The 72,089-nt window shown below is 45.3% G+C and overlaps 1 long non-coding RNA gene across 1 annotated transcript; it reads left to right on the top strand.

The window, feature by feature from the left end:
- Window positions 1–19,940: 19,940 nt before the first annotated feature.
- Window positions 19,941–64,167, top strand: LOC141264500 (uncharacterized). Its single transcript, XR_012319971.1, has 3 exons — window positions 19,941–20,038; window positions 20,661–20,771; window positions 62,864–64,167. It is a non-coding gene; the product is annotated as an uncharacterized lncRNA (long non-coding RNA).
- The last annotated feature ends 7,922 nt before the right edge of the window (window positions 64,168–72,089 follow it).

The following is a 72,089-nucleotide window of genomic DNA, read 5'->3' as shown; positions in this document are numbered from 1 at the left end:
GGAACCACTCAGAGACGATGCGGTGTAGTTCAGGGTCTTTACTGGTGACAAAGATAGACCCTCCCGGAGTACTTGCTAGCAATCGGGGCCTGGTCAGTCCTTTAGCAGATGGGATCTCCCCTGGCCAGGCGGAGTTGTAGGCCTTCCCAACTAACTGTACTCTTCTGGCTACCTTGCTAGAGGCGGGTAAAAGTAGCCCACGTCCCTGAGTGTACCGTGTGGTGCTCACCCGTATGGCCGGTGACTCGGGGCCTTCTAATGGCTTCCGCTCCACGATGGCGGTGCTGGTCCCACGCGTGTGACCGTGCCTCCGGGTTTCTGGGCCAGAGGACCTGCAATCCCCTGCCGGTCGGTTTCTGCTGCTGGGTAGAGATTAGTCCCCACAGCCTCGGACTCCGGGTCCGGTGATACTTCTCAGTCAGGGCGAGCTCTGCAGCTGCCAGCCCCTGACTCCTTGTAGCACTGTTCCCACAGAGCTCCTGATGTTCTTTTCCTATATCTGCTTCTCTGTCTCTACTTCTTCTCTACTCACTAACCCTGCCTCAGCCCTAGGTTTATATAGGGGAAGTTCTTCCCCTCCCAGGACTGGGCAGGAGGTGTGGCATGCATAGGATCCCTGACCAAGAGACCTCCCACCTGCTCTCAGACGTAATATCTCTATCACTGTGGCAACCAGACCCCTGGGGTGTCACACATGTTTTTCTCAATATCTGACAAGAAATCAGAATAAACCTTTCCCGTTTTAGGTGAATTAGGATTACTATAATTTTTAATATTTGCCAAATGCCAGAATAATGAGAGAGAGAATGTTTTAAGGCATTTTTATTACTCACTGCAAAGTCAAAAGTTTACATACACTAAGATTACTATGCCTTTAAACAATTCTGGACTGCCCATATGATGATTTCATATGTTTGGAAGCTTGTGATAGTTTTTTTGGCAACATCTGAATTAGAGACACAACTGTGGATGTATTTTAATGCACACCTGAAACACACTGCTTCTTTGTGTAGCATCATGGTAAAGTCTAAAGAAATCAGCCAAGATATCAGCAAAAGAATTGTGGACTTGCACAAATCTGGCTCATCCTTGGGTACAATTTCAAGATACCCGAAGGTGCCTCGTTCATCTGTACAAACAATTATACGCAAGTACAAACAAGATGGGAATGTCCAGCCATCTTACCGCTCAGGAAGGAGATGGGTTCTGTGTCCCAGAGATGAACGTGCTTTGGTCCGACATGTGCATATCAACCCAAGGACAAAAGCAAAAGACCTTGGGAAGATGATGGCGGAAACTTGTAAGATTGTGTCAATATCCACAGTGAAACGAGTCCTGTATCAACATGGGATGAAAAGCCACTCTGCCAGGAAGAAGCCATTACTCCAAAAGAAACATAAAAAAGCCAGATGAATGTTTGCAAATGCACACAGGAACAAAGACCTTAATTTTTGGAGAAATGTCCTGTGTTCTGATGAAACTAAAATTGAACTTTTTGGTCATAATGACCATCATTACGTTTGGAGGAAAAAGGGAGAAGCTTGGAAGCCTAAAAACACCATCCCAACTGTGAAACACGGGGGTGGCAGCATCATGTTGTGGGGTTGTTTTGCTGCAGGAGGGACTGGTGCACTTCACAAAATAGATGGCATCATGAGAAAAGAAGATTATGTGGCAATACTGAAGCAACAGCTCAAGACATCAGCCAGGAAGTTAAAGCTTGGACAGAAGTGGGTCTTCCAAATGGATAATGACCCGAAGCATACTGCCAAAATGGTAACAAAGTGGCTTAAGGATAACAAAGTCAGTGTTTTGGAGTGTCCGTCACAAAACCCTGATCTCAATCCTATTGAAAATTTATGGGCAAAGCTGAAAAGGCTGCGAGCAAAGCGACCTACAAACCTGGATCAGTTACAGCAGTTTTGTCAGGAGGAATGCGCCCAAATTCCAACCAACTATTGTGAGAAGCTTGTGGGAGGATATCCCAAACATTTCACCCAAGTCATTCAGTATAAGGGACAATGGTACCAAATACTAATGAAATGTATGTAAACTTTTGACTTTGCACTAAGTAATAAAAATGCCTTAAAACATTCTCTCTCTCTCATTATTCTGACATTTGGCAAATATTAAAAATGATGGTAAACCTGATTGACCTAAAACGGGAAAGGTTTATTCTGATTTCATATCAGATATTGAGAAAAACATGCATATGTGTCTTTTTATATAGTGTATGTAAACCTACTAGCATCTCCTAACAGAATGAAGCAAATGTAAACAGGTGCAGGCTGATCTATGATCTATCTATTGAATATCTATATATTTAATTTTTATCACATTTCTATACAATCCATCTTCACTACATTTTCTATATAAGCAGAAATGAGACGCTATTACATTTTCTCTATGGAAATTACCTATAAATATAAAAAGAGTAGAAAATAAGTCCGAGGTCAGGTTGCAGAAGCGTTGGGTAAGCTGCCCCCTTTGTTATATAAGAGTGTTTAATCACGATGTGACCTGGCGTTACGGTTCGGTGTGGATTTCAGCTCAGTGAGTGGAGCGCCTAACATGCTTTCCTGGAAAGTTATTTCCACCTATATCCCTTCCATGAAACTAAAGTCCATTAAACCCTTATCAGAGATTTCCAAGTAAACAAGTCACGTTAGTGCGCGCTGCGCTCTCCAGCTCTCACGTGGATCTGCTGCTTGTCACTCACTGCATGTTTCCGTTAAATAGAAGTTCACTATATCCCTATAAATGTGATCACGGATCGGACATTATCTTATTCGGGTCGGCTTGTTTCCATAGAGAACCAGGTACATGACTTGTCTACCTGTCGGGTACAAACACGCTTTGCTATTTTTCAGGTTTGCAACATCGTTATTTTACACATTTATCACATTACATAACTCCATCAGTTCCTTACAGTGCACCTGTCCTTTTGCATAAAACCTGTAGAAAGGTATAGTCTTGCTCCTTTCATGCCTCCATATCTAGTTAAAACTTATTTTGGTGCTTATACCCGTCTGATATGTAAAGGAACTATCCCAATTACAGTGATCAATAACTTGCCATCATTTCTTTTTAAGTGGGTGGTCCCTCTTCATTGGCATTGTACCAGCACTATAAGAGCTGGAACTTCTTCCCCTCGTTTTCCAGCATATCTTGTACATATTAATGTTCAATAATGTTCAAAAACTTAGCTTCCTTGAACTGTATACAGTTTGAAATACATTGCTGAGGACAAATAGGCAAAAAACCCGACCCCACTTCTTGTACAGAGGGAAAGACCTGCCCCCACTTCTTGTACAGAGGCAAAGACCTGCCCCCACTTCTTGTACAGAGGGAAAGACCTTCCCTCACTTCTTGTACAGAGGCAAAGACCTGTCCCCACCTCTTGTACAGAAGGAAAGACCTGTCCCCACCTCTTGTACAGAAGGAAAGACCTGTCCCCACTTTTTGTACAGAGGGAAAGACCTGCCCCCATTTCTTGTACAGAGAGAAAGACCTGCCCCCATTTCTTGTACAGAGGGAAAGACCTGCCCCCTCTTCTTGTACAGAGGGAAAGACCTGCCCCCACTTCTTGTACAGAGGGAAAGACCTGCCCCCACTTCTTGTACAGAAGGAAAGACCTGCCCCCACTTCTTGTACAGAGGCAAAGACCTTCCCCCATTTCTTGTATAGAGGCAAAGACCTTCTCCCACTTCTTGTACAGAGGGAAAGACCTGCCCCAGCTTCTTGTACAGAGGGAAAGACCTGCCCCATTTCTTGTACAGAGGGAAAGACATGCCCCCACTTCTTGTACAGAGGCAAAGATCTTCTCCCACTTCTTGTACAGAGGCAAAGACCTTCCCCCACTTCTTGTATAGAGGCAAAGACCTTCCCCCACCTCTTGTATAGAGGCAAAGACCTGCCCCCACTTCTTGTACAGAGGTAAATACCTGCCCCCACTTCTTGTACAGAGGGAAATACCTGCCCCCACTTCTTGTACAGAGGGAAAGACCTGCCCCCATTTCTTGTATAGAGGGAAAGACCTGCCCCCACTTCTTGTACAGAGGGAAAGACCTGCCCCCACTTCTTGTACAGAGGGAAAGATCTGCTCCCACTTCTTGTACAGAGGGAAAGACCTGCCCCCATTTCTTGTATAGAGGGAAAGACCTGCCCCCACTTCTTGTACAGAGGGAAAGACCTGCTCCCACTTCTTGTACAGAGGGAAAGATCTGCCCCAACTTCTTGTACAGAGGGAAAGACCTGCTCCCACTTCTTCTACAGAGGGAAAGACCTGCCCCCACTTCTTGTACAGAGGGAAAGACCTGCCCCCACTTCTTGTACAGAGGCAAAGACTTGCCCCAACTTCCTTTAGAGCGGCAAGGACTCAACTCCAAAATCCCTATCTATTTAATGCAATAATCTAATCTACTTTCTAATATACTTTAATTAAAAAGTCCCTACCATTCCCTCACTACACTATCTAACTTCTCTTGTTTTCTTTTACGACTTCCTTTTTGATGACGCTTTCTTTGATAATCCCATGCACTGGAATTCTCAAAGGAAGTGTCAATAAAAAGGAAGTGGTAAAAAAAAAGGAGTTAGTGTAGTGAGGGAATGCTAGGAACTTTTTAATTAAAGTATATTAGAATATAGATTCGATTATGGCATTTAATAGATAGGCATTTTAGATGAAAATTAATTTGTGTTTCGGACCACTCTTTCATGGCTCTGCGATTTTCCGGTTTTGTTTTTTCCTCCCCTTCTTCCAAGAGTCATAATTTTTTTTATTTTTTCTGTCCACAAAGCCGTATGAGGGCATATTGTTTGAGGGACAAGTTGTACTTTTGAATGACATCATTCATTTTATCATGTTAATCACTGGAAAGGGTGAAAAAATTTCTAAGTGCATTGAAATTGAAAAAAAAAAGTGCAATTTCACAATTGTTTTTTGGGTTTTAAATTTACCATGTTCACTACATGGTAAAACTGACTTGGCATTATGATTCTTCAGGTCAGTATGAGTACGTAGATACCAAACATGTCTAGTTTTTTTTGACTAGTACTCACCCTGTCCCCTCTCTATCTAGGGCCAAGCTATAGGGACATTCAGGGCTTAGGTTCCTGCTCGGCAATAGATTTGGAACCTATATGGGTACAATATGGTATGCAGGGTGATATTAGATCTGCCTAGGGGTCTCCACTCCCCCTTTCCCTAGTGTTTGGGCTACCTCCCCCTCTTCCCTTCGTGTTGCACTTAGTCTTTCCCTCACCTTGCGTCACAGCAAAAGCTCCAGAGAAGTGTTTATGTTAAACTGTGCTGAACCCTGTTGTATCCTGAGCAGGCGAATCCCCATCGTTTTTTTCACTATGCATGTGCGCTGTTTTCAAAGGCTCGCAGTTTGAAGAGTCGAAATTATGCACATAAATGGGTGAATTAAGACCACGTTTTTTTTCACTATCTCACTCCTGGAGTGCGGCCATTTTTGCCGTCTATCTATCTATCTATCTATCCTTATATCTATCTATTATCTATATACAAGTATCTACTGTATATATTATCTATCTATCTATCTATCCTTATATCTATCTATTATCTATATACAAGTATCTACTGTGTATATTATCTATCTATCTATCCTTCTATCCATCTGTCCATCTATCCATCTGTCCTTCTGTCCATCTATCCATCTATCTATGTGTGTAAAGACCCTGCTTTCTTTGTGAATCTCTCTTTGAAAACATATTTTTTGTGTGTTTCTGGCTCCCGACAATGCTGATTTTTAGACCAAATAAAAAAATTGGATCTTTTAAGGAACAAGCCAACTTCCATTGACTGATCTGCGCCGTGTTTGCTTGCACCGGTGATCCGGGATAAACATACTCATATACTTATATACGCATGTTCTGCTAATTCACAGCACAACAATTCTCCAGGAGAAGCAAAGAACATTGCAATACTGGTCTCTAAGACAAACGCTGAGCTCTGACCTTGTAATTCTATCCCCAGAAGCAAAGTGGAGTATCCTGTTTGTAAAAACAGAAATGCTGATCAAAATAGTAAAACGGGAACATCTATTTACTCGCAGCTCCGTCCACATCAGCCGATAGCGATCCATTACAGCATGAGATCAGCCTCTGATGTCAGACGCTTACACATAGGCGATTCTACTGTGTTATTCCCCTGGGCTAATACTTGGGTATATAGCAAAATAATAAATCCCATTTCCTGATTATTTTTATGGGACCTGTGTTCCTGTATTGGTTAGTGGACAACAGGAAGAAGTGATGATATCTGGCAGGAGATGACGCAACCCCAGGCCCCAGCTGCATGACCCCCTGAGGGGCAGAGATAATGGCAGTGTGGCCTGCCCAGTCATTTACTTGATAGACAGATACAAAGAGTAAATACAGACGCATATAATCAGCGTCCTCTAAGGAGATCCAGAGCTGAACACCCCGACAATACATATTCACAGACATTGTGGGGAATTTAGTCATTTTTAAGATCAAGATTAGAGATCGGGTCTACGATTATTTATTATTATGCTTTGTTTGCATAGAGCCATCATATTCCACAGTGCTTTAGGCCATATTCACACTAGGCGTTTTTTCAGTGTTTTTTTAATGCATTTTTTAATGCAAATTTTCAGCTGCGTTTTGCAGTACCAGCAAAGTCTATGAGATTTCAGAAATCTTATACACACACATTGGTTTTTGTGTCATCAGTATTTTGTGCTTTGCATGGCTTTTGCATAATACAGCATGTCACTTCTTTCAGAATTTTTCACCCATTGAAAGTAATGGGTGGTGAAAAAATGTCTAGTGTGAACATAGCCATCAGGTTTTGCAGCGTTTTTAGTGAAAAAATGCAAGTACAGCAGTATATGAAACTCATTTATTTTAGTGATTTTACTATCTTGTCTTGGTCACCTGAGATGGCAGTTTGGATTAGGACAGTTTAATTAAATTAGTGATGTGTAGAGTGTAAACATTGGCTGAGCTAGGTGTGAAATTGAACACTACCTGAGCTATTCAATGGCAGACCATAGTGTGAAAATAAATAGTGTCCTATAAACTCAATGCACTGCCAATGTCTTAGGTAAACTATTCCTGTACAATTCATCTCCCCCACTATTACATTAGAAATTCTGGTTAATATGGTGCCACAAATGTCTTGCATCGATGACCTGTGTTCATGCTTCTGTGGTGGAAGCAAAGCTGAACTTTGGGATCTTGAAAAATGCAGCAAAACCTGGCGTTTTTGATGCAGCTTCTTTCCTGCCAAGAGATCAGGTTTTGCTGCAGAAAAAAACTGCTGGAAAAATGCCTAATGTGAACATACACTTACAGACATTATCGGAACTGTCCCCATTGGGGCTCACAATCTAGATTCCCTAATAATATGTCTTTTGAGTGTGGGAGGACAATGGAGAACCACAAACACGGGGAGAACATACAAACTCCTTGCAGATGTTGTCTTTGAACTCAGGACCCCAGCGCTGCAGGGCTGCAGTGCTAACCACTGAGCCACCGTGCTGCCCCTACCTAATCATTATCCATGTATGTTCATTTGTCCAGCAATGATAAATAAAATCATAGTTTATCGACTGCACATCCCAACATAAAAACAGGATATGGTGACTGAAGTAATATAAACTGTATGGGGATGAGCGACTGGATCAGTTGGCCCCATACAGTTTACACATTCACGATGATTGCCACATATAAAATGATCTTCCCTTATCAGAAATAGACACTTATTTTGGCAGTTTGTGTGCTCCTCTTAACCCTAAAACCCTAAGACAATAAAATTGGTGATCACTAGAGAGATCGGCTTTGTGGTGTTTGTACATTGTGCTCCTAATTTTTTACAGAAACTAATGTTCAATTTACATTTTAGTCCAGAGCTGTATTCACGATTCTGCCAGTTGCTATCGGTGTTAGACTGGCCCACCGTAGTACCAAAGGATAATCTGGTGGTGCCAAGTTGTGATACAAGTGGCCCATCAAGTTTGGAGCCAATTATTAGCCTTTAGGATCTACCATATTTTTATCATCTGTTGCATCACAAACTCTCTTAGATCTTATTGCTGATTGTCTTCATTGCAAAAAGCTGGATCTGTGCATCTTCCGTGTAGGTGTGAGATGGGCCATCAGAATCCAATCAATCAAGTGGTCAATCAAGTGTTTGGAAAAGTCGAAACATCCAGTTGGGTGACACCGAATAGTTCTTATTCTAGGAAATTTCCATTATCAAAATGCTCATGGCTAGATTTGTGCAGTCTGGTCATTCTGTTCAAATCAGAGATTCCCCACATGTAGCAAAACTTAAGACTTTCATACGCATAAAAGTCAAAGAAAACTGTCCATGTAGGCAGGATTGGCCAAACATCTAGTGTGCATTGGGGTCTAACTGTCCTTGAGTAGATGATGTTGGGGGGCATAAAAATTGGATGTTAGAAATTCAGTCTCACAATCCTTTTCTTCGGCTGGAAGATAAGCCACTGTCAGATGATAATCCGCATGTTCTGTGCACATGCTGCGGAAATTTCCGCTGCGGATTATCATTGCGGAAAAAAACGCAGCACTACCAATTATTTTGTGGAAGCGCTGTGTTTTCGCCACCATTGACTTGCATTAGATCGCATGGATTATGCATCACTGTTTATGTAGATGCGCATTCCATGCGTTCTAATGTGCGGCTGGTACCCGGGTCTAGAGGAGGGAGACTCTCCTCCGGACCTGGGTACCATAGAAAACTGTAAAAAAAAAAAAGGAATAAAATAAAAAATAAATATGATACTTACCTTCTGGCGGCCACCGATGCGTTCCTCCTCTCATGCCGGCAGTTCGCGATGGACTGAAGGACCTGCGCTGACGTCATAGTCATGTGACGGGTCATGCGACGCTGACGTCGGCAGGTCCTTCAGTGTAACGCGATCTGCCAGCAGCCGGGACGGTGAAGCAAGACTCCGGGGGCCACCGGAAGGTAAGTATAGATTTTTTTTTTCTTTTTTGACATTCTCTTGGGTCACACTATATAAATCCATGCCGGTTGCTGTTTGCATGGATTTATATAGTGTGACTAAGTTGACAAGCACTTTCCAAGTGATGCTAAAATCGCTTGGAAAGCGCTTGACAACCCGCATGCGGAAATGCATGTGAAGAACGCTTCACATCTGCATGTCCCTGGCAGGAAAAACACATGTACAATCCGCATGTACAATCCGCATGTACTATCCGCATGTACAATCCGCATGTACAATCCGCATGTACAATCCGCATGCGTTTTTTTCTGCCAGGGAGATGCAGAAACGCTCAGGAAAAATCCGGAGCATTTCTGCATCGTGGGCACTTAGCCTAAAGAAAATTGTTTTGTGGAGGCTGCTGCGACCTAATCCTGTTGGGAGAATACATCAATGATTGTATCAGGGCGCGGTGAAGTCTTACAGGACCAAAGTCGGCAGCGCTGTTGCTTATGGTGGATCCGTAGATGCAGTAGGTTTTTATTCGTTATTTCATCTATGCATTTCAGGGTTGAACTGTTCTCTTCATCAGGATCATGAAAAGCGTCGATAAAATAGCAAATGGAAATCTTTAAAAGATACCTACTGTACTGCATCTACGGATCTCCTATAGCCGATTTTGGTCCTGTAAGACTTCACCGCATCCTCATACAGTCTACGGCTCCGTTCACACCTGCGTTTTGGGTTCTGTTTCTCTATTGCGTTTTATGTGGATTTCCAAAACTGTTGCAGAAGTGCCACATTGACCGGTTCAAGTTTTCTGTCTGTTTTTTTTAAGATACAAGGCAGGCAGCAATCCCGGGTTGGTTCTTAGTTGGGATTTAGGACGAGGGTTATATTTAGGCGGCTTTGGCTCCTTTTAATCCCTTTAAAATTAGATGTAATTAAATAAGTCATGTCTGCATTGAATACATTAGTTTCTGCAGAGTCACTAAGAAGTCAATTATCTCATTAAAATAAAAAACAAATGCAAATGTGTCAGAATGAATGAGAAAAGGGAAACTGACACAAGAGGCAAGAACAAGTGACGACACCCGGTGACGACTGAGAAGAAAACTACGGTTAATAAACAGCTCTCGGGTTTCCTCGCACAGATTACTCACTATCACAACCACCACCTGGGAGGAAGGCTTGTTTTTGTACAAATGTGGCTGCAGCGTTTCCATGCTGAGAACAACAACATCTCTCACCAGTCATTGTGATGGGATCTAGTATGGGGTTATATGTTCTACAATGTAAAGCAACAGGCAAACAGAAAATGCTAAAGTGGACAGTTTTTGCTCTTATTTTGTTCCCACTGCTCCCCGGAGTATTTTGTTTTGGGGTTTGTGTGTTTGTTTTTTAAAATATTCCATACGGTTCCAGAGATATAAGGACTTTTTATTTAGTGCTACTTTTTATGGTCTTTTCCAAAGGGGAGTGTCTCACAAGTTAATAGCAGCAGAGCAGCCTAGAGACATGCCCTTGAGGAGCAGCATGTGAGCCAGGTCCTCTGATAAAGACCATAGAAATGTCCACTAAATAAAAAGGCCCCACATCTCTGGACCCATATGGTGGAATTTAAAAAACAAACAAAAGATTGAATATTCACGGGAGAGGTGAAAATGTAATCCAAGCAAAAAATGGACACTTTTGACTTGATGACAGGTCCTCCTCTTTAAAGAAGTGTACATCCATGGTAGAGATGAGAAAATACATTAAAGTGGAATCGAATTTTACTGGAATTTTGCAAAAATCCTTATTGGCAAAAATGGCAATATTTTGTAATTAACTTCTGCACAGATTCACAAATCAAAATGTTAAAAAATAAAATCCCCAAAAAATGTATAATCACCTTTCCAGCCCCCCATGTCAACCATGTGGTCCTCAGATCGCAACCACTAACACTGAAGCGCATCACGTGCCTGCCCAGAACGCCCAGCATCGTTGGCAATCTGAAAAAGCGGCGAGAGGTCCAGACCAGTGAAGGTGAGGAGCAGGCAGGCCAGAGAGGTGAGCAGTACGGTGAGTATAGGGTTTTTTTTTTTTAATTCTTAACTTTATTATGCTCTGGGGTCTGGAGAGATTCCAGAGTATAATAAAGGGACATTAAATTTGCAGAGAATAACTTCTCCACAAATCGAATTTCCATGGAAAATCCACACAAACAGGCGAATTTGAACTTTGCCTGATCAGCTCATCTCTAGTTCAGGAGATACAAAACTGTAGCAGAGGAACAGAAGTTCTTTACCTTTTGTAGTCTTAACATAGCAGGAAAGGGATCCTGTGTCAAAAAGTCACAGAAGCGTGTGACCCATAGGTCTCCATTCACCTGGCCAGCACTCATAATTATGGTGAAGCAGTCCTCACCACACTATTCTTGTTCTGCCCCTAGCTAACCACATCAAATATTCTACACCGAAACCTGGTACTTCATTCATTCCAGGTATATGTGATCACGTCACTACTGAATTTGCATAGGACTGCCCCAGCAGAGTGAAGATTGACAGTTAGGGGGGCTGAGATCTCCGGCAGCCATATCACATGCTACTGTCATGTGTCGATCTGTTTCCTCCTGTGTCGAGACTGAGAAACGTATAGGTAAATCACTAACATTTACTTGCTGTTATTTTTAAAAAATTAGTTCCCCTTTTAAACTATTCCTAGCTCATGCATTTTTCACTAAGGGCATAAAAATGAAAAGGACCAGTCATCTCTCCTGACATGTCCAATGTCATAGTGGTAACTTGCATGCCTCATCAGCGCCGCCCTACTGTCATGCAAGGTGTGGGAAAGACTAAGTGCAACACGAAGGGAAGAGGGGGAGGAAGTCCAAACACCAGGGAAAGGGAGAGTGGAGACCCCTAGGCACATCTAATATCACCCTGCCTACCCTACCGTCCCTATATAGGTTCCACACCTATTGCCGAGCAGGACCCTAAGTCCTGGATGTCCCTAGAGCTTGGCCCTAGATAGGGAGGGGGAGGGCTGAGCACTGGTCAGGCCCCACTACAAACTAAAGATAACAAGGTAAACAAACAAAGAGGATAAACTTAGCTTGAGCAGACAACAGAGGAGTAACGCCAACTGTCCTCCAAGGGCACCAGAGAAGAGGCTAGCTGATTGCTAGTGCTCCAAGCCTGCACAAAGGTACATAGAAGTATCACCGGCGATTCCCTGGAGCAAACTGAGTGTTTTTAACTCCCAGGCAAGGGTGTGTCAATCAGCAGCAGGAGGGAGGTCGCCGCTGGGTCCAAAAGGAAGAAGGATTAAGAAGACGTCTTTAATGTCAAGCGCAATGACCTTCTACAGCCAGATCCAGAGCGACTGTCTATTACACCTGACACACCCGTGACACCTACTCACCGTGGTCACCGCGCAGCTTCTCCTGGTATCAGGCTGTCCCACTGAGTTTGCCTCTTGCAGCACTCCTCAGCACTGCTATTCTCCATCACTCATCTCTGAGGTTTTTTCTTGACCTTGATTTCTACCAAGTTATTTCCTATGAATGTGATGGATGATTTATTTTTTCCTTTTCTTTTCCAGTGTTTTGTTCAAATCCCATTCCTGTGTGCTTCCTTTCATTATTTGTGCCTAATGATTTTCATGGCCCAGTTTGTAAAAAAAAAAAGTATTTACTCATATCTGTATGAATAATGAATACTGAAAATAAATATTCGATGAAAAAAAATGGAACACAATGCTCTGAGAGAGGTAAATAAGTACAGGACCATGCTGCCTAAGCCTAGACAGAAAACCATTAATTTTATCGTTTTAAAGAGGACCTGTCGCCAGGTCAAAAGTGGCCATATTTGCCTTTACTTTATTTGCATCTCTGGGACCGTATGGTGCGGCTTAAGTCACCGCTGTGTATATAGAGAGCGGCGGCTGTAACTGCGCACACGGCACTGACTGACAGCCGGACTTAATGATGAACCTTATAATGTGTATGGCAGCAGTTACTGAGTGGCAGCAGGTAAAAAATCTGAAGGTTGGTGCTAAGGTGATACAGAAATTATAATGGAAAATTGTATCATTTTATTACACAAAGAAAATTCTTTACTTGTTTACTTTGTTAGTAATCCATAGAAACCGGATGTGTTGTTCCTTTTTATTGGGCGAGTGGCATGTTTAATCTCCTCTGACAATAAAAGAGTGACATAACTGCATTTCAGGAGTAAGTCATGTATCAGATGTAAGAAGGATGAGTCAATAGGAAACATGACACAATATACATACAGTTAGTATTGGGAAGTAGAAAGGAAACGTGATGTTTGGACCAGAAGATTAAGAATTGCCAGGGGCAGTGGCGTATCTAAGGGGGGGTGCAGGAGGGGCATCTGTCCTCGGCGCAGCTGGCAGAAGGCCGCCGTCAGGCCACCTAATGCGGCGGTCCAAGGTGTCTCCCCGAGCAGCTGTATTTTGCGTTCCTCGGACTGGGAATCGGCCGTTCTCTGAGCCGGCTGTCAAGCTGACAGCCGGCTCAGAGAAGCTACAGCGCGCCAGCTCCCAGTATTCAACTGTATTGGCGAGTACAATTGAAGCTCTGACCGCCGGGTCAGAGCGAAGTTAGCAGCGTGGTCAGGCTGCTTACATCACTCGCCGGCGCTGCAGAGATGTGAAGAACATTGGTGATAAGTGCTCCAGACAAGAGGAGCTGAAGACACCGAAGATTTGCTATATGGAAGTAAGCTATTTCAAGATTTGCTAAAATACAGCCCCCTGCATAAACTACCTCAGGTGTAAACCGCACTTTTCAAAAAGCTTTTGCATGTCATAAAGACACATCGAAAGTATTGATCACGGGGGTCCGAAGGCTGATAAACCCCAAGCAGAAGACATCAGCTGATGGCTGATCTCCTCCAAATGACAATGGACTTACAAACTTTATTATGACCATATCTTCAGTCTCGGTGCAGAACAGCGCTCATTTTCTGTTTTTTCATTTTTGAAAATTAGTGAGACGCCCTCTGAATAAAACTTCTGGCATGTCTCTATGACGTGGTAAAATGTTTTTAGAAGTGCAACTACATGTTAAGGACCCCCATTATCGCCTGCTACCTTTCTATCTGAGCAGTCTAAGATAATCAATGTGAACTTTGTTTTATCAAAACTGCACAATTTATGAGTTTATCAGAAAAAAATAAAGAATTACACCATGCATTTAGGTTAAAGGCCCCTTTATTTCTTTTGCTACCATGTTACATTTTCAGCTTGGATGACTATGACTTCTTGTAAATTATATATACATACATCACTCTTAAGATAATTTATCCTTTGCAGTTCCTCCTTCAATAGCTGTATTCTTTTGTAGCCTTTGTATGTTATAAAACCCAAAGAAATTTGGTTGAAACAAAATTTTTTCCAAAGCTAATCATCAATTTTTTAATTTATTTTTGATAATTTGCTAATTGGTTTCAGTAACTGTTCAAGAAGTTATCACTTAGACGGGTTTCACATGTCTCCACCGGCTGCAGATCTCCCAACCCGAACTCAACAATCTCATGTACACCTATGTGGCTGTTGTAGTCGGGTCCGAGGACTCACGGCACAAGTGGTCAGGAGTACAACTTTTAAGAAAAAAGGACGAAAGGGCTTCTGTTCCCTTGTTATTAGGATTGGCCAGAGTCCCAGAAGTCAGACACCCACAGATCAAAATGTTATGCTGTATCCTAGTGACGTGCCATAACATTCTAAAGTGAGAATGCTCCTTTAAGAAAGGTTAAGACTCAGCTCATAAAACATGTCAGGTCATCATACCACATGCCTAAGTTAGCCTGGCCTCTTCAATCCTTAGGAATCCACGGTTGTGTGAGAACCTGGTGTGCCTCATTAGAACATGAACTAATACAGTAAGACTGCGAGTGAAATGATGTGATCAGTGGATCGCTGACGATAAACATTAAGGAAGTGAAACAAGTGTCAATCATATATAATAAATAGCAACATCACCCTGACCTATGTAAAAAAAAACACTATACAATAATAATGATCAATATGTTCAAAAAAGTTCCCATTCTCTTCACTGTTTAAAGGAAACACAAGAAAGTAATCTTTCTTCAAAATTATTTTTCTTTGCCCCAGAATTGTCTATATTTATTTATTCAAGATCTAGAGAAGTACAAAACCTGAGATCTCTGGAGGTTACCCTCTGCTCTCCTTTCTCACATTACAGGGCTGTGTGATTACATCAGCACATTACAAGTCACGTGAGGCCTGAACTTCTAGAGAGAAGCACACACATACTAAAAGTGTTGTCATTGTGCAGAAATGACCATAATCTGATACCGCAAGGAACGTCGGGACATGGTGTACTGTGATGAAGAAGACCCTGGCAGGGCAGCACCAAAATATTTTCTATTTACCATGTCTGCAGTAACTAAAAGAAAAAAGTCAGAAGTTCCACACCTTTTTTTCTCTAACATGGTACCTAATAAATAGTAATATATACAATGTACACACCCTATTTTTTTTGAACATCAGTGGTGCAGTGCCACCCTACGACATTGCGTTGCTCATCATAAATCAACCCAGAATAACATTCTAAGAGATCTAGTTTTAAGGGATGTTAGTTACCTTTTCTAATAGGTAATATGGCTATTGGATAATTTTGTTTTTTAAGGTGAGCAATTTGGAATATGAATCAAGATAGATTTTAGGGGTCAAATGCCCCATGGTCTAAACCACAACAAGGCCTCTTCTTTTTTTCCCTTTCCATTTACACATCTATAGACTATTTTAATTTAGTTAGTGACATTTTACCCCTCCCCACCATGATATTAGGAATTAAATTACCTATAGATGTACCTATGATTCATGAAATACTGTATGAATGAAATAGGATTAATCAGATGAACATTTTTTGAACCCAATTGGAAAATTTTAAAACGGCATAATTGCATTTTCTATTGCTTTAAGCAATAAGAAAAGCAATGAAATGCATAAGTTGATATATGTGCAATGTACACACTCAAAAAAATAAAGGGAACACTCAAATAACACATCCTACTGTAGATCTGAATGAATGAAATATTCTCATTGAATACTTTGTTCTGTACAAAGTTGAATGTGCTGACAACAAAATCACACAAAAATCATCAATGGAAATCAAATTTATTAACCAATGGAAGCCTGGATTTGGAGTCACCCCCAAAATTAAAGTGGAAAAACACACTACAGGCTGATCCAACTTTGATGTAATGTCCTTAAAACAAGTCAAAATGAGGCTCAGTATTGTGTGTGTCCTCCACGTGCCTGTATGACCTCCCTACAACGCCTGGGCATGCTCCTGATGAGGTTGCGAATGGTCTCCTGTGGGATCTCCTCCCAGACCTGGACTAAAGCATCCGCCAACTCCTGGACAGTCTGTGGTGCAACGTGATGTTGGTGGATGGAGCGAGACATGATGTCCTAGATGTGCTCAATCGGATTCAGGTCTGGGGAACGGGCGGGCCAGTCCATAGCTTCAATGCCTTCATCTTGCAGGAACTGATGACACACTCCAGCCACATGAGGTCTGGCATTGTCCTGCATTAGGAGAAACCCAGGACCAACCACACCAGCATATGGTCTCACAAGGGGTCTGAGGATCTCATCTCGGTACCTAATGGCAGTCAGGCTACCTCTGGCAAGCACATGGAGGGCTGTGCAGCCCTCCAAAGAAATGCCACCCCACACCATTACTGACCCACTGCCAAACCGGTCATGCTGAAGGATGTTGCAGGCAGCAGATCGCTCTCCACGGCGTCTCCAGACTCTGTCACGTCTGTCACATGTGCTCAGTGTGAACCTGCTTTCATCTGTAAACAGCACAGGGCGCCAGTGGCAACTTTGCCAATCCTGGTGTTCTGTGGCAAATGCCAAGCATTTTGCACGGTGTTGGGCTGTGAGCACAACCCCCATCTGTGGACGTCGGGCCCTCATACCACCCTCATGGAGTCGATTTCTAACAGTTTGTGCAGACACATGCACATTTGTGGCCTGCTGGAGGTCATTTTGGAGGGCTCTGGCAGTGCTGCTCCTGTTCCTCCTTTCACAAAGGTGGAGGTAGCGGTCCTGCTGCTGGGTTGTTGCCCTCCTATGGCCCCCTCCACGTCTCCTGGTGTACTGGCCTGTCTCCTGGTAGCACCTCCAGTCTCTGGACACTACGCTGACAGATACAGCCAACTTTCTTGCCACAGCTCACATTGATGTGCCATCCTGGATGAGCTGCACTACCTGAGCAACTTCTGTGGGCTGTAGAGTCCGTCTCATGCTACCACGAGTGTGAAAGCACAACTAACATTCAAAAGTGACCCAAACATCAGCCAGAAAGCATTGGTACTGAGATGCGGCCTGTGGTCCCCATCTGCAGAACCACTCTTTTATTGAGGGCGTCTTGATAATTGCCAATAATTTCCATCTATTGTCTATTCCATTTGCACAACAGCATGTGAAATTGATTGTCAATCAGTGTTGCTTCCTAAGTGGACAGTTTGATTTCACTGAAGTTTGATTTACTTGGAGTTATATTCTGTTGTTTAAGTGTTCCCTTTATTTTTTTGAGCAGTGTATAACAGCACGTTGACACTGACCATTTCACAAACAAAACCAAAGAAAATTTTTTTATGAACATATACCCTGTAATAAGTAAATAGTTAGGTGAAGTTTTAATACTAAAATCAGATTAGGACTGGCCCGATTGGGTACACCTTGTCGCAGAGGGATGGCTTTTACGCTTTTTTGATCTAAATAGTGTTAGGGTATTTAGTTATGTGTCGTAGAGAAAAATTGTAAAATCCATAAAGACATCTCCGGGGAGAGGACATACTATATCAACTTCACATTGAACATATGGGATTAATTATAACTGGGGAAGTGAAAATAACTGACTCTTCAACCTCCATTGAAGTAGGACATCCTGATGTGAACAGGTAATTATAGAGCTACTGTAGCCACTAAGTCTAGGATTCGCGTAATTAGAGGCAGAGAAGTACATGAGCTTCCTCTGTTGAAAGGATTTGTCTCAGATGCTCTGGAGCCAGTTCTCAGTGATGAATATTGGAGTTTGCATCAGATATTTATGGGAGATATATTTTTGGGGTCGTAGCGAAGGGACGAACATGACGCATTCACTCAGATCACCATAAGGTCAGCTGAAGACCTCCAACTTAATATCGGATGGATGATGCTATCCATGCCATGTTTCAGCTCTATAGAAAGGTGAAATTGTGATAGGAAACATGACAACGATATCTCTCGCCTGGGACTTCCAGGGTTGAAGATATCCTGAAAGTTGGGGATCTCAAAAATTGCTAAAAGACCTAGCACATTCCACGACTAGTCCCCATAAAAGCTCACCAAGGAGAGGTATGTGGGCGTAACCTTCATCTAATAAGAATCAGAGTTTGGGTTTTGGTCATTTGTCAGTCATACAGGGTACATCTTGCTGGGAAAAAACCTGGGAGTCTGAACTGAAACGTAAATTGATGTGCATGCTCACATAAGGCCACTAGACAGAGAAAAACCAAAGACAAGCAAAATACCCAAATAACTGGAAGTAAATGGTTAAATCACACAGTGCAAAAAAAATATGATAAATAATAAAGGGTATTTAGTTAACATAATTTTGATCAAAATAATGTAAAAGCCATCCCGCCACGCCATAGCGCTGTTATCCAACAACAGCCAAGTAGGTAAAAGAAAATCTGCTCACCTTTATGAGTTGTGTAATGCACAACTCATGTAAGAATTTGTAGCGAAGGGCTGCAGCCAGCACAGAATCCCTAGGGACCTTGTAAGGTTGTCTGTAATAGGATGAAGTTGGTGCCGGGAATGAAAACCGCGCTCCTCCGTGGTGAAGAAATTTGACGAGAGATTGTATATAATTAACAATCTTGTAGTTTATTACTAAAAGCTACGATTACTACCTATGTACCTGAGGAAGTGGATGGGACATCCACGAAACGCGTAGTAATCGTAGCTTTTGGTAATAAACTACAAGATTGTTAATTATATACAATCTCTCGTCAAATTTCTTCACCACGGAGGAGCGCGGTTTTCACTGCCTACCTTTCCGGATTAAATATATAAAATTTAATACCTCTTTTCCTTTTTCTCCGTAAACTGCACCCCTGAAGCCATACGCTACCTTTTAACTGGTGTTCAATCAGCCTGTATAAACAATTTTTGGTGGCAGCTAGTAGTTCCTTTTGTTATTCTGGAGTTGGCAGTGATTGTATCGGGGTATATATTATATTCCATTTGTTGTAATTGGAGGTGTATATACCATACTCACTGTGAGTTCCCCAATAATTGGCTTAGTAGTGGAAACAGCTGCGGCTTCGTCCATCAATCGTCAGTCAATTGCGTAATTTTCCTGATGATTAGAGGCAGCAAGGTTGCGTCCCCTTACATACTGATGACAGCAGTGGGATCTGTGTGATCTCCTTGATGTCTTCCCTGACAAAGTGGTGGCCGCAGTGAGATCTGCGTGATTCCCTCTGTTGTTCTACCTGACACAATGGTATTTACATGTACTATTACTATTTACTTACTACAGGCTATATGCTCATTTTGTTTTTCTCTTGGGTTTTCTCTGTGAAAAAGCCACACTGTGAATGCACTCTTACATATATCAACTTATGCTCCAGCTCATTTTTTTTGTTTTACTGTAGTTTCTTATACTTTGTACAAACATTGTCATTGCCCCCCCTTTTGAGGTAGACATTTCATGTGCATAGCTTCCCATGGGCAGGTGTCTGAACAGTTGGGCCCTTGTTGTCATGGTGTGTCAGATGTAACAGACAGTCGCTTTGGATCTGGCTGCAGAAGATCACTGCGTTTGGCATTGCAGACGCCTTCGTAATCCTTCTGACTTTTGGACCCAGCGGCAACCTCCCTCCTGCTCTGATTGACACACCCTGGTCTGGGTGTTTATAAACTCTTCTTCAGGGTGTCGCCGGTGTTACTCTCATTTTCCCTTGTGAAGGCTTAGAGCAATAGCAGCCGGCTAGCTTCCTCTCTGGTGCCCTTGGAGGATGTTTGGTGTTATCCTTCTGGTATCTGCTTAAGCTAAGTTTTCCCCCCTTTGATTGTCTCCCTTGTTGTCTTTAGTTTATAGTGGGGACTGACCAGTGTTGTCTTTAGTTTATAGTGGGGACTGACCAGTGCTCACCCCCCTCCCCTGTTTGGCGATAGGAGTCTCCACTTCTCCTTTCCCTAGTGTTTGGGCTACCCTCCCCTCATCCCTTCTTGCTGCACTTAGTCTTTCCCACACTGTGCGTGACACTTGTCCTGCTCTGCTCTTATCTATATTGAGGTCGGCTGACATAAGATAAGGTTTTAATACTAGAGTCAGGATAGGACCTTCCTGACTGGGTACACCTTGTCACAGTGGGATGACTTTTACTCTTTTTTGATAAAATTAGTGTTAACTAATTATGCTATGTTATTTACATGTACTATTACTATTTACTTACTTCAAGGTATATGATCATTTTGTTTTTTTCTTGGGTTTTGCTTTAATCCATAAATAAAACTCCACTTTCACCAATGGAGCCCTAAGCAGCTGCCTATTCTGCCTACCCCTCGCCATGCTCTTTGTACAAGATGATTAATAGTCATTGCTATGGATCTGTTCTCACCGCTCAGAGAAAGCATTAAATTGTCCTCTAATTTCAGGTGAATCCAAATGTGTCCCAGAAGACCCTAGCGGCCGATAAAGTCCACCACATCTTGCTCAGCTTTGAAAACTGTCTCTTATATGAGCCTCGAAGTCAACCGTAAACTCCGGTATGGACTGATGCGATTAATCAATGCTCTTTGTAAATATCATGTTATCATTATATAAATAAAGCGTAATATAATAATGATATGTCATGTGAGATGTGCAATGCCCGTGACTCACTTAACACAGGAATAATATGATATCTGTAACAGGATGACACAGTGCAAATGACATTGTCACTAAAATTAGTATTGACATTCATATAAAGGCCCGATATGCAGCCGATGGTGGACAGATGACTCTGACCTAGTTACTGTCTTTAGCTAGTATTGCACGGGTTAGGTAATACCTGATCTCTGAAAGAACAGAAGCTGGCGGCTGGGAACGTTGGCTGCCGGGCAGTGCGCAGCGCTGAACATGTTTGCAAACAGAAGGAACAGAGACAGGAGCAAGCATGTTAATCCAAGATTATGACACCACATTACATATTCGGTTTAATTACTCCTACAGCTTCAGAACAGAAACATAATATATCATACAGAACCTGCTGCATACAGTACATGATTCTGTGCTGATCCCAGCTGCCTGGATTTTCTCCATTCTGCATTGTGAAGATGCCCTCGTATAGCAATGTCACGCACTGATGGCAAATGATTTGGGCAACTTGAATGTCAACATCTCTGATTTTTTGTCTATATAGGAAATAAGCCACTGTCAGACGTGTCAACTGCTTATCTCCCTCTTTCCGTTAAAAAGAAAACCAAAAACTCAAGCAAGCTCAAATAAAGGGAATGTGCATGTATGTGGGGAACTGGAAGAAATAGCTGTAATCGGAGTGTTAAACTCCCAACTACAGTACCTTAAGAGGGTTTTCCCCAGGATAGGTAGTGACTTATTGATCAGTGAGGGTCCAACTGCTATGACCCACACCGATTGGCAGAACAGGCAACTTTATGCCAATTAGAATGGAGCGGCAGTGCACAAACTCGACCTTTGCTCCATGCATTCCCTATGAGCGCTATTCTCGGCTTTTCTGACACCCATAAAAAATGAGTGACGCAGGCTGTCAGGCTTGCGACCTGCCACTTCATTTCATAATGGGGATAAAACTTCCCAGTCGGGCACAAAAATTCGCTAGTGCTAGTATGTCACTTGACAAATGGTAAGGTTTTAATATTAGAGTTAGGACTGTCCCATAAGGGTTACCGTGAAGTGGCGGGATGGCTTTTACATTATTTTGATCAAAATTCTGTTAGCTAAATACCCTTTATTATTTATCATTATTTTTGCATTGTGTGATTTATCCATTTACTTCCAGTTATTTGGGTATTTTGCTTGTTTTTGGTTTTCCACATCATGGTGATGGCACAGGCTCTGGAGCTGAGCCCACACCATAACCAGTGGGTGCCGGTCATAACAGTCAACATTCTTCTGTAACCAACAAAATCGATAATATCTCTGATTCTGGCTGCATCATAGTTAAAGAGGTTGTCCGGCCTTAGGATACAAGTCTGCAGTCACTCTATGTAACTGCAGACTTGTGAATCCTCACATCACACACACTGCGCGCTGTGAGGATTCTCTGGTGCCGGCGCTGGGAGCGTTCAGTCATGTGACCACAAGTATGAGATTTGCATACTTCCGGCCACATTGCGACTAGACGTTGGAACTTGCATTGAGTGAGGCCGCACACGTCTAGTCGGCACATGACCGCATGTATTCAAATCACATCTATGCAGGCATGCGCCTGCCTGCTCCCAGCACCGGAGAGTCCTCACAGCGTGCCGTGTGCACAATGTGAGGATTCACAAGTCTGTAGTTACATAGAGTAACTGCAGACTTGTAGCCTAAGGCCGGACAACCCCTTTAATAGTGACCACAGGACCTATATGATTGGGCAGTGGATGTGGGTTCCTATTACACCTTTTTTGCACCATCGTGACATGACAGTGCGAGTGTGGCGTCAGTGCATCATTATTACAACCAGGTCCTAGCAAACTAATCCGTGTCTGCCATGTGTATTTGCTTATTCGACACCACTTTTAAAACATTCCGCACCCCTCAGTAAAAATTAGTAAAAAAATAACCAAAGAGTTTGTGTAGTATCCATATATTACCACCGAATAATATACCTACTTCACAAGAAAAAAAACCATGAAGCGATGTGCACGGAAATATTAAGTTAGTTGCAATGCAAAAACAGAATGAAATTAAGAGAAATAAATAAATAAACGTTACGTTAATGATCCCTACACAGAAATAGCAGGCAAGTCAGAAATGCAAAGCAAAAAATGTAAAAAATATTCTCGTACTGAAAGCAAAAATTGTCCTTATCCTGGACAATAGAGTACCTAAACTTTTTTATTTTTTAAATGTTTATAGCATGGAAAGTTATGAACATTTGTAAATACCTTTACTAGGGGCTTTGTGTTCGTTCCTGTAAAAACAAAAATTACCATTATCCATACTCCAAAATGACTACATCCTGATTTCAGTGCAGCTGAGGAACACTGGAAGCCACTTACGTGCAATTTATTTGTGATTGGTAAAAGTTTCATCAATTTAAAATAAATAAATAAATTAAAAATAATATGGAAATTTAGTTATTCAGTAAGGTATCCACTAAACAAGAGGTAAAAGCGTATCAGGGTCACATTATAATCAGCACAAAAAATGTAGTGGCATAGCGATCCGGGCAGTTGCAAAGCGAGGGGTGAAAGGTTGCACTTGCCCCCATGACCTCTCTGCCACCTTGAGGGTCAGTGGTGCTGGGGGAGAAGGTGTTGTTGGTATAATCTGTCAGCTATATTATTGTAGTGAAGGAAATGAATTATTACCTGTACATGAATGGATTTATTTGCTATTTTGACATATTTATGAATAAATGTAGAAATCTGTTCCGGAGAGGTGAACAGGAAATCTGACTTCCTTGTCTTTTTCTACAGTCATGAATGAACTGCATTGTCACTGCCAAATAAATCTATATGTAAGCAAAGCACTCAAAATACCAGATAATTATTTCCCGTAGATTTATGCAATCTTTGGGTGTGTACGGGCAGCTCGGGGGAATTTCGGGACATTTTCGTGCCATGAGGTGAGGCAATATTTGTTTACACATCTAAGACAGACAATTATGGAGTCATGGGAAACGCACACAACCTGAGTCCTCACACATACACCTACACTGCATGGACACACCAGTTCAGTCCCAGGTCCTTCCTAATAACTGAACATTTGGGGTAAACATGTGCACCCATTACCAATCCCACCCTATTACTATTCCTATGCAGCCTGATCTCCACTGAGTCTCTACTTCCACTTTCAGTGATGGCGCTACACCCAGAAGAACATATGACCGCTGCAACCAATCACTAGCCGTAGGGTCTTACCAGGATGCTGTGGCTTATAAGTTCCTATTTAACTCATTAACAACTGTCTTTTCACAGCAGGCAGTACTGGTAGTAAGTCTGCTGTGACGTCATTGACGCTCATTAATGGTCCTACTCCTGGAAGCTAGCTGGTGCCGTATCTCTGTCTGTCGGACACAGACGGGAAGTCTGTTTGAAGGAGACAGAAGCAGTTTATTACCACTTCTGCCTTCTTTTCTTTAGCAGCTACATAGTACTTTAACCCCTTTACCCCCGAGGGTGGTTTGCACGTTAATGACCAGGCCAATTTTTACAATTCTGACCACTGTCACTTTATGAGGTAATTACTCTGGAATGCTTCAACGGATGCCCCTAATTCTGAGAATGTTTTTTCGTGACATATTGTACTTCATGATAGTGGTAAAATTTCTTCAATATCACTTGTGTTTATTTGTGAAAAAATCGGAAATTTGGCGAAAATTTCGAAAATTTTGCAATTTTTAATATTTTAATTTTTATGCCCTTAAATCAGAGAGATATGTCACACAAAATAGTTAATAAATAACATTTCCCACATGTCTACTTTACATCAGCAGAATTTTGAAACCAAAATTTTTTTTTAGTAGGGAGCTATAAGGGTTAAAAGTTGACCAGCGATTTCTCATTTTTACAACAAAATTTACAAAACCATTTTTTTTAGGGACCACATCACATTTGAAGTGACTTTGAAGGGCCTTTATGACAGAAAATACCAAAAAGTGACACCATTCTAAAAACTTCACCCCTCAAGGTGCTCAAAACCACATTCAAGAAGTTTATTAACCCTTCAGGTTCTTCACAGGAATGTTTGGAATGTGGAAGAAAAAAATGAACATTTAACTTTTTTTCACAAAAATGTTACTTTAGACCCAAATTTTTTTATTTTCACAGGGGTAACAGGAAAAAATGGACCCCAAAATTTGTTGTGCAGTTTCTCCTGAGCACGCAGATACCCCATATGTGAGGAAAAAACACTGTTTGGGCGCACAGCAGGGCTCGGAAGGGAAGGAGTGCTATTTGACTTTTTGAATGAAAAATTTGCTTGAATGATTAGCGGACGCCATGTTGCGTTTGGGGAGCCCCTGATGTGCCTAAACAGTGGAAACCCCCCACAAGTGACCCCATTTTGGAAACTAGACCTCTTAGGGAACTTATCTAGATGTGTAGTGAGCACCCTGAACTCCCAGGTGCCTCACAGAAGTTTATAACATTGAACCGTAAAAATAAAATTTTCACATTTTTTCAACAAAAATGTTTTTCAGCCCCCAATTTTGCATTTTCATAAGGGTAACAGGAGAAATTGCACCATGCAATTTGTTGTGCAATTTCTCCTGAGTAAGCCGATAGCCCATATGTGCGGGAAAACCACTGTTTGGGCGCACGGCAGGGTTCGGAAGGGAAGGAGCGCTATTTGACTTTTTGAATGTAAAATTTGCTTGAATAATTAGCGGACGCCATGTTGCGTTTGGAGAGCCCCTAATGTGCCTAAACAGTGGAAAACCCCCACAAGTGACCCCATTTTGGAAACTAGACCCCTTAGGAAACTTATCTAGATGTGTGGTGAGCACCTTGAAACCCCAGGTGCTTCATAGAAGTTTATAACATTGGACCGTAAAAATAAAATTTTCACATTTTTCCCACAAAAATGTTTTTCAGCCCCCAATTTTGCATTTTCATAAGGGTAACAGGAGAAATTGCACCATGCAGTTTGTTGTGCAATTTCTCCTGAGTAGGCAGATACCCCATATGTGGGGGAAAACTACTGCTTGGGCATATGGCAGGGTTCGGAAGGGAAGGAGCACCATTTGACCTTTTGAATGTAAAATTTGCTTGAATAATTAGCGGGTGTGCCCCTGATGTGCCTAAACAGTAGAAACCCCCCACAAGTGACACCATTTTGGAAACTAGACCCCTCAGGGAACTTATCTAGATGTGTGGTGAGCACCCTGAACCCCCAAGTGTTTTACAGAAGTTTATAACATGGAGCCGTGAAAATAAAAAAAATCAAACTTTTTCCACAAAAATTTTAGCCCCAATTTTTTTATTTTCACAAGGGTAAGAGGAGAAAATGGACCCCAAAAACTGTTGTGCAATTTTTCCTGAGTACGCCAATACCCCATATGTGGGGAAAATACAGTGTTTGGGCGCACGGCAGAGTTCAGAAGGGAAGGAGCACTGTGTGACTTTTTGAATGCAAAATTGGCTGGAATCGAGAGCGGATGCCATGTCGCCTTTGGAGAGCCCCTGATGTGCCTAAATAGTGGAAACCCCCCACAAGTGACCCCATTTTGGAAACTACACCCCTCAAGGATTTTATCAAGGGGTATAGTGAACATTTTGAACCCAGAGGTACGACACAGAATTTGATAACATTAGGTCATCATATTGAATAAGTTGTCATTAGTCTTGAGTGCAAGTGCTCGCTATTTGAGTTTGCATCGGGTGCTCAGGTATGCACCAAGTATCGCGGGTGCTCGAGTGACATGCTCGAGTCCCCGCCCAGCATGTTTCACGGTTATTAGACACCCAAAAAAAAACATGCGGGGATCGCTTGTGCATGGCAGGCAATCCCCGCAAGGTTTTTTTGGCTGTATAACAGCTGCAAAACATTTGGGGCGGAGACTCGAGCATGTCACTTGAGCACCCACTATACTCGGTGCATACTCGAGCACCCGATGCAAACTCAAGTAGCGAGCACTTGCGCTCAATATTAGTCGCCATATCGTCGTCATTTTTTTTTCTTTACTTCTGAAAAAATCCCAACCCCAACCCTAACCTTAGCCCAACCCTAACCCTAGCCCAACCCTTGTCCAACTCTAACCCTAGCCTAACCCTAGCACAATAAACACTAATGAATCATTTGGGCCAAAAAGACCTAGAATACACTAAGAAAGATAATGGCAAAAAAACAACTATATGACCCAAAGTTGAAAGTTGCCAATACTTTATTGAAAACATTTAAAGATAAATGTACACCACAGTAATAAAAACACCAAAGATGAAAAAGAGGGTGGAGTGCCTGGACTCATAATATATACAAGAGATAACAGCTATATCATTCAAATGGCTCACATGGGCATATATCTGATGATCAGTATAAAATTCAAGATATTAAATACATAGAGCAACAGAGAAAATATATATAATTTTTACAGGGAATAATAACAATCCATAAATATCTAAATAAATAATAAATAAATAACCTCTGTTGATCTATCGTCTCAGTACAATTACATATATAAATACAAATGCCCAAAAGGACTATTGAAAAGACCGAGATATAACCATAATTACCCACGAGCACAGATCAATGGTCCAGGCACCCACCACACACCCGACGCGCGTTTCGCACAGGAAATGCTTCGTCCTGGACAGGCACTCCACCCTCTTTATCTTTCTTGGTGTATTCTAACCCTAGCACAACCCTAACCCTATCCCAACTCTAACCCTATCCCAACCCTAACCCTAGCCCAAACCTAACCCTAGCCCAACCCCAACCCTAACTCTAGCACAACCCTAACCAAAACCCTAGCACAACCCTAACCCTAGCACAACCCTAACCCTAGCCCAACCCTAACCCTAGCCCAACCCCAACCCTAACCCTAACACAACCCTAACCCAAACCCTAGCACAACCCTAACCCTAGCACAACCCTAACCCTAAAGTTTATTTTTTACGCCGTTCCTCGTGCAGTATAAGTGATTAGACGACTTTATTCTTCGGGTCGGTGTGATTACAGCGATGCCAGATTCATATCGGATTTTTATGATTGACAGCTGTCACACACTAAAAGACGCATTTTTTGCAGACTAGTTTTTACATCGCCATATTTTGAGAGCTTTAATTTTTTCATATTTCGGCTGACAGAGTCATGTGGTGGCTTGTTTTTTGCGGGACAAGTTGACGTTTTTATTGGTACCATTTTCGGGCACATGACATTTTTTGATCGCTTTCTATTCTGATTTTTAGAAGGCAGAATAAACAAAAAACAACAATTCAGGAATTGTTTTTTTGAGTTTTTTTTTATGCCGTTCCGCGTGTGGTAAAATTGACAAGGTAGCTTTATTCTTTGGGTCAGTACGTTTATAGCGGTACTACATTTATATATTTTTTTATATTTTGGCGCTTTTACACAATAAAAACTATTTTATAGAAAAAAGAATTGTTTTTGCATCGCTTTGTTCTGAGAGCTATAACTTTTTTATTTTTCAGCCGTTGGAGCTGCATGGTGGCTTGTTTTTTGTGGGACAAGATTAAGTTTTCAGTGGTACCATTTTTATTTACATTCCTCTTTTTGATCGCGTTTTATTCCATTTTTTGTTTGGCGATATGATGATAAAACATAGTTTTATGTTTCGTTTTTTATTTTATTTTTTTATCATGTTCACTAAAGGGGTTAACTAGCAGGACAGTTTTATAGGTCAGGTCGTTCCGGATGTGGCGATACCCAATATGTGTACTTTTATTGGTTTATTTTTTTTTTTTCATAAGATTATTTATTTATGGGTACAATATATTTTTAGTTTTTTTTATTATTTTTTTTTTCATTTTATTTTATATTTTTACAATTTTTTATTTTATTTTTTTTTTCACTTTCTGACATTTTTATTACTTGTTCACATTGTCCCACTATGGGACTTTCACTTTTTGCAGCCTGATCGGCTGCATGGCATAGAGAGCAGCAGCTCCCTATGCCATGCAGCCTGTCAGCGCTGCACAGGGAGAAGTTGCTTTGGTCGTGCACTGAGCATGACCAAAGCAACTTCCTGCCTCCTGGAGTCCCGGATGTTGTCATCATGACGTCGGGTCACCATGGCAACAACCGGGACCGGACTCAGACGCCGCTGGACGCCGGCAGAGAAGGTAAGTATAGCGCTTACCTCCTCTTGCCACCAGAATGCTGCGATCGATTTCGATCGCAGCATTTCGGGGGTTAATGTGCCGGGGGCGGTGCAGGACCGCTCCCTGCACATAGCACCGGGTGTCAGCTGTAACAATCAGCTGACACCCGGCGGCGATCTCGCCCGCACCGCTTGTGTGCGGGCGAAATCACCAGGGCATATTAATACGTATCAGGCCCATAAGGCCCAGGGCACAGATACGTACTAATACGCCCTGGGTCAGAAAGGGGTTAAGGGAACCTGTCACCAGGTTTCCCCAGTTTACCTTAGGGCCTGCACCTTTAAACCCTATTTTCCAGTATTCTAGCATGCTGTATATATGTCCCCAATTCCCTCAGCATAGCACAAAAAAAGAGCTTTTATTATACTCACAGACAGTGCTGTCCGGTCTGATGGGCATCTCTGGTCTTGATCCGGTGCCTCCTTTCTTCTTACAATCCCTGTCTTCCTGCCCTGCTTCATGTGGATGATGAGTCCAACGTCATCCACACAGTGTCCTCCATCGCGCTCTTGCTCAGGCGTATTTCTCTCTGCCCTGCAGAGGGCAGAGCAAAGTACTGCAGTGCGCATGCGCCAGGAAAGGCCAGAGGGCGCCAATGACCCATAGGTAAAGCTGGCGCTCTACAGTACTTTGCTCTGCCCTCAGCATGGCAGAGAGAAATGTACCTCCCCAGGAGTGCAATGGGGGACACTGTGTGGGTGATGTAGGATGGGTCATCAACGTGAAGCAAGAAGAAGGACGGCGATTGTAAGAAGAGAGGAGTCGCCGGATCAAGACGAGAGATGCCACCGGACCGGACCGGACCGCCCCAACTGTGAGTATAATAAAAGGTCTTTTTTGTTCTGACGATGAATTTTATGGTGAGGAGGCAGGAGTGGTTTTCTTCTGATGACTCTTCCATGCCACGCAGAGCGGATTGGAGACATATACACAACATACTAGAATGCTGCAACAGAGTGCTGAAAGATGCTGACCGTACTTTATATGGAGGAAACCTGGTGATAGTTTCCTATTAATGAGCGCTACATAGTAAATAGGAGCATTGACACCCAGGAATAACAGACCTCCTAGGTCTTGGTAAATTTAGATCAAATCTGCAAGTGACGCGTGGCACAGCAGGGGGCTGTTTGTCACATTTTTTCCAGTAACTGAAGTAATAAAAATATATAATGTGCCTCAGCTTTTGGGGGACACATTAAGTAGCAAACTCAAGTAAATAGAAAAAAATAAAATTATATATATATATATATATATATATATATATATATATATATATATATAGTGACAGTTACTGGTATGGTATATTAGGGGAGGTATGTGTCACGCAGGTTGCTAGCCTGTGTGAACAGAAACCAATAAACTTTCTTCCAGCGTGTTATATGCTGGGGGTTAACTCTTTTAAAGGGTGTGGTTTTATGGGAATAACATAGAGATGGGAGGAAAGTCATTCCCCATACCTCCAACTCAGGGTGTGGCTGAGCAATATTTAAATGTTCAATCCTGTTTTTTTTTCTCTATTGTGTGGTTTGGAGAGGGAAGGACTGGGAGAGCTTCAGCTCAGTACAGAGCTGAAGGCTGGGACTACAACCTGTGTGGGCGAATCCCATACTCATATGGACTCTGCTATCGTTTATTTTGTTTTGTCATTTTGCCAGTAAGGCTCTGCTGGAGTGCAGAGCTTTATGCTGTTTAATAAAGTCTGCAGAGAAGACCCGGGTTCCTGAGTCTACTTCCGGAAGCGGCCGAGTGAGTCGACTTGCCACAGTTGGTGTGAGAGTGCGTACAAGATTCCAGAAACACGTGTACCTGCCAAAGAGAACGGTGGATGTCCTGGGTGAAGGCCGCCAGCCAGCTAGAGAAGTTCGGCAGCCAGCCAGAGAAGTCCGGCTTGGAGGAGCTCATTAAGCACCTGGTGCAGAGCCAACAACAGATGCACCAGCAGCACTTGCAGAGCCAGCAGCAACACCAGGAGACGACCAAACTGTTGCTTCAACTGATCCAGTTGCAGCAAAAGGAGCAGCAGCAGCAACAGCAGATACAGCTTCTGGCGGACGCCATGCAGGACAGGGCAACCGTCCCACCCCCAAGGCCGACTAATGACTCCCACGTCAGGAAGGCGGTAAGACGGGCCATGCAGAAGATGACCCCCGGGTATGATGTAGAAGCATTTCTGACAGCCTTTGAGAGGGTGGCTGATCGGGAGAGACTTCCACCAGAACAGTGGGCAGAGGTTCTGGCACCATATTTGTCAGGGGAACCCCAAAAGGCATATTACGACTTGCCACTGCAGGATACCAAGGAATACACCAAGCTAAATACAGAGATCTTAGCACGCCTGGCAGTGAATATGGCGGTGAGAGCCCAATGAGACCCCGACTCATTGGGTGTATGCCAGTGACAAACCCCCTCGCTCGCAGATGTTTGACCTACTGCATCTCATTCAGAAGTGGTTGCAGACAGAGTCCTCCACTCCGGCCCAGATGGTTGAGCGGGTGGTCATTGATAGATTCCTGCACTCCCTTCCCAAGTCGGTACAGACCTGGGTTGCCCAGGGCTATCCCCAGAACGCAGATGACTTCATTGGCCTGGTAGAGTGGTACCAGGTGGTTGAGAAATCCCTCGGGAAACCGGATATAGTCACTTCTCCATACTGGGATACCCAAAAGGGGGCAGGTTCACCATGGAAGGGGTCTAGAGCCAGCACTGGAGTGCGTCCCACTCCCACTGAAGGTGCCACAAGGACTGTTGTTAAAGATATTGTCTGTTGGCGGTGTCACAACCCTGGACACATAGCCGCCAGGTGTCATATGTCCCCTGTGCCCATGGACAGCAGCCTAGACAGACGGATCTCCTATTATGCTTATCCAGCCTGCAGTGTGGACTGTTGACCTGGCGAGGGGCCGCAGGCGTGTGCCGTCTCCGCTAATGGAGTAAAAGTGCTTGGACTGTTGGACTCTGGGAGTCTGGTGACCTTAATCAGAGCTACCCTTCCCCATCAGTTGATCTCTTTGAAAACTGTGGGTATTCGGTGCATCCATGGCAACGCCAAGGACCATCCCGTGGCCACAGTGACAGTGAGAACAGATTGTGTTGCCCAGTCCCACGAGGTCGGGGTAGTTAAGGACTTGATACATCCCGTCATACTTGGCAGTGATTTTTCTTTATTTTGGGACTTGAGGGGGTAGGGAACTGGACTAAATAGCGTGGGCAAAAGCCAGGTCCCTGGAGAAGAACTCCTGATGAAGCCTCAAGTGGATGAGTTCCCGCTATGCGTCCCTGCCAGCGTTGAGGGCGAGACGGTGACCGCGGAGGTCGACCTCCCTGAGTTAGATGTGTCCGGAGAGAATTTTGGAACTGCTCAAGTTCGGGACCTGACCTTAAAGGGGGCATTTGACCATGTTACTGTACGTAATGGGGTTGCCCAAGAGCTGGGGGCCGATACCAGGTTCCCCCACTTTGCAGTTCAGGAGGAGTTGCTATATTGGGTGGCTAAACTAAGGGGTGGTGAGACAGTGGAACAGCTGTTAGTGCCGGGGCCATACAGAAGGAGGGTACTGGATATGGCCCATTCACATGTTCTGGGGGGACACCTAGGGGTCGAGAAAACTCAGGAGAGGATTTTAAGAAGATTTTATTGACCTGGGTGTTACCAAGAAATTCTCAACTATTATAGGTCCTGCCCCACCTGCCAAATAACCGCTTCCTCTTCCCACTTCCATAGTCCATTAGTTCCACTGTCGGTGACAGAGATCCCCTTTGAAAGGGATTGCTATGGACCTAGTAGGGCACTTGGTCAAGTCAGCCCGAGGCCACCAATACATTCTGGTGATCATGGACTATGCGACCGGTATCTAAAAGCGGTACCGCTAAGAAATTCATCAAGTAAATGCATAGCCATGGAGCTTATCCATATATTTGCCAGGGCCGGTCTGCCAAAGGAAATCCTAACGGACCAAGGGACCCCGTTCATGAGCAAGGTAATGAAGGAGCTGTGCAAGGTCCTCCAGATTACCCAACTGCGAACCTCTGCTTACCATCCACAAACAGACGGCTTAGTAGAGCGCTTTAACAAGACCCTGAAGGCAATGCTCAAGAAGGTCGTAGAGAAGGATGGACATGACTGGGACTACCTACGGCCCTTCCTGCTCTTCTCGGTAAGGGAGGTTCAACAAGCCTCTACAAGTTTCTCCCCGTTTGAGCCCCTGTATGGACGACATCCACGAGGGCTCCTGGATATGGCTAAGGAATCCTGGGAAGCTGAGGTTACGCCACACCGGAGCATCGTTGAACATGTCGCCCAGATGCAGGAAAGAATAGCAAAAGTGATGCCGATAGTGAAAGCGCATCTCATACAGGCGCAGGAAGCCCAGGCAAGGGTCTATAATCGATCGGCGAGGCTGAGGCAGTTCCAGCCCGGGGACCGTGTTTTGGTGCTAATCTCTACAGTTGAGAGCAAGTTCCTTGCCAAATGGCAAGGTCCGTACGAGGTGGTGGAGAAAGTCAGCAAAGTTAATTATAAAGTACGCCAGTCTGGCTGAAGAAAGCCACACCAAGTATACCATGTGAACTTGCTCAACCCGTGGCGGGACTGGGAACCGGTGGAAACTCCTTGACTGGGAGCCGCTCCCGAAGGCAAGGTAGAAGAGGTCACTATAGCAGAGACTCTAATGCCGGCCCAGAAGCAACAGTGTCGGGAACTACTACAGCGAAATTAGGAGTTGTTCTCAGAGTTGCCAAGGCATACTTAGGTGGTAGAGCATGACGTGCTGACAAAGCCACATGTAAGGGTGAATCTGAAGCCATACCGGATTCTGGAAGCATGCCGGGAGGTGATCTCCGACGAGGTGAAGAGGATGCTAGACCTCGGGGTGATAGAGGAGTTAAAGAGTGGGTGGTCGAGCCCAATCGTCCTCGTACCAAAACCCAACGGAGAATGACAGTTTTGTAATGACTCCCACTGGCTGAATGAGGTTCCCAAGTGTGACGCATATGATGCGCCCCCTGGGCCGTGGGGTACCCGGAGCCGTGCCGGTAGACGCTGGGGGTAGTAGTCACAGTGGCAGTGACCCGGTCCGTGACCCAGGCGGTCAATCCAAGGGTAGTATAGGTGTGTAGGTTATACAGTGGTGGCCAAAAGTATTGGCACCCCTGCAATTCTGTCAGATAATACTCAGTTTCTTCCTGAAAATGATTGCAATCACAAATTCTTTGGTATTATTATCTTCATTTAATTTGTCTTCAATGAAAAAACACAAAAAGAATTGTCCTAAAGCCAAATTGGATATAATTCCACACCAAACCTAAATAAGGGGGTGGACAAAAGTATTGGCACTGTTTGAAAAATCATGTGATGCTTCTCTAATTCGTGTAATTAACAGCACCTGTAACTTACCTGTGGCACCTAACAGGTGTTGGCAATAGCTAAATCACACTTGCAGCCAGTTAACATGGATTAAAGTTGACTCAACCTCTGTCCTGTGTCCTTGTGTGTACCACATTGAGCAAGGAGAAAAGAAAGAAGACCAAACAACTGTCTGAGGACTTGAGAAACCAAATTGTGAGGAAGCATGAGCAATCTCAAGGCTACAAGTCCATCTCCAAAGACCTGAATGTTCCTGTGTCTTCCGTGCGCAGTGTCATCAAGAAGTTTAAAGCCCATGGCACTGTGGCTAACCTCCCTAGATGTGGACGTAAAAGAAAAATTGACGAGAGATTTCAACGCAAGATTGTGCGGATGGTGGATAAAGAACCTCGACTAACATCCAAACAAGTTCAAGCTGCCCTGCAGTCCGAGGGTACAACAGTGTCAACCCGTACTATCCGTCGGCGTCTGAATGAAAAGGGACAGTATGGTAGGATACCCAGGAAGACCCCACTTCTTACCCCGAGGCATAAAAAAGCCAGGCTGGAGTTTGCTAAAACTTACCTGAGAAAGCCTAAAAAGTTTTGGAAGAATGTTCTCTGGTCAGATGAGACAAAAGTAGAGCTTTTTGGGAAAAAGCATCAACATAGAGTGTACATGAAAAAAAAAGAGGCATTCAAAGAAAAGAACACTGTCCCTACGGTCAAACATGGCGGAGGTTCCCTGATGTTTTGGGGTTGCTTTGCTGCCTCTGGCGCTGGACTGCTTGACCGTGTGCATGGCATTATGAAGTCTGAAGACTACCAACAAATTTTGCAGCATAATGTAGGGCCCAGTGTGAGAAAGCTGGGTCTCCCTCAGAGGTCATGGGTCTTCCAGCAGGACAATGACCCAAAACACACTTCCAAAAGCACTATAAAATGGTTTGAGAGAAAGCACTGGAGACTTCTAAGGTGGCCAGCAATGAGTCCAGACCTGAATCCCATAGAACACCTGTGGAGAGATCTCAAAATGGCAGTTTGGAGAAGGCACCCTTCAAATATCAGGGACCTGGAGCAGTTTGCCAAAGAAGAATGGTCTACAATTCCAGCAGAGCATTGTAAGAAACTCATTGATGGTTACAGAAGCGGTTGTTCGCAGTTATTTTGGCTAAAGGTTGTGCAACCAAGTATTAGGCTGAGGGTGCCAATACTTTTGGCAGGCCCATTTTTGGAGTTTTGTGTGAAATGATCAATGATTTGATTTTTGCTTCATTCTCTTTTGTGTTTTTTCCTTGCAAGCAGATTAAATGAAGATAATAAGACCAAAGAATTTGTGATTGCAATCATTTTCAGGAAGAAATTGAGTATTATGTGACAGAATTGCAGGGGTGCCAATACTTTTGGCCACCACTGTATATAATGTCCGACTACGCCACCTGTGGAATGCGGCTAAAGGGGGGCCGCCACTGCGGAACAGTCCTCTGAAGCTGTTGGTATTATTACTCCCCACAGGAAGAGTTAGCTTCAGGGCAGTGAGTGTGGATGTTGGTGGTTGTGCTGGGTGTTGTAGTGCAGTGAGGGATGGCGCAGCAAGGAACACAGAGACCAGATAGTGCAGTCCCAGGGTCTTTACTCACAGTTGTTGCAGTCCAGATTACAGGTACCAGAGCAATCTTCCCCGTCGTGCTGTGCGTACTCAGTGAGGGGCTCAGTCCACTCTCAGGTATTTCCAGAGCACTTAACAGGACCCCTTTCTATGTGCCTTCCTCTGTCGTCTTCCTGCGCTGGCTCTCTCCCTCCTGCCCTGCGCCTCACAGTCAGTGTCCCAATCCGGTGGCCTCAGGTCTTGGCGGGCGACCTGCAGTCCCCTGGGCCCTCTGTGGCCACCTTTTCGGCGATTGTTAACTGTGGTAGTGGGTGTCTGCACCCTGAAAGTACAGCCACCTCCGGTTGCTAGATGGACTTGAAGTATCCGTGCTAGTTAAGGGGCCGGTCCCCTCTGCAGCTTGATCCTTCCATGTTCCTGCAGATTCGGGCGTACGGGTGGCCTCCAGCACTGCCAGTACCCCTAGGATCCCTTCTCTTCTTCTCTTAGTCCTGGGCCTCTCAGTAGGCCCGCCTCCGGAGCAGAGCTCTTGCGGAGCCTCTGCTCCTTCACTTCTCCTCCTCTGACTGAACACACTGTCTGGACTCACATCCCAAGATGGCTTCCCTCTATATACTCCTACTCAAGTGCTCCCAGGATCTACTTCCTCCACCCCATCCACTACATAGTTCCCCCTCTCTAGGTGGTTCCCCCCACTCCAGCAAGGGACCAGGGACTGTGCTCTCCCGTAGGAGCAATCTTGCCCTGTCCCCCGGAAATGTGGTGTAATGAATGCTGGTGTTAGGGTCCTGAGCTGTACTCCTTCCTTACCTGAGAGTGAGATACCACACCTCTGGGTGAGATGCAGTACCTCTGTGGCGACCGAACCCTCAGGGGCACCACACATACCCGATGCCCCGCATCGACGAACTCATCGAGAGTCTTGGACCGGCAAAGTACATCACCACTCTTGACCAGACGAAGGGCTACTGGCAGATTCCCATGTCCCAGACGGCCAAGGAGAAGACTGCTTTCTCGACATCTGATGGGTGCTTTCAATACACCCGGATGCCGTTCGGACTACAGGGGGCCCCTGCCACCTTCCAGAGGGCTAAGGATCGGATCTTAACCCCACATAAGATGTATGCCGCAGCCTACTTTGACGACATTGTAGTCTTTAACCCAGACTGGGCTAGTCATCTACCTAAACTGCAGGCCGTTCTGGATGCGCTGAGAAAGACATGATTTTACTATAAATCCAAGAAAATGTGCCGTTGGGAAAAAGGAGGCCAAGTACTTGGGCTGTGTCGTCGGGAGAGGCAAAATAAAGCCACAAGTCAATAAAGTAGAGGCAATCCAGACCTGACGGGAACCGCTCTCCAAGACACAAGTAAGAGCATTCCTGGGAATGGTGGGATATTACCGGCGGTTTATCCCAAATTTTGCCATGATGGCCGCGCCACTGACCGATCTCCTAAAAGGTACCAGGTCAACCATGGTGAAGTGGACGGAGGAAACAGAGACCGCGTTTCAACTGTTGAAGTCAGCACTGTGTAAACAGCGGGTCCTGGTCGCACCAGACTTTAAGAAAGAGTTTGTGGTCCAGACTGACGCATCAGAGGTTGGTCTAGGAGCCGTACTCTCTCAAGAGATAAATGGGGAATAACATCCCATTCTCTATCTGAGCTGGTAGCTTTCCTCCTGCAAGAAAAACTACGCAATAGTAGAAAAGGAGTGTTTAGACATAAAGTGAGCTGTAGATACACTAAGATACTACCTACTAGTTGGTGTCAGACCATGTCCCGCTGAGATGGTTGAGGGAAAAGACGGGTAAAAATGCCAGGGTAACTAGATGGTTCCTAGCTCTTCAGGACTTCAACTTTCACGTAGAGCATAGGCCCGGTAAGTTACACGGGAATGCGGATTGGAAAGTGCCCAAAACCCCGGCTTTGGGTAGAGGGGGAGAATATGTGACAGAGTCACTGGTATAATATATAAGCGGAGGTATGTATCACGCTGGTTGCTAGCCTGTGTGAACTGAAACCAATAAACTTTCTGCCATCATGTTATATGCTGGGGGCTAACTCTTTTAAAGGGTGTGGTTTTATGGGAATGACATAGAGATGGGAGGGAAGTCATTATTTCTGTTGTGTGGTTTGGAGAGGGAAAGTCTCCAGACTGGGAGAGCTTCAGCTCAGGACAGAGCTGAAGGCTGGGACTTCCACCTGTGCGGGCGAATCCAATACTCATATGGACTCTGCTGTCGTTTATTCTTTTGTTTTGCCGTTAAGGCCGTGATTATTTTTCTGGAGTGCAGAGCTTTATGCTGTTTAATAAAGTCTGCAGTCTACTTACGGAAGTGGCCGAGCAAGTCATCTTACCACAATAAATACGTTGTAAGGTAGCTAATGGCCGCATAGTCGATGGGAGGTATGTATAACAGGGATGGCTGTACTCTGTGATGTAACCCGGAGTGTTGATCTAGTGCACGTAAGCACTAAGAGGACTGATTGGTGCACCTGGGACCAGGTTACGGGTAGTTTGGAGAGTTGGGCGGGTTCAGCTACCCACATACCTCACCTCTGGGTATGGTTAACAACCTATAAAATGGAGGCCGTTGTTTGGCACATGGTCTGTGTGTTTGGAGGGAGAAGGCCTCCTGTGTATTGTTGTCTCCAGACCGAGCCAGGATACTGGATGCACCCAGCCTTTGTGCCCACAGGACTGGCTAAGCAGAGACTTGCTGAAAAGATACTTTACTTTGTTTGCCTTAGCTAAAGGCTGTTTATATTCCTTTTGCTAAGGGTATGTGCACACGATCAGTAATTGCTGCTGATTGGATGCAGCGCACTTGTCCATTCTGCAGCGGCCAGATGTTACAGCATAGTGAATGGGAATTCAAGAAATCCCATGCTCACTATGCATCTCAGTGCACCTGCGGATCACCTGTGTACACGGACATGCGGCGCGTCTTTCCAGATCGCAGCATGTCAATTTCTCTTGCAGAGTAGCTAGTCTCCGCAAGAGAAATTAGATCAATATAATGTATTGATTGTGGTGAATCCGCATGGTTCAATGAACACATGCGGATTCACCTGCGTGCAGCGCTTTGGACGCAGCATAAAGTATGCTGCGTTCCAAGCGCTGCCCATACCGATCGTGTGCACATACCCTTATTTTGGTTTATGAAGTAATAAACCAACATGGACTTTTAAAGTGTTTGAAAGGGTCGCCGAGAGGGAGAAACTCCCGCCAGAGCAGTGGGCAGAGGTACTGGACCCATACTTGATGGGGTAGCCCCAGAAGGCTTACAGTGATTTAGCTTTGCAAAACGCTAAACAGTATAGCAAGCTAAAGATCGAGATTCTGACACACTTGGGGGTGACAATGACTATCAGGGCGCAGCAGGTTCACATCTGGGCATATCACTGGGAAAAAAACCCTCACTCCCAAATGTTTGACCTTTTGCACCTGGTCCAGAAGTGGCTGCAGCTGGAGTCCTCTACGCCTGTGCAGATGGTACAGCGAGTGGTGATGGACCAGTTTGTGCATTCCCTGCCGAGGACGATGCAGACTTGGGTGGCCCAGGGTGATCCCCGGAATGCGGATGAACTGATTGGACTAGTCGAGAGATACCAGGGAGTTGAGGGTTCCTTGGGAAGGCAGCCCACTCCATACTGTGGGTCCCAACAGGGGGCGGAGGCCCAAAAGGGGGTGGGGCGTCCGAGGTCCAAAGGGACGGGGGAGGTAATGCACAAGGTCCCTACGGGTGATGTCATTTGCTGGAGGTGCCACAGCCCAGGCCACATAGCTGCCCCTTGTCCCCTGACCCCCAAGCAGATAGACAGCAGCATAGGACGCCGCTGTTCACATTATGCGTATCCGGCCTGAAGTGTGAACTGTCCACCCAGCGAGGGGCCACAAGCATGTCCCGTAAAGGTGAATGGGTGGCAAGTTACGGCACTGCTAGACTCTGGGAGTCTGGTGACCCTTGTGAGGGCCACACTTCCTCTCCAACTGATCCTGGGGAAAAAAGTCGGCATACGGTGCATTCATGGTGATGCTAAGGACTACCCCGTGGCCAGAGTAGACATTGAAACGGCCCACGGTATTGAGTCTCACAAGGTCGGCGTTGTTCATGACTTGTTGCACCCCATTATTATAGGCCGGGACTTTTGTTTATTTTGGGATCTGTGGGGGAAGGGTTCAGGGTTCGCCGGCTCGGGTAGGAAACCAGTTAACCCGGAAGAGGTATCACGACACCCAGAGTCAGACGGGTTTCCCTTTTGTGTCCTTGTGGGGGATGAGGAGGTAGTGTCCCCTGAGTCTGACATTCCAGAGTTAGGGGTTGTGAAGGTTTCACCAATTTAAGATACACTAGGTAACTGCTCTCCTCCAAATTAAAGATGTCCGAGTGCATGCAGAGAAGCTAATTAACCAAATCTGCTAATCTGGTTGAAAAACTTCACTCAGAGACTGAACCACGCAAATGACATACGGTTAAATAGCATTCTCCTTCTAGGTGGGATTAGTAAAATTTATTGCTCTTTTCTGATAACTCGGCACGCTGTAATTTGTTCATCTATGTATCTCTTGCACGCCATAACGCCTTAGGAATTGCGATGGGAGGGGTGAGTTAGTTTCTCAGCGCCATCTTTGCCAACTCGACATGAATCTCTCTGTTATCAGCCGTGCACATGCATATGTCATTCCCAGGAAATCATTTAGTTGTTCGTGTCTACAAATTAGAACAGAAGCTGTTAGTTATACAATACAGACCAAAAGTTTGGACACACCTTCTCATTTAAAGATTTTTCTGTATTTTCATGACTATGAAAATTGTACATTCACACTGAAGGCATCAAAACTATGAATTAACACATGTGGAATTATATACTTAACAAAAAAGTGTGAAACAACTGAAAATATGTCTTATATTCTAGGTTCTTCAAAGTAGCCACCTTTTGCTTTGATGACTGCTTTGCTGTCACGCTGTCTCTGTATACTGGAGGTAGGGGGCCTAAGCTGACCCTAAGCTGGGGCCCTGACTAATCCCTCAACCTGGAGGTACTGTTAAAGGTACAGAGGTCCAGGCCGCCAGCGTAACCCCTACCTCCTGAGGATCCCTGCACCTAAGTAATCTAGTCCTGAGAAGGACCCCGATCACAACAAAAGAGGACAAGTAATAATATGCCCACACACAGTACTTAGACGAACGAGACAGTACAAGGGAAAAACCAAAACCACCTTGCATACAAAAACTACACAACTACAACAGAGGGAACACCAACGGGAAAGGAGATAAATGATAAAGCGAGGAAGGGAAAAAACACTCCAAATACACTTATCTCAGAAACTCCAAATACCACGATCCGCTCTGTTAGTCTGTATGAAAAGCTTTCACCGACACTTCCCAAACAGACCAGCAGGCATTTGAAGGAGTCTCACTACAGCAGCATTGATTGCAGCTGGGCGAGGCTGGACCTCGTCTAGCACAGAGAGAGAGAGAATTAACTCCCTCACTGCCGAAAACACAAAGCACCAAAAAGTCAGCTGCGAGAAGTCAGGCTGTGTAATCGTGACGATCTTCGTGGCGACACACCCGTGACAGTACCCCCCCTTCTACGAGGGGCCTCCGGACCCTCAGGGCCAGGTTTATCCGGGTGAGTCGTGTGGAAGGCCCGAACTAATCGGTCTGCGTTAATATCCGACGCAGGAACCCACATCCTCTCCTCAGGACCATACCCTTTCCAATGAACCAGGTACTGAAGGGACCGGCGATTAAAACGTGAATCGATGACCCTTGATACCTGGAACTCCAAGTTACCATTGACCACCACTGGAGGGGGAGGTAAAGGTGACGGTACCACCGGCGCCACATACCTCTTAAGCAACGATCTGTGGAACACGTTGTGAATTTTAAACGTAGGGGGGAGGTCAAGACGGAATGCCACCGGATTAATAATAGAACTGATTCTGTACGGCCCGATGAACCTGGGACCCAGTTTCCAGGAGGGAACCTTAAGTTTAATATTCCTGGTAGACAACCATACCCGATCGTTCACACTTAGGTCCGGACCAGACACTCTCCTCCTATCAGCCATACGTTTGTATCGGTTCCCCATAGTATTCAGATTCTTCAGCACCCCTCTCCATACTGAAGCGAGTGATGAGGAAAATCGTTCCTCCTCAGGAACCCCCGAAGAGCCCCCCCTACTGAAAGTACAAAACTGGGGGTGAAAACCATATGCCCCAAAAAACGGGGACTTACCAGTGGACTCGCTCCGCCTATTATTAAGAGCAAACTCTGCCAGAGGTAAGAAAGAAGCCCAGTCCTCCTGGTTCTCTGACACAAAACACCGGAGATATGTCTCCAAGCTCTGGTTCATACGTTCTGTCTGACCATTGGTCTGAGGGTGAAAAGCCGATGAGAATGACAAATGCATCCCCCGCCGTGCACAAAACGCCTTCCAGAACTTGGACACAAACTGAGACCCCCGATCAGACACCACATCGGAGGGTACCCCGTGAAGCCTCACAATCTCCCCAATGAACACCTGCGCAAGAGTTTTAGCATTAGGGAGAGCCGGAAGAGTGATAAAATGTGCCATCTTGCTGAACCTGTCCACTACAACGAGTATGACCGTTTTACCCGAAGACGGAGGGAGGTCCGTAATAAAGTCCATAGACAGATGAGTCCAAGGACGCTCCGGGATCTTCAAAGGTAAGAGGGCCCCAGACGGACGGGTATGTGAGGTCTTAGAGCGCGCACAAACCCCACAGGACGCGACAAAAGTTACCACCTCCTTATGTAAGTTAGGCCACCAAAACCGACGCGAGAGGAGATCCACAGTTGCTTTACTCCCCGGGTGTCCTGCCAAAACTGAGTTATGGTGTGCCTCGATCACCTTTTGTCGCAACTGATCTGGAACAAACAGTCTCCCCGGAGGTCCAACAGGGGCGTCCCCCTGAGCCTCCAATACCTCCTCCTCCAGCTCAGAGCATACTGCCGAAACCACCACCCCCTCCTGAAGGATAGGAATCGGGTCGTCCGTATTCTCGGCCCCAGGGAAAGTACGAGATAAGGCATCCGCCTTTACATTTTTTGACCCAGGACGATATGTAACGACAAAATTAAACCTGGTAAAAAACAATGACCACCTAGCTTGTCTGGGATTCAGACGTTTCGCGGACTCCAGATATAGCAGGTTCTTGTGATCGGTGATGACGGTGACCGGATGGACTGCCCCCTCCAAAAAATGGCGCCACTCCTCAAAAGCTAACTTAATGGCCAAGAGTTCCCTATTGCCGACATCGTAATTCCTCTCAGCGGACGACAATTTTTTAGAGAAAAAGGCGCACGGATGCCACTTACCAGGGGACGAACCCTGTGACAATACTGCTCCCACCCCTACCTCGGAAGCGTCTACCTCTACAATGAATGGCTGTGACGCATCAGGTTGAATGAGTATGGGTGCCGAGGCAAAACATTTTTTCAAGGAGGAGAATGCTTGACAAGCCTTGTCAGACCACCTAGAAAAATCCGTCCCCTTTTTAGTCATGTCTGTGAGAGGCTTAACCATGGACGAGAAATTACGAATGAACTTCCGGTAATAATTAGCAAACCCCAGGAAACGTTGTAGTGCCTTAAGATTCTCTGGCCGATCCCACTCAAGAACTGCCCGCACTTTCCCAGGGTCCATACGAAAACCGGACGCTGAAACCAGGAAGCCTAAAAACTGGAGTTCCTGTACGGCGAACACACACTTTTCCCATTTGGCATACAGTTTATTATCCCGCAAGATCTGTAACACCTGCCTAACGTGCTCCTGATGAGACACCAGATCCGGCGAGTAAATTAAGATATCATCCAGATATATGACAACAAACTGTCCCACCAGGCGGCGAAAAATGTCATTAACAAAGTGTTGGAACACCGCCGGGGCATTAGTCAGACCGAATGGCATGACAAGGTTCTCATAATGCCCCTCCGGAGTGTTAAACGCCGTCTTCCACTCATCCCCCTCCTTCATCCTAATCAGATTGTACGCCCCCCTGAGATCCAACTTAGAGAACCATTTGGCGCCCACGATCTGATTAAAGAGATCGGGAATAAGTGGGAGTGGATACGGATCTCGAACCGTAATCCGATTAAGTTCACGGAAATCCAGGCAAGGGCGTAGGCCTCCATCTTTCTTCTTAACAAAGAAGAACCCCGCAGCCACCGGTGAAGATGAAGGTCTAATATGCCCCTTAGCCAGACTTTCTGAAATATAATCCTTCATGGCCTGCCTCTCAGGACCAGAAAGGTTATACAACCTAGCTTTAGGTAACTTGGCCTCAGGGAGCAGTTTTACAGAACAGTCATACTCGCGATGAGGAGGTAGTTCCTGACACCCTTTCTCCGAGAATACATCCTCAAAGTCCGCCAGAAATGGAGGTAAGACCCAAGGAGTAACCGCACCGATGACCGTGTTCATGCAGTTTTTATTACAGAATTTACTCCATTGGCTTATCTCTCTGGTTTGCCAATTAATAACCGGGTTATGCTTAGTTAACCAAGGAAGGCCCAACACTATAGGAGTGGGAAGACCCTCCAACACGTAGCAAGACAACAGTTCTTTATGTATCGCCCCCACTTGAAGTTTTACGTCATGCACAGCTTGCAAAAAACTTCCCTGACCGAGAGGCCTGGCATCGATCAAGAATATGGGGATGGGTTTAGCCAACTTACTCAATCGCATACCTTGAACCCGGGCAAACCGAGCATCAACCAGATTAGCCCCGGCCCCACTATCCAGAAGAACAGATATCCTCTCAGTTCTCGTACCCACCACCACCTCCGCCGGTACGAGAAACTGAGACGAACCTAGGGACGAAATACCTACTCCCAGATTGCCGTCCACCACACAACCTGGGATCAACAGTTTTCCGACAACTCTTCACTCTGCAAGGGACGGGATGGACACCCCCCAATAAAATGTCCCTTTCTCCCGCAGAAGAAACACCTTCCTGTCTTATGGCGCACCACCGGTCCCCTCCCCCGAAATGATGTCCCTCCTAATTGCATAGGCTCCTCTGGACTGACCAGGGGAACCACCATATGAGGGGACCTTGTAGGAGGTGCAGTCATCACAGGGGGTCGAGTTATCCCGCACCTCTCCCGAAGCCGTCTGTCAACGCGAATAGCCAGGGCCATAGCGGCTTCCAGTGACGCGGGAGAGTCATACTGTGCCAACACATCCTGTAATTTGTCGGATAAACCTTGACAAAACTGGCTCCTAAGAGCCGGGTCATTCCACTGGGTGTCCGTGGCCCACCTACGGAACTCCGAACAGAATTCCTCCGCCGGACGATCTCCCTGCTGGATCCTACGTAACTTAGACTCAGCAAGGGAGATCCGATCTGGGTCATCATATACGAGTCCCAGAGCAGCGAAAAACCTATCCACTGACTGGAGAGCCGGGGAGCCCGGGGGAAGAGAGAACGCCCAAGATTGTGGGTCCCCTTGTAGGAGCGAGATGACAATTCCCACCCTTTGTTCTTCACTCCCCGATGACCGAGGCCGCAGCCGAAAGTACAATTTGCATGCCTCCCGGAAAACAAAAAACTTGTCCCGCCCCCCAGTGAACCTGTCAGGGAGAGCTACTTTAGGTTCTGGTCCGGCTTGCTCCTGAGGATGCAAAACCTTGGACCTAATGTCCGCCAGCTCCATGGACAAACTCTGCAACTGCCGAGCTAGACCGGCTACTGGATCCATGGTAGCTGGAGAAAAACTAAGTGGGTCAGTGAAAATGTCACGCTGTCTCTGTATACTGGAGGTAGGGGGCCTAAGCTGACCCTAAGCTGGGGCCCTGACTAATCCCTCAACCTGGAGGTACTGTTAAAGGTACAGAGGTCCAGGCCGCCAGCGTAACCCCTACCTCCTGAGGATCCCTGCACCTAAGTAATCTAGTCCTGAGAAGGACCCCGATCACAACAAAAGAGGACAAGTAATAATATGCCCACACACAGTACTTAGACGAACGAGACAGTACAAGGGAAAAACCAAAACCCCCTTGCATACAAAAACTACACAACTACAACAGAGGGAACACCAACGGGAAAGGAGATAAATGATAAAGCGAGGAAGGGAAAAAACACTCCAAATACACTTATCTCAGAAACTCCAAATACCACGATCCGCTCTGTTAGTCTGTATGAAAAGCTTTCACCGACACTTCCCAAACAGACCAGCAGGCATTTGAAGGAGTCTCACTACAGCAGCATTGATTGCAGCTGGGCGAGGCTGGACCTCGTCTAGCACAGAGAGGGAGAGAATTAACTCCCTCACTGCCGAAAACACAAAGCACCAAAAAGTCAGCTGTGAGAAGTCAGGCTGTGTAATCGTGACGATCTTCGTGGCGACACACCCGTGACATTTGCACACTCTTGGCATTCTCTTGATGAGCTTCAAGAGGTAGTCACCGGAAATGGTCTTCCAACAATCTTGAAGGAGTTCCCAGAGATGCTTAGCACTTGTTGGCCCTTTTGCCTTCACTCTGCGGTCCAGCTCACCCCAAACCATCTCGATTGGGTTCAGGCCTGGTGACTGTGGAGGCCAGGTCATCTGGCGTAGCACCCCATCACTCTCCTGCTTGGTCAAATAGCCCTTACACAGCCTGGAGGTGTGTTTGGGGTCATTGTCCTGTTGAAAAATAAATGATGGCCCAACTAAACGCAAACTGGATGGAATAGCATCCCGCTGCAAGCTGCTGTGGTAGCCATGCTGGTTCAGTATGCCTTCACTTTTGAATAAATCCCCAACAGTGTCACCAGCAAAGCACCCCCACACCATCACACCTCCTCCTCCATGCTTCACGGTGGGAACCAGGCATGTAGAGTCCATCCGGTCACCTTTTCTGCATCGCACAAAGACATGGTGGTTGGAACCAAAGATCTCAAATGTGGACTCATCAGACCAAATCACAGATTTCCACTGGTCTAATGTCCATTCCTTTTGTTCTTTAGCCCAAACAAGTCTCTTCTGCTTGTTGCCTGTCCTTAGCAGTGGTTTCCTAGCAGCTATTTTACCATGAAGGCCTGCTACACAAAGTCTCCTCTTAACAGTTGTTGTAGAGATGTGTCTGCTGCTAGAACTCTGTGTGGCATTGACCTGGTCTCCAATCTGAGCTGCTGTTAACCTGCGATTTCTGAGGCTGGTGACTCGGATAAACTTATCCTCAGAAGCAGAGGTGACTCTTGGTCTTCCTTTCCTGGGGCGTTCCTCATGTGAGCCAGTTTCTTTGTAGCGCTTGATGGTTTTTGCAACTGCACTTGAGGACACTTTCAAAGTTTTTCGGACTGACTGACCTTCATTTCTTAAAGTAATGATGGCCACTCGTTTTTCTTTACTTAGCTGCTTTTTTCTTGCCATAATACAAATTCTAACAGTCTATTCAGTAGGACTATCAGCTGTGTATCCACCTGACTTCTGCACAACACAACTGATGGTCCCAACCCCATTTATAAGGCAAGAAATCCCACTTATTAAACCTGACAGGGTACACCTGTGAAGTGAAAACCATTTCTGGTGACTACCTCTTGAAGCTCATCAAGAGAATGCCAAGAGTGTGCAAAGCAGTCATCAAAGCAAAAGGTGGCTACTTTGAAGAACCTAGAATATAAGACATATTTTCAGTTGTTTCACACTTTTTTGTTAAGTATATAATTCCACATGTGTTAATTCATAGTTTTGATGCCTTCAGTGTGAATGTACAATTTTCATAGTCATGAAAATACAGGAAAATCTTTAAATGAGAAGGTGTGTCCAAACTTTTGGTCTGTACTGTATATTCATCAACTATTAACATAATCCATGTGCATATACACATTTGCATACATACATACACAGATTATTCCATCATCTCTATATTGATTCACACTGATTAGGTAATCTATTTATTAAAAGAAACTTATTGATTTTCTATAATATATATATTTTACCTTGACAGGGTGACCAGCGAGAAGATTGGGTCTGCCCAACAAAGAGACCTAACTCTGAAGGAAGAGTTTAATAATGTCACGGTCATAAATGGGATCGCACAGGAGCCTGGGGCTGGCACAAGATTTCCCTATTTTATGTTTAGTGGGGAGTTGTTGTACCGTGTTACAAAAGTGAGGGAGGAGCTTGTGGAACAGTTGTTGGTGCCGGGGCCCTATAGACAGAGGGTGTTGGACATGGCCCATTCACACATCTTGGGGGAACATCTGGTAGTAGAAAAAACACAGGAATGGACCGTGCAGAGATTCTATTGGCCCGGATGTCACCGGGAAATATTAAAATATTGCAGGTCCTGTTCTCCATGTCAGTTAACCGCCCCCACCTCTCACTTTCGAAGTCCCCTCGTGCCATTGCCCATCATTGAGGTACCTTTCAAGAGAATTGCTATGGACTTGGTCGATCCCTTAGTTAAGTCTGCTCGTGGGCATCAATATATATTGGTCATCTTGGACTATGCCACCCGCTATCCTGAAGCGATCCCATTGAGAAACTCCTCCGCCAAAAGTATAGTGCGCGAGTTGGACCATGTTTTCTCCCGGACAGGGTTGCCAAAGGAGATTCTGACCGACCAGGGAACACCCTTTATGAGTAAGGTGATGAGGGAATTGTGCAAGGTCCTGTAAATCTCCCAACTGAGAACATCAGTATACCATCCTCAGACAGATTGCCTCGTGGAGAGGTTCAACTAAACTCTGAAGAGTATGCTGAGGAAGGCATAGAAAAGCACGGCAGAGACTTGGACTGTCTCCTGCCTTATCTGTTCTCTATCCGAGAGGCTCCACAGGCCTCTACTGGGTCGCCATAATGCAGGAGAGGTTTGCAAAGGTGATGCCCATGGTAAAAGAACATCTCCTCCAGGCACAGGAGGCGCAGGCCAGAGTCTACAACCGGTCTGCCAGAGTGCAGCAGTTCAATCCTGGTGACAGTGTCCTCGTGTTAATTCCTACAGTGGAAAGTAAGTTCTTGGCCAAGTGGCAAGGGCCATATGAATTGGTGGAAAAGGTTGGTGAAGTGAATTACAAGATTCATCAACCAGGATGACGCAAGCCATACCAGATATACCACGTCAACCTCATCAAGCCGTGGCAAGACAGAGAGGCTGTTGAAGCCCCATGCTTGCTGGTCAAACCTGAAGGTGAGGTTGGAGGAGTCGCAATAGCGGAGACGCTAACGAAGGCCCAAAAACAGCAGTGTCGGGAGTTGCTGCAGAAGAACAGGGGTCTGTTCTCGGAATTGCCGGGCTACACAAGGGTCATAGAACACAACGTTCTGACGGAGCCACGTGTCCGGATGAACTTGAAACCCTATCGGATACCTGAGGCCCAACGAGAGTTGATCTCCAAAGAGGTGGCTCGTATGCTGAAACTCGGGGTCATTGAAGAATCCAAGAGCGGTTGGTCGAGCCCGATTGTCTTGCTCCCAAAGCCCGATGGTGAATGGAGATTCTGTAATGACTACCGGAAGTTGAATGAGGTCTCCAAATTCGACGCATATCCCATGCCACGTGCCAATGAGCTGATCGAGAGACTTGTGCCAGCAAGGGACATAACCACCTTGGATTTGACGAAGGGATATTGGCAGATCCCCATGGCACAGGGAGCCAAGAAGACTGCATATTCTAGCCGGACGGATGCTTCCAGTATGTCCAGATGTCGTTTGGACTGCAGGGGGCCCCTGCCACCATCCAGAGAGCCATGGATAGAATCCTTGCACCCCATAAGAAATACGCCGTGACATACCTGGATGATATTGTTATCTTTTGCCCGGACTGGGAAAGTCATCTGGATAAGGTCCAAGTGGTGTTTGATGCTCTAAGGAAGGCAGGGTTTTCAATAAACCTGAAGAAATGTGCCATGGTGAAAGAAGAAGCCAAATACCTAGGATATGTAGTGGGTAGAGGCAAGATCAAACCCCAAATCAGTAAAGTGGAGGCAATCCAATCCTGGCTGAGACCGCTCAGTTATTGCCTTCCTAGGGATCGTGGGATACTACAGTAGGTTCATCCCAAAATTCACCATGATGGCCACATCCCTGACTGACCTCTGTAAGGGGACAAAATCAGCTATGGCCAAGTGGACTGCAGAGGCGGAGACGGCCTTTCCAGAATTGAAAGTGGCTCTGTGTAGGCAACCGATTCTTGTTGCCCCCGACTTCAAGAAAGAATTTATTCTCCAAACGGACACCTCAGATGTCGGTTTAGGAGCAGTCCTTTCCAAGGAGATACACAGGGAGGAGCACACTGTTCTCTACCTGAGTAGGAAGCTGTCCTCATGCAAGAAGAATTATTCGGTCATAGAGAAGGAGTGCTTGGCCATAAAATGGGCGGTGGACACGTTATGGTACTATATGTTAGGACGGAAGTTTAGATTGGTATCCGACCATGCCCCACTCAGGTGGTTGAGGGAAACAAAGGGGAAAAATGCTAGGGTCACCTGCTGGTTTTTAGTCCTACAAGATTTCAACTTCCATGTGGAACATAGAACAGGGAAGCTACATGGTAATGCCGATGCCCTCTCAAGAATATCCTGTCTGGTAGTAGAAGGTGCCAAGCCCCATGGCTTTAGGCAGAGGGGGAGGTATGTAAGGTGGCTAATGGCCACATAGTCAATGGGAGGTATGTATCACAGAGATGGCTGTCCTCTGTGATGTAACCCGCAGTGTTGCTCTGGTGCATGTAAGCACTAAGAGGACTGATTGGTGCACCTGGGACCGGGTTATGGGTAGTTTGGAGCGTTGGGCGGGTCCAGCTACCCACATACCTCACCTCTGGGTGTGGTTAACAACCTATAAAATGGAGGCTATTGTTTGGCACATGGTCTGTGTGTTTTGAGGGAGAAGGCCTCCTGTGTGTTGTCTCCAGACCGAGCGAGGAAGGATACTGGACGCACCCAGCCTGTGTGCCCACAGGAATGGCTAAGCAGAGTCTTGCTAAAAGGACACTTTACTTTGTTTGCCTTAGCTAAAGGCTGTTTATATTCATTTTGCTTATTTTGGTTTATGAAGTAATAAACCGACAATGACTTTTAAAGGAACATGCTTCCTGTTTGACTCCTGTCGCACCCAAGTGAGTAAAAACCCTACTATATTATATATATATATATATATATATATACACACACCGCATAATATATATATACATATATATATATATATATATTATATATATATATATATATATATATATATATACACACTGCTTAAAAAAATAAAGGGAACACTCAAATAACACATCCTAGATCTGAATGAATGAAATATTCTCATTGAATTCTGTGCAAAGTTGAATGTGCTGACAACAAAATCACACAAAAGTCATCAATGGAAATCAAATTTATTAACCAATGGAGGCCTGGATTTGGAGTCACCCCCAAAATTAAAGTGGATAAACACACTACAGGCTGATCCAATTTTGATGTAATGTCCATAAAACAAGTCAAAATGAGGCTCAGTATTGTGTGTGGCCTCCACGTGCCTGCATGACCTTCCTACAACGCCTGGGCATGCTCCTGATGAGGTTGCGGATGGTCTCCTGTGGGATCTCCTCCGAGACCTGGACTAAAGCATCCGCCAACTCCTGGACAGTCTGGGGTGCAACGTGACGTTGGTGGATGGAGCGAGACATGATGTCCCAGATGTGATTCAAGTCTTGGGAACGGGCGGGCCAGTCCATAGCTTCAATGCTTTCATCTTGCAGGAACTGCTGACACGCTCCAGCCACATGAGGTCTGGCATTGTCCTGCATTAGGAGGAACCCAGGGCCAACCGCACCAGCATATGGTCTCACAAGGGGTCTGAGGATCTCATCTCGGTACCTAATGGCAGTCAGGCTACCTCTGGCGAGCACATGGAGGGCTGTGTGGCCCTCCAAAGAAATTCCACCCCACACCATTACTGACCCACTGCCAAACCGGTCATGCTGAAGGATGTTGCAGGCAGCAGATCTCTCTCCATGGCGTCTCCAGACTCTGTCACGTCTGTCACATGTGCTCAGTGTGAACCTGCTTTCATCTGTGAAGAGCACAGGGCGCCAGTGGCGTCTTTACCGATCCTGGTGTTCTGTGGCAAATGCCAAGCGTACTGCACGGTGTTGGGCTGTGAGCACAACCCCCATCTGTGGACGTCGGGCCCTGATGCCAGCCTTATGGAGTCGGTTTCTAACCGTTTGTGCAGACACATGCACATTTGTGGCCTGCTGGTGGTCATTTTGCAAGGCTCTGGCAGTGCTCCTCCTGTTCCTCCTTGCAGAAAGGCGGTGGTAGTGGTCCTGCTGCTGGGTTGTTGCCCTCCTACGGCCCCCTCCACGTCTCCTGGTGTACTGGCCTGTCTCCTGGTAGCGCCTCTAGACACTACGCTGACAGACACAGCAAACCTTCTTGTCACAACTCGCATTGATGTGCTATCCTGGATGAGCTGCACTACCTGAGCAACTTCTGTGGGTTGTAGAGTCCATCTCATGCTACCACGAGTGTGAAAGCACAACCAACATTCAAAAGTGACCAAAACATCAGCCAGAAAGCATTGGTACTGAGATGTGGTCTGTGGTCCCCACCTGCAGAACCACTCCTTTATTGAGGGTGTCTGGATAATTGCCAATAATTTCCATCCATTTGCACAACAGCATGTGAAATTGATTGTCAATCAGTGTTGCTTCCTAAGTGGACAGTTTGATTTCACAGAAGTTTGATTTACTTGGAGTTATATTCTGTTGTTTAAGTGTTCCCTTTATTTTTTTGAGCAGTGTATACAGTGCCTACAAGTAGTATTCAACCCCCTGCAGATTTAGCTGGTTGACACATGCGGAATTAACTTGGCATTGTGACATTTGTACTGTAGATCAGCCTGGAAGTGGGAAATGCACTGCAGCAAATTTTGTTTTTGTTTTTTTTTTTTTGTTTTTTTTAAAAACGTTAAAAGTTAATTCACAGTGTCATTTATTATTCAACCCCTCAAACCACAAGAATTCTGTTTGGTCCCCCTAAAGTATTAAGAAGTAGTTCAGGCACCAAGAATAATGAGCTTCACATGTGTGGATTAAAGATCTATTTTGCCAGCCTTTTCTGACTATTTAAGACCCTCCCCAAACTTGTGAACAGCACTCAGACATGGTCAACATAGGAAAGACAAAGGAGCATTCCAAGGCCATCAGAGACAAGATCGTGGAGGGTCACAAGGCTGGCAAGGGGTACAAAACCCTTTCCAAGGAGTTGGGCCTACCTGTCTCCACTGTTGAGAGCATCATCCGTAAGTGGAAGGCTTATGGAACTACTGTTAGCCTTCCACGGCCAGGACAGCCTTTGAAAGTGTCCTCCCGTGCCGAGGCCAGGCTTGTCCGAAGAGTCAAGGCTAACCCAAGGACAACAAGGAAGGAGCTCCGGGAAGATCTCATGGCAGTGGGGACATTGGTTTCAGTTAATACCATAAGTAACGTACTCCACCGCAATGGTCTCTGTTCCAGACGAGCACGTAAGGTACCTTTACTTTCAAAGCGTCATGTCAAGGCTCGTCTACAGTTTGCTCATGATCACTTGGAGGACTCTGAGACAGACTGGTTCAAGGTTCTATGGTCTGATGAGACCAAGATCGAGATCTTTTGTGCCAACCACACACGTGACGTTTGGAGACTGGATGGCACTGCATACGACCCCAAGAATACCATCCCTACAGTCAAGCATGGTGGTGGCAGCATCATGCTGTGGGGCTGTTTCTCTGCCAAGGGGCCTGGCCATCTGGTCCGCATCCATGGGAAGATGGATAGCACGGCCTACCTGGAGATTTTGGCCAAGAACCTCCGCTCCTCCATCAAGGATCTTAAGATGGGTCGTAATTTCATCTTCCAACAAGACAACGACCCAAAGCACACAGCCAAGAAAACCAAGGCCTGGTTCAAGAGGGAAAAAGTCAAGGTGTTGGAGTGGCCTAGTCAGTCTCCTGACCTTAACCCAATTGAAAACTTGTGGAAGGAGCTCAAGAATAAAGTCCACATGAGACACCCAAAGAACCTAGATAACTTGGAGAAGTTTCTGCATGGAGGAGTGGGCCAAGATAACTCCACAGACCTGTGCCGGCCTGATCAGGTCTTATAAAAGACGATTATTAGCTGTAATTGCAAACAAGGGTTATTCCACAAAATATTAAACATGGGGGTTGTATAATAATTGACCCACACTTTTATGTTTAAAATGTAATAAAATTCAACTGAGCAACATAACTTTTTGGTTTGTAAGATTTATGCTTCTGTTCATAAAACCTACTCTCGTTTGCAGTTTGAAGGCTCTAACTTATTTGCATCTTATCAAACCAGCTAAATCTGCAGGGGGTTGAATACTACTTGTAGGCACTGTATATTATACGATATATGTTTATATAAATTATATTCTTTATTTGTATAATTCACATCACAAAAAAGTAATATAAATGACAGTAATTTATTTGAATCTTCAAAAAGTGCTGAGAAATAAAACTCAATGTCTGTACGAAGAGATAAAGTCCGCACCTGTGCAACTGGTGAACAAATGCCCTGGACCGCAATCCAAATGAGAGACAAAAAGAGTTCACAACTTCCAACAAGACCAGGTGCTTACCAATAGTAGAATGAATGTCCAAAGCAATGAAAAAAGAAAAAAAGGTAGCACTCACCGGTCTTCTTGTTAAAAAGCCATAAATTTATTATTCCATTAAAAATGGTACAGGGGGAGAATGGAAGGAAAAATCCGGACGACGGCCGTTTAGCGCCTTCTTGCGCTTCATCGGGTCCTAAGGTGTAACCTCCGGATGACGGCCGTTTCGCGCCTTCTTGCGCTTCATCGGGTTCTAAGGTATGTCACACCTTAGGACCCGTTGAAGTGCAAGAAGGCGCTAAACGGCCGTCGTCCGGATTTTTCCTTCCATTCTCCCCCTGTACCATTTTTAATGGAATAATAAATTTATGGCTTTTTAACAAGAAGACCAGTGAGTGCTACCTTTTTTTCTTTTTTCATTGCTGAGAAATAAAACTATTTTTTTCACATACAGTAGATCAAAGTCTCATACAGCCACCTCAGTGAAAAAAATTAAAGAAGTTATGGTTGCTAAAATGGGGAGAGGTAAAAATGTTGGATGGTCATTGACACCTTATAAATCTCTTTTATATATATATTTATTTTGGATGGAGAACGCCTTTAAATTACATGTCTTACATTTTAGTTTTAGGCTTTGGGCAGGGTTGCCAACCGTCCAATAATTCCTGGAAAGCTGTAAAAATAAGGCACTTTTTTTGCCCTGTCCATAAAAAAATATGAGGTGTCCTTGATTTTTTTGAAGCTGAAGAAACTTCTACAGATTATTATAACTGTAATTATCATCATTTTACAGTTTACAGTGATTGCTGCTGATGTATTTGTATCAGAATTATGGGCGGTAGACATGGATCACTTATAATCATGATGATTTATTATGGCTTTACAATGTGTCTGTAAAAAATATTGTATGTCTGATTTTTTGATAAGCCGTTCAGAAAAAAAGCAAGTTTGCAACCCTGTCTTTGGCCACCTCTCCTGTCATGACTTCCATTATGTTTATTGTGTTGTTAAAATCTTCCTTGTGGCAGTATGGCTCAGCTCTGCATATGTGAAGGATCATGTACCTCAGCGCTGCTTATGTGGAGGCTCATGTATCTCAGCGCTGCTTATGTGGAGGCTCATGTATCTCAGCGCTGCTTATGTGGAGGCTCATGTATCTCAGCGCTGCTTATGTGGAGGCTCAAGTATCTCAGCGCTGCTTATGTGGAGGCTCATGTATCTCAGCGCTGCTTATGTGGAGGCTCATGTATCTCAGCGCTGCTTATGTGGAGGCTCATGTATCTCAGCGCTGCTTATGTGGAGGCTCATGTATCTCAGCGCTGCTTATGTGGAGGCTCATGTATCTCAGCGCTGCTTATGTGGAGGCTCATGTATCTCAGCGCTGCTTATGTGGAGGCTCATGTATCTCAGCGCTGCTTATGTGGAGGCTCATGTATCTCAGCACTGCATATGTGGAGGCTCATGTACCTCAGCGCTGCTTATGTGGAGGCTCATGTATCTCAGCGCTGCTTATGTGGAGGTTCATGTATCTCAGCGCTGCATATGTGGAGGCTCAAGTATCTCAGCACTGCTTATGTGGAGGCTCATGTATCTCAGCACTGCTTATGTGGAGACTCATGTATCTCAGCACTGCTTATGTGGAGAGTGACACCCATGAAACTTGGTGCTATAAATTCATCTACAGTTGAAACCAGACGTTTACATACACTATATAAAAAGACACATATGCATGTTTTTCTCAATATCTGACATGAAATCAGAATAAACCTTTCCTGTTTTAGGTCAACTAGGATTACCGTAATTTTTAAGATTTGCCAAATGCCAGAATAATGAGAGAGAAAGAATGTTTTATGGCATTTTTATTACTTACTGCAGAGTCAAAAGTTTACATACACTAAAATTACTATGCCTTTAAACAATTCTGGACTGCCCATATGATGATGTCTTGTGTTTGGAAGCTTCTGATAGTTTTTTTGGCAACATCTGAGTTAATTAGAGACACACCTGTGGATGTAATTTAATGCACACCTGAAACACACTGCTTCTTTGTGTAGCATCATGAGAAAGTCTAAAGAAATCAGCCAATATATCAGGAAGAGAATTGTGGACTTGAACAAGTCTGGCTCATCCTTGGGTACAATTTCAAGATACCTGAAGGTGCCTCGTTCATCTGTACAAACAATTATACGCAAGCACAAACAAGATGGGAATGTTCAGCCATCATACCGCTAAGGAAGGAGACAGGCTCTGTGTCCCTGAGAAGAACGTGCTTTGGTCCGACATGTGCATATCAACCCAAGGACAAAAGCAAAAGACCTTGTGAAGATGATGGTGGAAGTTGGTAAGATTGTGTCAATATCCACAGAGTACTGTATCCACATGGACTGAAAGACCACTCTGCCAAGAAGAAGCCATTACTCCAAAAGAAACATAAAAAGGCCAGATTAATGTTTGCAAATGCACACAGGAGCAAAGACCTTAATTTTGGAGACATGTCCTGTGGTCGGATGAAACTGAAATTGAATTTTTGGGCATGATGACCTTCATTACGTTTGGAGGGAAAAGCTTGGAAGCCTAAGAACACCATCCCAACTGTGAAACACAGGGGTGGCAGCATCATGTTGTGGGGTTGTTTTGCTGCAGGAGGGACTGGTGCACTTCAAAAAATAGATGGCATCATGAGAAAAGAAGATTATGTGGCAATACTGAGGCAACATCTCAAGATATCAGCCAGGAAGTTAAAGCTTGAGCGGAAATGGGTCTTCCAAATGGATAATGACTAGTGATGAGCAAGCACTAAAATGCTCGGGTGCTCGAAGCTCGGGTCGAGTATATTGAAATACTCGGGTGCTCGACCCGAGCAACGAGCCCAATGTAAGTCTATGGGAAACTCGAGCATTTTTCTGGCAGTCCCCCCCCCCCCCGGTGGTCTGCAGAAGGTCAAAAATTGCCCAAATGGATGGGAACAGTGCTCAATTAAACGTCAGGCAGGCAGAATATATAGGCAGACAGGCAGGGTATATAGGAGGGTGCATGAAAAACATAGCAGGGCACTTGGAACACACTAGTGCCCTCTGATTTTCATGCACCCGTCTCTTTAAAAAAGCCAGCCGGCAATTCATCAGCGGCATACACCTGTACCCGACAATTTAGAACAGAAAGAATAGAGCATCACACATAGATTAGATAGATAGAAACATGTCAGTCACATATATAATAAGTACAGTGACAGTGTTGGTTACTGTACTTGTCATTTAGTGTTAAAATAAAGGATTTATTAAAAAGAAATTGGCGTGGGATCCCCCGCAATTTTAGTCTCTAGCGGAGGTTATGCAGATGGCTGGGGCAGATGTTTGAAGCCTGGGAAGGGGGTAATACCCACGGAGCTTCCCAGGTAACTAATATCAGCCCCTAGCTGAATACCTAGCCTTTACTAGCTATTAAAATGGGGGACTCAAAAAAAATGACGTGGGGTCCCCCTATTTTAATAGCTAGCAAAGGCTAGGCAGACAGCTGGGGGCTGATATTAATAGCCCAGGAAGGGTGCCATGAATATTGGCCCCCTCCAAGGCTAGAAACACCAGCGCTCAGCCGCCCCAGAAATGGCGCATCCATAGGATGTGCCAATTCTGGCACTTAGCCTCGCTCTTCCCACTGCCCTGTAGTGGTGGCAGTGGGGTAATAGGGTTGGGGTTGATGTCAGCTTATAATGCCAGCTGACATCAAGCCCTGGTTAGTAATTTTAACACTAAATGACAAGTACAGTAACCAACACTGTCACTGTACTTATTATATATGTGACTGACATGTTTCTATCTATCTAATCTATGTGTGATGCTCTATTCTTTCTGTTCTAAGTTGTCGGGTATCGGTGTATGCCGCTGCTGAATTGCCGGCTTTTCATGTTTCACTGTGAGCACTGTTCCCATCGATTTGGGCAATCACTGTAATGCCACAACCACCTTGGCTGTGGTATTACAGTGTGTGGCAGACAATCCCTGCATGATTGGCGCTCTAAAGAGTGCCAAACATGCAGGACGGGGACCCGAGCTCCCACCCGAGCATCGCGCAAGTACTCGGCGAGCTCCGAGCATCTCGAGTACCGAGATGCTCGGGCGAGTACCGAGCAGCGGCGAGCATGCTCGCTCATCACTAATAATGACCTGAAGCATACTGCCAAAATGGTAACAAAGTGGCTTAAGGATAACAAATTCAATGTTTTGGAGTGGCCATCACAAAGACCTAATCTCAATGCTATTGAAAATTTATGAGCAAAGCTGAAAAGGCTGCGAGCAAAGCGACCTACAAACCTGGATCAGTTACACCAGTTTTGTCAGGAGGAATGCGCCCAAATTCCAACCAACTATCGCTCATCACTAATAATGACCTGAAGCATACTGCCAAAATGGTAACAAAGTGGCTTAAGGATAACAAATTCAATGTTTTGGAGTGGCCATCACAAAGACCTAATCTCAATGCTATTGAAAATTTATGAGCAAAGCTGAAAAGGCTGCGAGCAAAGCGACCTACAAACCTGGATCAGTTACACCAGTTTTGTCAGGAGGAATGCGCCCAAATTCCAACCAACTATTGTGAGAAGCTTGTGGGAGGATATCCCAAACGTTTCACCCAAGTCATTCAGTTTAAGGGCAATGGTACCAAATACTAATGAAATGTATGTAAACTTTTGACTTTGCAGTAAGTAACAAAATGTCTTAAAACATTCTCTCTCTCTCATTATTCTGGCATTTGGCAAATATTAAAAATGATGGTAATCCTAATTGACCTAAAACTGGAAAGGTTTATTCTGATTTAATGTCAGATATTGAGAAAAACATGCAGATGTGTCTTTTTAATATAGTGTATGTAAACTTCTGGTTTCAACTGTATAAATTCCATCTACTTTGTTGGAACTGTAAGATACTTTGCTTTTTGTGCACGAAAATCCTCACTGTGGGAACTAAGCCTTAGAATGATTACGTTTAACCCTTGGCAGTCCCTGAATGTCAGCATATAATGTAGCATGTAACCTCATCCCTCATCTGATGAAACAGTCTTCATATAATCACGCCGGATCATCAATCCATATTCCCTGGCAAACACCAGCAGCGGAATGTGCTGACTGCCTGTAATTACATATGGGGGCCTGGTCTTGTCCCACATTCACACAGATGTTTATACAGACTGGATCGGTGCTGCCTGGATGCCGAAAGTTATACACTAAGTGCATGCCCTTATCCTTGTATTTAGGAGCAGAGCTGTGCACACAAATAAAGGGGCAATCCAGCAACAGACATCGAAGGAGTTGTCCAGTATAGGACAGGTGCAGACGACCGAATTTTCGGTTCGAGCGCGATCTGACAAAACATCGGATCTCACTGAGCCAATATTATTCTATGGGGCCGTGCACATCCTTGATCTTTTCCTCGGGTTGAGCCGGTCCGAGGAAAAATAATCGCAGCATGTACACTTTGCATCCAATATCAAAACTGAAAGAAAGTAACTGGCTGGTATACATGGAACAAAATGAACATATACCCTGCAATAAGTAAGTAAAAAGCAATAGCGCATATAAATAACATTGAGTACTTACTAAAAACTGTTTTTGATCAAAAAAGTGTAAAAGCCATCGCACCAGCATCAAGGTGTACCCAGTCGGAACGGTCCTAACCTCTAGTATTAAAACCTTACCATGTGTCAAAGTGATGTCAATGTTAATAAGGGCTGAGCAGGACCAGGTCCCGACTATGGACACCCAGCAATGGGAAGCTATATAAACGTAATGCCCGACTCAAACAAAAAGGGAGGCCATGCCCTTACCTGCACTAAGTGCAAGAACCTAAAGTAAAACTGAAAAAAATTAACTTGCATGTATACCAACTGTAACGGGAGTTGTGGAACCTGGAGGGGCATGGCTGGGTGCTACACCAAGACTGACCTCGGATGCATGGCAGCTGACCCCCCAAGGGACAGGAGGCTGACACGGCCACAAAGGAAAAGTTCCGCTGGTACAGGCAGGCAGGGCAGGAATCCAAGAGCAGCAGGTGCTGGCAGACAAAGCTAGTAGACAGGCAGGTACTGGCTGATGCAGGCAGGTGGCAGGTGCGGCTGGTAAACAGGTGGGCGCAGGCGAGTATGGCTGGTATAAAGGTGGGCACAGGCAAGGACGGCTGGTACACAAGTTGGCACAGGCAAGTGCAGACTGGTCTAGCTGATACACAGTTGGGCACAAGCAGATGCAGATGGGTCTGGCTAATATACTGGTGGACAAAAGTGTGCGCGCAAATGAATGAAAGTGAAATACCTGCAAAACTCCTGGGGCGTAGAGTGGGAGGGTCTAAGCCAGGAATGGCAAACTCAAAAACACAGAGGGACAAAATTAAAAACTTGCACAAAGTCATGGGCCAACCAGTATACTGTATAATGGGCCTCACATAGTCCTCCACACAGAATAATGTGGCTCACATAGTCCTCCATACAGAATAATGGGCCCACATAGCCCTCCATATAGAATAATGGCCCCTACATAGTCCTCCATACAGAATAATGGGCCCACATAGCCCTCCATACAGAATAATGGCCCCTACATAGTCCTCCATACAGAATAATGGCCCCTACATAGTCCTCCATACAGAATAATGGCCCCTACATAGTCCTCCATAGAGAATAATGGGCCCACATAGTCCTCCATACAGAATAATGGTCCCCACATAGTCCTTCATACAGAATAATGGTCCCCACATAGTCCTTCATACAGAATAATGGTCCCCACACAGTCCTCCATACAGAATAATGGTCCCCACATAGTCCTCCATACAGAATAATGGTCCCCACATAGTCCTCCATACAGAATAATGGTCCACACATAGTCCTCCATACAGAATAATGGTCCACACATAGTCCTCCATACAGTATAATGGGCCCCACATAGTCCTTCATACAGAATAATGGCCCCACATAGTCCTCCATACTGAATAATGGGCCACACATAGTCCTCCATAATGGCCCCACATAGTCCTCCATACAGTATAATGGGCCCCACATAGTCCTCCATACAGTATAATGGGCCCCACATAGTCCTCCATACAGTATAATGGCCCCACATAGTCCTCCATTCAGTATAATGGGCCCCACATAGTCCTTCATACAGAATAATGGGCCCCACATAGTCCTCCATACAGAATAATGGGCCCACATAGCCCTCCATACAGAATAATGGTCCCCACATAGTCCTCCATACAGAATAATGGTCCCCACATAGTCCTCCATACAGTATAATGGGCCCCACATAGTCCTTCATACAGAATAATGGCCCCACATAGTCCTCCATACTGAATAATGGGCCCCACATAGTCCTCCATACAGTATAATGGGCCCCACATAGTCCTCCATACAGTATAATGGGCCCCACATAGTCCTCCATTCAGTATAATGGGCCCCACATAGTCCTTCATGCAGAATAACAGGCCCCACATAGTTCTCCATACAGAATAATGGGCCCCACATAGTCCTCCATACAGAATAATGGCCCCACATAGTCCTTCATACAGAATAATGGGGCCCACATAGTCCTTCATACAGAATAATGGCCCCACATAGTCCTTCATACAGAATAATTGGGCCCACATAGTCCTTCATACAGAATAATGGGCCCCACATAGTCCTTCATACAGAATAATGACCTCACATAGTCCTCCATACAGAATAATGGGCTCCACATAGTCCTCCATACATAATAATGGCCCCACATAGTCCTCTATACAGTATAACGGGCTCCACATAGTCCTCCATACAGAATAATGAGCCTCACATAGTCCTCCATACAGTGTAATGGGCCCCAAATAGTCCTCCATACAGTATAATGTGCCCCACATAGTCCTCCATACAGTATAATGTGCCCCACATAGTCCTCCATACATAATAATGGCCCCACATATTCCTGCATACAGTATAACAGGCCCCACATAGGGGTGGTGGCTCTGTTGTTGCGCGCCAAATATAATCACCCTGCGGGTCAGATTTGGCTCACGGGCCAGAGTTTGACATGTATGGGGTTTAGGCCAACCTATACATAGCCATGTGAGCCAACCTGCCAACACCCAGAAGATTCCACAAACCAGTGTGACACTTTGTTTTTTTTATCATAGCTATCATGTTTTTTAAATCTTATACAACACCTATAATGATATGTGCACACAGAGTTTTTTTGTAGCAGGTCCACTCCAAAAAAAAAAATCTGAAATATTGCTTGAATGACTCTTTCCATTCATTTCTATCTGCTGGTCACATTTTCAGTGTTTTAAGCATTTTTCTTCATCCTTAGGTTTTGAAAAACACCTGGTGGCGGAAAGGAAAATGGATTCCGATAGAGAATACTCCAAACTAGTCACTGTCCAATCAAAAAACTGCAAAAATGAAGCGTTTCCTCTAAAGAAAATTTTGACCTTTTAAAAAATAAAAAATAAAAACTCTGTGTGCACATTCGAGGTTTCCTGAAAAACCTTCTTGGGGTGGAGAACGAGGAAATTCAAGTTGATGACTCACAACAATTGAACATTGGACAATCATCATTCCTCTTTAATTCACGCATGTTAAGTGGAAATGTAAACTTCCAGCTGCACCCTGAATACTATCAGGTCTTTGCTTGCAGCCTCACACCCTTATTTTTATTAATTTGAATCACAGTATAGTTTGTGGGAACATTGTGTTACTGGGTCACAGTGAGCAATAACATAGCAACTCATTTACAGCAGGAACATATTTCATTTAGTAGAAAAGGATTAATGGGCTTCATTTGCCCCCAATTAATGACTCCTGAAACGCAGTTTAAGGCTACGTTCCCATGATGAACTTTTGGTGAGTTTTTGATGGTGCAGATTTTCTGCACATATTAAGTAAAATAAGTTACTTAAGTTTTTTTAAAAATATGCAGAGCTAATAACTCACCAAAAACTCATCGTGGGAACATAGCCTAATGTTTGAATCAGGTTTAAAAATAAGGCAATGTTTTTTTTTTCTTCCTTTCATACCACGATCTGTATTAAAAAAAAACAAAATGAGTAATCTTGCAACATGCACACGGCTACTGGAGCTTTTCTAGACTCATATCTCCTGACCTTTAAGGAAGAGTTTACAGCAGTTTCTTTATCAGCAGAGACAGGATTACAATGACAGGTAACACCTCTATCCACAGCTGATAACACAGGACCCACCAATCATATTAGGTGATGTCACAGCTCACCCTTCTCCCCCTCCCTGCACAATGACCTCTGCACACACTCAGTAGATGCCACAATACAAAAGCTATCAATTGAGTCAGTCTATTGCTGCTAATGTACATGTAGATTTCCAAAGATAACAGGAAATTAGTCAAAAAAGCCCCAGTGAGCAATGTGAAAAGAGCAAGATTTCTAATTTTATTTTTAATAAAGATGGCAATATAAAAAAAAATTAGCAAAAAATAAAAAATAATAATAACAATACATTTAGCACAAAAGCTTTATTGACACAATTGGTCATTTTCCAATGACACATTCCCTTTAACTCCATTCCCCTCCATGCATTCTGGGCCATAATGACCAAAGCCAATTTAGCAATTGTGCTAGGTTTTTATTCAACAGGTTATAACTTTGTAGAAATTCTATTTATCCCAATGTACTTAATATTGGGGTTTTGGGGGGGGGGGGTGAAAGGGAAGAAACAGAGTTTTCTTTTGGTGATACATATTGTAGATATTATTTTCTGGGGTTTTGGGGGGGTTCTGAAAAATTTTATACAAAGACCTAAAAATGTGCAAAAAAACCCACACTTTTGTTCAATATCATGTGTAGCCATTTTTAAATAAATAAAGTTTTCATTTTCGAATGTCACAATATTTATTTTGGTATTTGTTTTGATTATATGAGTACAGGGTAGGACTGGGGTGTCTGGGTCCCACCCGTGGAATTGATCCAAGGGGCCCACCTACAGCTATATGCAAATACCTGTTATCCGTTACCCCTGTTATAGTGGAGCGTCGACTGTAAATCACAGGCGGCTCCTGCACATCTACTGTGCACCACCATAACTGGGATGTACAATTACGGAAGTTTACATTACAGGGGTTCTTTGATGAAAACAAATTATCACCGATTCACAGGTTAGGTAGGAGATATCTTATTGATCGGTGTAATCTGACCATTGAAAACCGCACCAATCAGAAGTATGGGGAACTTTTAGGGTATGTGCACACGTGTTGTGTTTTTTCTGCACCTTTTCTGCACCAAAATCTGCATGAAATCTGCTGATATCTTTTCTCTGGCAGGAGATTAGCTGTGTCAAAAACGCAGGTTTAGCTGCGTTTTTCACTGCGTTTTTGCTGCGTTTTTTCCTGCGTTTTTTTTTTGTTGAATTCTGTCTCATGTTCATGCTAATAAAGTTTACTGACAAAATGTTGTCTCTGTCATTTCTGGCCCAAAAACGCAGCAAAATATGCAGGTGCGTTTTTTGGTGCGTTTTTGCTGCTTATTTGTAGTGTTTTTCATCCCCCCATTACTTCCTATGGGTGAAAAAATGCTGAAAGAAGTGACATGTCACTTCTTTCAGCGTTTTTCTAATCACTGAAAATACGCAGCAACAAAAAGCAACATGTGGGAACAGAGAATTCTGGTTTCTCATAGACTTTGCTTGTACTGCCAGACGCAGCTGAAAATTTGCATAAAAATCTGCAGCAAATATGCAACAAAACACAACATGTGTGAACATAGCCTTATACCTGACAGGGCACTTTTATCCCTATTTTAAAATGCAGCGGCAGATGGGACGTCTAACTGCAGCCTCATTCATTCTTTTTGGGGCTTCCAGAAAAATACAGGAGCAGCCACTGAGGGAATGAATGGATCAGTGGTCAAGTCGCACATGAGCTCCAGTCTAATGGGGAGAAAAGCTCCACATTCTGCAGATAGGTGCAGGTCCCAGCATTCAGACCCCCACCAATCAATAAGTTATCCTTAGGTCACGTTCACACGTTCAGTATTTTACATCACTTATTTGTAAGCCAAAACCAGGTGAGGAACAATCAGAGGAAAAGTATAATAGAAACACATCACCACTTCTGCATTTATCACCTACTGCTGGTTTTGGCTTACAAATACTGATGTAAAATACTGACCAAATACTGAATGTGTGAACGTGGCCTTAGGATAGGTGATTACTTGTTTTCACTGGAGAACATCTCTAAGTGCATATTTGCTACTGTGCAATACACACAGGACAGGGAGGGGTTAGACGTCAAAGCAATTAATCTCTATTGGAAATAAAGAATCTTCCTTTTATTGATATCAGAGAGAACAAATGACCACCATACACAACACAATCCACTATACCAAGACCAATACCACCACAAAGAAGTGACACATACCGTCACACCATGACCAGATCACATATTACCACCACATAGTATCCGAATAATACCACAAACAAGGGACAAATACCGCCACACCATGACCAGACCACATATTAGCATCACACAGTGACCGAATAAAACCACATGCAAGGAACAAATACTGCCACACCGTGACCAGACCACATATTACCACCACATAGTGACCGAATAATACCACATACAAGGAACAAATACTGCCATACCATGACCAGACCACATGTTACCATTACATAGTCAACGAATAATACTACAATAAGGATCTTGAATAAGAAACACAATACTAATAACACAAATATTACCACTGGTGATATTATACACAGGAGCTCTGTATATAGTGTCAGTGTACAGGTAATACAGGGATCACCAATGACATTATACACAGGAGCGCTGTATACACTGGACAGAAAAAAAACAAAAGCAAAATACACAAATACCTAAAAGTAAATGGATAAATCGCACAGTGCATAAAATAATGATAAATAATAAAGGGTATTTAGTTAACATAAATTTTGATCAAAATAATGTAAAAGCCATCCCGGCAACACTTATGGGACAGTCCTAACTCTAATATTAAAACCTTACCATTTGTCAGCGGGATGGCTTTTACATTATTTTGATCAAAATTTATGTTAACTAAATACCTTTTATTATTTATCATTATTTTATGCACTGTGCGATTTATCCATTTACTTTTAGGTATTTGTGAATTTTGCTTTTATCTTTGTTTTTTTCTGTCCAATGGCCTTAAGTGAACATGCATTTACATTTTGCATGCACATCAATTTACGTTTCAATTCAGACTCCCAGGTTTTTTGCTCTGTATACATTGTATAGTGTAACGGGTCTGGGAGGCGGAACCTCTGAGCTACTATACAAGGGGGCGGTCCTTGTAAGGGAGCGGGTGGCGACCAGGGTAGACGGGCAGGCAGTCACAGCAGGTGACTGGGACAGTCTCTGAATGAACGGACAGGAGGTCACGGCAAGTGACCGGGGCAGTCTCTGGATGAACGGGCAGGAGGTCACGGCAAGTGACCGGGGCAGTCTCCGGATGAACGGGCAGGAGGTCACGGCAAGTGACCGGGGCAGTCTCTGGATGAACGGGCAGGAGGTCACGGCAAGTGACCGGGGCAGTCTCTGGATGAACGGGCAGGAGGTCACGGCAAGTGACCGGGGCAGTCTCCGGATGAACGGGCAGGAGGTCACGGCAAGTGACCGGGGCAGTCTCTGGATGAACGGGCAGGAGGTCACGGCAAGTGACCGGGGCAGTCTCTGGATGAACGGGCAGGAGGTCACGGCAAGTGACCGGGGCAGTCTCTGGATGAACGGGCAGGAGGTCACGGCAAGTGACCGGGGCAGTCTCTGGGTAAAGGATTGGTACGACCTGTGGCGGCAGATGATAGACGTGAGCTCCCAGGTGAGCAGGCGAGAGTCTCTGGATAATCGGGTGGTCACAGCATGTGACGGCGGAGCCTCTAGGAAGACCAACAGACAGGTAGCAGATGAGCGCTCCCAGGTGAGCGGGCAAGAGTCTCTGGAATAGCAGGTGGTCACAGCACGTGACGGCGGAGCCTCCAGGTAGGCAAGCAGGCAGGTAGCGGAGGAGCGCTCCCAGGTGAGCGGGCAGGAGTCTCTGGAATAGCAGGTGGTCACAGCACGTGACGGCGGATCCTCCAGGAAGGCTAGCAGGCAGGTAGCAGATGTGCGCTCCCAGGTGAGCGGGCAGGAGTCTCTGGAATAGAAGGTGGTCACAGCACGTGACGGCAGAGCCTCCAGGAAGGCTAGCAGGCAGGTAGCAGATGTGCGCTCCCAGGTGAGCGGCCAAGCTGGTCCATAGACAGACTGACAGGAGTAGGAAGGCAGACCGTCGGACCTCAGGCTAGCAAGCAGGTAGCAGGAATATCAGGCAGGAAACAGACAGCAAACTGGCAGGACTCTGGCAGGAATCAGGCAGGTAACTGGCAACGGGACCTGAGGGCTGAAGCAGAGTAGTGAACAGTGCAACAACATTGCTCGGGCACCTCCATTTTGGAGGAGGTGCCTTATATATGGTGAAGTCCTCCGGCCATTGGCCGGGGACTCCTTAGGACGGCGTGCGCGGCCCCTTTAAGAGGGAGGGAGCGCGCGCGCGCGCGCCCTAAGCACAGTGGCCGGGAAGGAGCGCGCGCTGCCAGCAGAGCGGGAGGAGGACGCCGGGCTCGGAGCAGAGAGGTGAGGGGAACAGCGTCCCTGCCTAGCAGAGGGCAGGGACGCCGACGCTACAGTACCCCCCCCTTTAGTCCCCCCCTTTTTTAGGCCAAACAGAAATTTAGCAAGGATGAGAGGGGCATGGATGTTCTCCCGGGGCTCCCACGTTCTCTCTTCAGGACCAAACCCCTTCCAATCTACTAGAAAAAAGGTCTTCCCTCTTACCCTTTTGGTGGCCAGAATGTTCTCTACCTCAAATTCGTTTTCAGCGGAAACCGGAGCAGGAGGCGTGCCTGTAGACTTGGAAAAAGAGTTAAGTACCACAGGTTTGAGGAGAGATACATGGAAGGAGTTAGGGATCCGCAAGTTGGCCGGGAGTTTCAATTTATAGGCCACCGGGTTGATCTGACTGATGACCTCCAGAGGACCGATGAACCGAGGCCCTAACTTATAGGAAGGAATCTTGAGCCGGACATACTTGGACGAGAGCCAGACCTTATCCCCTGGACGGAATTGATGAGGATCCAGACGTTTTTTGTCAGCATGTCTTTTCATACGCTCGGAAGACAGAAGGAGTGCGGACCGGGTACTCTCCCATGTGGAGGAAAATTTGTTAACAAGAGATTCCGCAGCCGGATTGTCCACCGAGGTGGAGACGGGAAACGGGATCCGAGGATGCTGACTGAAGACTACAAAAAACGGGGATTTGGAGGAAGATTCGCTCTCGTGATTGTTGTACGAGAATTCGGCCCATGGCAGGAGATCCACCCAGTCAGAATGGTGGGCATTAACGAAGTGCCGGAGGTAACTGGTCAGGATCTGATTGATCCGCTCCACTTGACCATTAGACTGTGGGTGGTAAGCGGAGGAGAAGTCCAGGGTGACGTCTAGCAATTTACAAGTGGCTCTCCAGAAACGGGAAGTGAACTGTACCCCACGATCCGACACGATGTGACGGGGCAGGCCATGAAGACGGAAGATGTGGCGGATAAAGTCTTTAGCCAGCTCGGGTGCAGACGGGAGGCCTGGCAGGGGAATGAAGTGAGCCATCTTGGAAAAGCGGTCAGCGACCACCGAAATGACCGTACAACCGGCAGAGACGGGAAGATCAGTTATGAAGTCCATCGCTATATGCTGCCAGGGGGCAGCAGGTACTGGCAGAGGAAGAAGGCGACCGGCTGGCAGGTGTCTCGGAACTTTGTTGCGGGCACAGGACACACAGGCAGAAACAAAGTCTATTACATCCTTGCGTAGGTTAGGCCACCAGTAGAAATAAGCTGGAGGGTCTTTTTCTGACCGGCGTGGCCAGCTAGTTTAGACGAATGACCCCAGTGAAGGATCTTCTCCCGATCAGGTACCGATACGAACGTCTTACCGGGAGGGAGACGATTTAGACTCACGGGAGCCACCTGCATTACTCTGGCGGGATCGATGATATGTTTAGGTTCTTCCTCGAGATCAGATACCAGAAAGGATCGGGACAAGGCGTCTGCTTTGATGTTCTTGTCAGCCGGGCGAAAATGTAGAACAAAATCAAAGCGAGCAAAAAACAAGGACCACCGGGCTTGGCGCGGATTAAGTCTCTGGGCATGCTGGAGATAAGCCAAGTTCTTGTGGTCAGTGTAAATTATTACCGGATGAAGAGCCCCCTCGAGTAGGTAACGCCACTCCTCCAATGCCAGCTTGATGGCCAATAACTCTCGGTCTCCTATGGAATAATTGCGCTCAGAAGAGGAGAAGAGTTTGGAGAAGAAGCCGCAAGTTACCATCCTCCTGGAAGAAGATTTTTGAGTAAGTACAGCTCCGGCTCCAGAGGAGGAGGCGTCAACCTCCAGAAAGAACTGCTTGTTGCCGTCCGGGCGATGCAGCACCGGGGCGGAAGAGAAGGCCTGTTTTAAGGAAAGAAAGGCCTCCTCTGCTTCGGGCGGCCACTCTTTGGGATTAGAACCCTTACGGGTGAGCGCGGAAATTGGGGCAGAGAAGTGCGGTATGAAGAGGCGGTAGTAGTTGGCGAAGCCCAGGAACCGCTGAATGGCCTTCAACCCCTCCGGTCGGGGCCATTTCTCGATGGCAGACAGTTTCTCTGGATCCATCTATTCGTAGGCCGGTCTGAGAAATAATGTAGCCCAAAAACGGAAGCGAGGTCTGCTCAAAGAGGCACTTCTCATATTTAGCGAAGAGGTGGTTCTGCCTGAGCCTGAGCAGGACCTGACGAACGTCCCTCCGGTGAGTCTGGAGATCCGGAGAGAAGACCAAGATGTCGTCTAGGTACACCACAACGCAGGAGTAGAGAAGGTCCCGGAAGATGTCATTGACCAACTCTTGAAAGACGGCAGGAGCGTTACAGAGACCAAAGGGCATTACCAGATATTCATAGTGGCCGTCCCGGGTGTTGAATGCAGTCTTCCATTCATCCCCTTGACGGATACGGACCAGGTTGTACGCCCCACGGAGGTCCAGTTTGGTGAAGACTCTAGCCCCCCTCAGGCGATCAAATAATTCTGGAATGAGCGGAAGGGGTACTTATTCTTCACCGTGATCTGGTTAAGGCCTCTATAGTCTATACAGGGACGGAGAGAGCCGTCCTTCTTTTTTACGAAGAAGAAGCCTGCTCCCGCCGGGGAGGTAGATTTCCGGATGAATCCCCTGGCCAAATTCTCCTCAATATATTCGGACATCGACCGGGTCTCAGCAGCGGACAATGGGTAAATACGCCCACGGGGAGGAGTAGTACCGGGTAACAGGTCGATAGGACAATCGTATGGTCTATGAGGGGGTAATGTCTCTGCCTCCTTTTTATTAAAGACATCAGCAAATGACCAATAGGGAATCGGAAGTCCAGGTAGATTAGTTGGGGTAGGAGAAGGACGGACGGGATGAACAGGAACCAAACAAGTCTTATGACAGTCCTGTCCCCAGCGAAGGACTTCTCCGGTCTGTCAGTCAAGCACAGGTGCATGTCTCTGGAGCCAAGGTAGACCTAGTAAGAGGGCGTGAGAGAGTCCAGGCAGAACATGAAAAGAGATGCTCTCAGAATGCAGCATTCCCACCTGCAGAGTTACGGATTCGGTGATGAGTTGGATGGGACGTGGTAAGAGGCCCCCATCCACAGCAGCGACAGATAATGGTACAGCCAGAGGTTTGGTGGGAATGCGGTATTTTTCTACCAGGGACTGTGAGATAAGATTCCCGGCCGCTCCAGAGTCAAGTTGGGCTAGTTCGAAATAACGATTCTCCCCGCAGATAATAGAGACTGACAGTAGCAGAGATGGAGAGGATTTATTCTTGTCTAGGTTGACCTCTCTGAGCGAACCTAGACACAGGCGTTTCCCGACCTCTCCGGGCAGGTACGGATCCGGTGCTCCTTACTGCCACAGTAGAAGCAGCTCCCTTCGGCACGGCGTAAGTCCTGACGGGTTTTGACCATCTTGGTCTGGTCGACCTGCATAGACTCAGGAGAGTGTACCTGGGGAGAGACGGATTTCTGAAAAGTAGGAGCTAGACGTGGAAACCTCCTCTCACGGGTGACCTCTTTGGCACGCTCCTGGAACCGTAGGTCAATCCGGGTGGCAAGAGTTATTAGGTCATTGAGAGTGGTAGGAATGTCCCGACCGGCAAGTTCATCTTTAATACGGCCGGACAGACCCTCCCAGAAGACGGATACCAGAGCGTCGTTATCCCAGGCCAGCTCCGAGGCAAGGGTACGGAACTGTATGGCATATTGGCCCATGCTGAGATTTCCCTGACGGAGGCGTAGCAGAGATGATGCGGATGAGGTCTTCCGTCCGGGTTCGTCGAAGACTTTCCGGAAAGCCATGAGAAAGGCAGGCAAGTCGGACACCAGGGGGTCTCCTCTCTCCCATAGAGGATTTAGCCAGGCCAGGGCCTCCCCGGTGAGATGGGAGATGATGAAGGCAATTTTGGCCCGGTCGGAGTTAAACTG

The sequence above is a fragment of the Phyllobates terribilis genome, unplaced genomic scaffold, assembly GCF_046119375.1.
Source record: "Phyllobates terribilis strain yellow unplaced genomic scaffold, ASM4611937v1 Scaffold_4__5_contigs__length_816908805, whole genome shotgun sequence".
NCBI lineage: Eukaryota > Metazoa > Chordata > Amphibia > Anura > Dendrobatidae > Phyllobates > Phyllobates terribilis.
Note: the sequence above shows the minus strand (reverse complement) of the source record. Positions and strands in the feature narration are given on the sequence as shown.